This window comes from Triticum urartu, chromosome 7, assembly GCF_003073215.2.
Source record: "Triticum urartu cultivar G1812 chromosome 7, Tu2.1, whole genome shotgun sequence".
Classification (NCBI taxonomy): domain Eukaryota; kingdom Viridiplantae; phylum Streptophyta; class Magnoliopsida; order Poales; family Poaceae; genus Triticum; species Triticum urartu.
Genome location: NC_053028.1, coordinates 12,197,599 through 12,269,687, shown reverse-complemented (window position 1 = coordinate 12,269,687; position 72,089 = coordinate 12,197,599). Strand labels below are relative to the sequence as shown.

The 72,089-nt window shown below is 44.6% G+C and overlaps 4 protein-coding genes across 5 annotated transcripts; 1 reads left to right on the top strand and 3 right to left on the bottom strand.

Annotated features, from left to right (window-relative positions):
- Positions 1-35,632: 35,632 nt before the first annotated feature.
- Positions 35,633-36,458, bottom strand: LOC125522604 (pectinesterase inhibitor 8-like). Its single transcript, XM_048687651.1, has one exon. The coding sequence runs from the start codon at positions 36,419-36,421 to the stop codon at positions 35,825-35,827; it is 597 nt and encodes a 198-aa protein (XP_048543608.1). The 5' UTR covers positions 36,422-36,458; the 3' UTR covers positions 35,633-35,824.
- A 171-nt stretch (positions 36,459-36,629) lies between these two features.
- On the bottom strand, positions 36,630-38,952 carry LOC125522603 (WAT1-related protein At3g30340-like). The gene is made up of 5 exons (XM_048687649.1): positions 38,629-38,952; positions 38,295-38,474; positions 37,363-37,780; positions 37,117-37,268; positions 36,630-36,970 (listed from the first exon to the last, which is right to left on the bottom strand). Exons 1-5 carry the CDS (start codon positions 38,817-38,819, stop codon positions 36,811-36,813), a joined length of 1,101 nt encoding a protein of 366 aa, XP_048543606.1. The 5' UTR covers positions 38,820-38,952; the 3' UTR covers positions 36,630-36,810.
- Positions 38,953-39,421: 469 nt separating this feature from the next.
- LOC125522602 (WAT1-related protein At3g30340-like) lies at positions 39,422-41,552 on the bottom strand. Of its 2 annotated transcripts, XM_048687648.1 has the most exons (6): positions 41,181-41,552; positions 41,037-41,099; positions 40,796-40,912; positions 40,297-40,696; positions 40,056-40,207; positions 39,422-39,868 (listed from the first exon to the last, which is right to left on the bottom strand). In XM_048687648.1, the coding sequence occupies exons 1-6, from the start codon at positions 41,411-41,413 to the stop codon at positions 39,742-39,744; spliced, it is 1,092 nt and encodes a 363-aa protein (XP_048543605.1). In that variant the 5' UTR covers positions 41,414-41,552; the 3' UTR covers positions 39,422-39,741. The 2 variants fall into 2 exon arrangements, with proteins under 2 accessions (XP_048543605.1, XP_048543604.1); XM_048687647.1 differs by having other exon boundaries at positions 40,297-40,912.
- A 24,364-nt stretch (positions 41,553-65,916) lies between these two features.
- On the top strand, positions 65,917-67,527 carry LOC125524134 (brassinosteroid-responsive RING protein 1-like). The gene has a single exon (XM_048689209.1). It carries the CDS (start codon positions 66,404-66,406, stop codon positions 66,926-66,928), a length of 525 nt encoding a protein of 174 aa, XP_048545166.1. The 5' UTR covers positions 65,917-66,403; the 3' UTR covers positions 66,929-67,527.
- The last annotated feature ends 4,562 nt before the right edge of the window (positions 67,528-72,089 follow it).

The window sequence follows — 72,089 nt, the reverse complement described above, 5'->3', positions numbered from 1 at the left end:
ATTGGACCCGATGCACTAGGTATGACACCTAGATCAGATATGAACTCCTTCATCCAGACTCCTTCATTTGCTGCTTCCGAAGCAGCTATGTACTCCGCTTCACATGTAGATCCCGCTACAACGCTTTGTTTAGAATGCACCAACTTGACAGCCCCACCGTTTAATGAAACACGTATCCGGTTTGCGATTTAGAATCGTCCGGATCAGTGTCAAAGCTTGCATCAACATAACCTTTTACGATGAGCTCTTTGTCACCTCCATATATGAGAAACATATTCCTTAGTCCTTTCAGGTATTTCAGGATGTTCTTGACCTGCTGTCCAGTGATCCACTCCTGGATCACTTTGGTACTCCTGCTAGACTTATAGCAAAGGCACACATCAGGTCTGGTACACAGCATTGGCATATATGATAGAGCCTATGGCTGAAGCATAGGAACATCTTTCATTTTCTCTCTATCTTCTGCAGTGGTCGGGATTGGAGTCTTACTCAAACTTCACACCTTGTAACACAGGAAAGAACCCTTTCTTTTGCTGATCCATTTTGAACTTCTTCAAAACTTTGTCAAGGTAATGTGCTTTGTGAAAGTTCCAATAAGCGTCTTGATCTATCTCTATAGATCTAATGCCTAATATGTAAGCAGCTTCACCGAGGTCTTCCATTGAAACTCTTATTCAAGTATCCCTTTATGCTATCCAGAAATTCTATATCATTTCCAATTAGTAATATGTCATCCACATATAATATCAGAAATGCTACAGAGCTCCCAACTCACTTTCTTGTAAATACAGGCTTGCTCCAAAAGTCTGTATAAAACCAAATGCTTTGATCACACTATCAAAGCGTTTATTCCAACTCCGAGAGGCTTGCACCAGTCCATAAATGGATCGCTGGAGCTTGCACACTTTGTTAGCTCCCTTTGGATCGACAAAACCTTCTGTTGCATCATATACAACTCTTCTTCCAGAAATCCATTCAGGAATGCAGTTTTGACATCCATCTGCCAAATTTCATAATCATAAAATGCGGCAATTGCTAACATGATTCGGACAGACTTAAGCATCGCTACGGGTGAGAAGGTCTCATCGTAGTCAATCCCTTGAACTTGCCGAAAACATTTTGCGACAAGTCGAGCTTTGTAGACAGTAATATTACCGTCAGCGTAAGTCTTCTTCTTGAAGATCCATTTATTCTCAATTGCTTGCCGATCATCGCAAGTCAACCAAAGTCCATACTTTGTTCTCATACATGGATCCCATCTCAGATTTCATGGCTTCAAGCCATTTTGCAGAATCTGGGCTCACCATCGCTTCTTCCTAGTTCGTAGGTTCATCATGATCTAGTAGCATGACTTCCAGAATAGGATTACCGTACCACTCTGGCGCGGATCTCACTCTGGTTGATCTACGAGGTTCAGTAGTATCTTGTTCTGAAGTTTCATGATTATCATCATGAGCTTCCTCACTAACTGGTGTAGGTGTCACTGAAACAGTTTTCTGTGATGCACTACCTTCCAATAAGGGAGCAGGTACAGTTACCTCGTCAAGTTCTACTTTCCTCCCACTCACTTCTTTCGAGAGAAATCTTCTCTAGAAAGGATCCATTCTTAGCAACAAATCTTGCCTTCGGATAGTTATAGAAGGTGTACCCAAGTCTCCTTTGGGTATCCTATGAAGACAGATTTCTCCGATTTGGGTTCGAGCTTATCTGGTTGAAGCTTTTTCACGTAAGCATTGCGCAGCCCCAAACTTTAAAAACGACAGCTTAGGTTTCTTGCCAAACCATAGTTCATATGGTGCGTCTCAACGGATTTAGATGGTGCCCTATTTAATGAAAGCAGCCGTCTCTAAAGCATAACCCCAAAACGATACTGGTAAATCGGTAAGAGACATCATAGATCGCACCATATCTAATAAAGTATGGTTACTATGTTCAGACACACCATTTACGTTGTGACGTTTGGTAGCACACAAAGTGTTCCTCCGGCAAACGGGAGTTGCATAATCTCATAGTCATAGGAACATGTATAAGTCATGAAGAAAGCAATAGCAATATACTAAACGATCGGGTGCTAAGCTAATGGAATGGGTCATGTCAATCAGATCATTCACCTAATGATGTGATCCCCTTAATCAAATAACAACTCTTTGTTCATGGTTAGGAAACATAACCATCTTTGATTAACGAGCTAGTCAAGTAGAGGCATACTAGTGACACTCTGTTTGTCTATGTATTCACACATGTATTATGTTTCCGGTTAATACAATTCTAGCATGAATAATAAACATTTATCATGATATAAGGAAATAAATAATAACTTTATTATTGCCTCTAGGGCATATTTCCTTCAGCATGCACGTCGCCCGGAACCCCGATGCAAGCCGTCCTCCCTTCCTCTCCACGCCCTGCCGCTCCTGCCTCTTCCTGCACTGCCACAGACCGCTGCGCCAAGTGGCTTTCATGAGAAAGGGCAGGCATGCCTCCTGATTGCCCATCCGCACCTCCTTCCCCCTTCCCTTCCTGGCTTGTAGCCCTAACCGACGCACCAGCCGCGCCGAGCACCAAGCTATCGACAGGGGCGTCGCCAGAACCCGTGAACGGGTCCGCACCCGCTGTAGGGCAGTCCATCAGCCCTACGTCGATGAGCAGCGGCACCGAAGCCGCCGGCGACCCCTCGTGTCTCCGGCCGCCGACGTCTTGTTGGGGAACATAGTAATTTCAAAATTTTCCTACGCACACGCAAGATCATGGTGATGCATATCAATGATAGGGGAGAGTGTGTCCACGTACCCTCGTAGACCAAAAGCAGAAGCGTTAGCACAACGCGGTTGATGTAGTTGTACGTCTTCATGATTCGACCGATCAAGCACCGAACGCACGACACCTCCGAGTTCTGCACACGTTCAACTCGATGGCGTCCCTCGAACTCCGATCCAGCCGAGCTTTGAGGGAGAGTTTCGTCAGCACGACGGCGTGGTGACGATGATGATGGTCTACCGACGCAGGGCTTCTCCTAAGCACTGCTACGATATGACCGAGGTGGATTATGGTGGAGGGGGACACCGCACACGGCTAAAATATCCAAGAGATCAATTATTGTGTCTATGGGGTGCCCCCTCCTCCGTATATAAAGGGGGGAGGAGGAGGGGCGGCCAAGGGGAGGAGGCGCACCCAAGGGGGGTAATCCTACTCCAAGTAGGTTTTGCCCCCCTTTCCTATTCCAACTAGGAGAAGGGGGAAGGAGGAGGTGGAGAGAAGGAAGGAGAAGGGGGGCCGCCGCCCCCTTCCCTTTCCCAATTCGGATTGGGGCAAGGGGGGCCGTGCGCCACCTCCTGCCGCCTCTCCTCTTCCACCACTTGGGCCCATGAGGCCCAATAACCCCCGGGGGGTTCCGATAAACCCCCCCCCCCCCCCGGTACTCCGGTATATATCTGATAACCCCCGGAACCATTCCGGTGTCCGAATATAGTCGTCCAATATATCAATCTTCATGTCTCGACCATTTCGAGACTCCTCGTCATGTCCGTGATCACATCCGGGACTCCGAACTACCTTCGGTACATCAAAACACATAAACTCATAATATAACCGTCATCGAACTTTAAGCGTGCGGACCCTACAGGTTCGAGAACTATGTAGACATGACCGAGACACGTCTCCGGTCAATAACCAATAGCGGAACCTGGATGCTCATATTGGCTCCTACATATTCTACGAAGATCTTTATCGGTCAAACCGCATAACAACATACGTTGTTCCCTTTGTCATCGGTATGTTACTTGCCCGAGATTCGATCGTCGGTATCTCAATACCTAGTTCAATCTCGTTACCGGCAAGTCTCTTTACTCGTTCCGTAATACATCATCCCGCAACTAACTCATTAGTTGCAATGCTTGCAAGGCTAGTGATGTGTATTACCGAGTGGGCCCAGAGATACCTCTCCGACAATCGGAGTGACAAATCCTAATCTCGAAATACGCCAACCCAACAAGTACCTTTGGAGACACCTGTAGAGCACCTTTATAATCACCCAGTTACGTTGTGACGTTTGGTAGCACACAAAGTGTTCCTCTGGTAAACGGGAGTTGCATAATCTCATAGTCATAGGAACATGTATAAGGTCATGAAGAGAGCAATAGCAACAAACTAAACGATCAAGTGCTAAGCTAACGGAATGGGTCAAGTCAATCACATCATTCTCCTAATGATGTGATCCAGTTAATCAAATGACAACTCTTTGTCTATGGTTAGGAAACATAACCATCTTTGATTCAACGAGCTAGTCAAGTAGAGGCATACTAGTGACACTCTGTTTTGTCTATGTATTCACACATGTATCATGTTTCCGGTTAATACAATTCTAGCATGAATAATATGTTGGGTTTCGTAGTAATTTCAAAAAAATTCCTACGCACACGCAAGATCATGGTGATGCATAGCAACGAGAGGGGAGAGTGTGATCTACGTACCCTTGTAGATCGAAAACGGAAGCATTAGGTTGATGTAGTCGTACGTCTTCACGGTCCGACCGATCCAAGCACCGTTACTCCGGCACCTCCGAGTTCTTTGCACACGTTCAGCTCGATGACGATCCCCGGACTCCGATCCAGCAAAGTGTCGGGGAAGAGTTCCGTCAGCACGACGGCGTGGTGACGATCTTGATGTACTACTGCAGCAGGGCTTCGCCTAAGCACCGCTACAATATTATCGAGGTGGAATATGGTGGAGGGGGGCACCGCACACGGCTAAGGAACGATCACGAAGATCAACTTCTGTTCATGGGGTGCCCCTTGCCTCAGTATATAAACGATGGAGGAGGAGGAGGCCGGCCATGGCAATTGGTGCGGCCAGGATGTGGAGTCCTACTAGGACTCCAAGTCCTAGTAGGAGTCCACCAAGAGGGGAGGAAGGGAGAAGGAAGTGGAGGAGAAGGAAAGGTGGCCGGCCCCCTTTTCCCTAGTCCAATTCGGACTAGAGGGGAGGGGGGGCGCAGCAGCCCCTTGGCCCTTTTTCCTCTTCCCACTAAAGCCCATCAAGGCCCATTGCTTCTCCCGTAACTACCCGGTACTCCAAAAAATACCCGAATCACTCGGAACCTTTCCGATGTCCGAATATAGTCGTCCAATATATCGATCTTTACGTCTCGATCATTTCGAGACTCCTCGTCATGTCCCCAATCTCATCCGGGACTCCGAACTCCTTCGGTACATCAAAACTCATAATATAACTGTCATCGAAACCTTAAGCGTGCGGACCCTACGGTTCGAGAACAATGTAGACATGACCGAGACATGTCTCTGGTCAATAACCAATAGCGGAACCTGGATGCTCATATTGGCTCCTACATATTCTACGAAGATCTTTATCGGTCAGACCGCATAACAACATACGTTGTTCCCTTTGTCATCGGTATGTTACTTGCCCGAGATTCGATCGTCGGTATCTCAATACCTAGTTCAATCTCGTTACCGGCAAGTCTCTTTACTCGTTCCATAATACATCATCTCACAACTAACTCATTAGTTGCAATGCTTGCAAGGCTTATGTGATGTGCATTACCGAGAGGGCCCAGAGATACCTCTCCGACAATCGGAGTGACAAATCCTAATCTCAAAATACGCCAACCCAACAAGTACCTTCGGAGACACCTGTAGAGCACCTTTATAATCACCCAGTTACGTTGTGACGTTTGGTAGCACACAAAGTGTTCCTCCGGTAAACGGGAGTTGCATAATCTCATAGTCATAGGAACATGTATATGTCATGAAGAAAGCAATAGCAACAAACTAAACGATCAAGTGCTAAGCTAACGGAATGGGTCAAGTCAATCAGATCATTCATCTAATGATGTGATCCCATTAATCAAATAACAACTCTTTATCTATGGTTAGGAAACATAACCATCTTTGATTAATGAGCTAGTCAAGTAGAGGCATACTAGTGACACTCTGTTTGTCTATGTATTCACACATGTATTATGTTTCCGGTTAATAAAATTCTAGCATGAATAATAAACATTTATCATGATATAAGGAAATAAATAATAACTTTATTATTGCCTCTAGGGCATATTTCCTTCAGTCTCCCACTTGCACTAGAGTCAATAATCTAGATCACATCGCCATGTGATTTAACATCAATAGTTCACATCTTTATGTGATTGGTTCACACCTCCATGTGACTAACACCCAAAGGGTTTACTAGATTCAATAATCTAGTTCACATCGCTATGTGATTAAGACCCAAAAAGTGATCATGTTTTGCTTGTGAGAGAAGTTTAGTCAACGGGTCTGCCACATTCAGATCCGCATGTATTTTGAAAATTTCTATGTCAACAATGCTCTGCATAGAGCTACTCTAGCTAATTGCTCCCACTTTCAATATGTATCCAGATTGAGACTTAGAGTCATCTGGATCAGTGTCAAAACTTGCATCGACGTAACCCTTTACGACGAACCTTTTGTCACCTCCGTAATCGAGAAACATATCCTTATTCCAGTAAGGATAATTTTGACCGCTGTCCATTGATCTACTCCTAGATCACTATTGTACTCCCTCTCTTAACACAGTGTATGGTATACAATAGATCTGGTATACAGCATGGCATACTTTATAGAACCTATGACTGAGGCATAGGGAATGACTTTCATTCTCTTTCTATCTTCTGTCATGGTCGGGCTTTGAGTCTTACTCAACTTCACACCTTGTAACACAGGCAAGAACTCTTTCTTTGACTGCTCCATTTTGAACTACTTCAAAATCTTGTCAAGGTTTGTACTTATTGAAAAAACTTATCAAGCGTCTTGATCTATCTCTATAGATCTTGATGCTCAATATGTAAGCAGCTTCACCGAGGTCTTTCTTTGAAAAACTCCTTTCAAACACTCCTTTATGCTTTGCAGAATAATTCTACATTATTTCCGATCAACAATATGTCATTCACATATACTTATCAGAAATGATGTAGTGCTCCCACTCACTTTATTGTAAATACAGGCTTCAACGTAAGTCTGTATAAAACTATATGCTTTGATCAACTTATCAAAGCATATATTCCAACTCCGAGATGCTTGCACCAGTCCATAAATGGATCGCTGGAGCTTGCATATTTTGTTACCACCTTTAGGATTGACAAAACCTTCTTGTTGCATCACATACAACTCTTCTTTAATAAATCCATTAAGGAATGCAATTTTGTTTGTCCATTTGCCAGATTTCATAAAATGCGGCAATTGCTAACATGATTCGGATAGACTTAAGCATAGATACGAGTGAGAAACTCTCATCGTAGTCAACACCTTGAGCTTGTCGAAAACCTTTTGCGACAATTCTAGCTTTGTAGATAGTAACACTACTATCAGCGTCCGTCTTCCTCTTGAAGATCCATTTATTATCAATGGCTTGCCGATCATCGGGCAAGTCCACCAAAGTCCACACTTTGTTCTCATGCATGGATCCTATCTCAGATTTCATGGCCTCAAGCCATTTATCGGAATCTGGGCTCATCATCGCTTCCTCATAGTTCGTAGGTTCGTCATGGTCAAGTAACATGACCTCCAGAATAGGATTGCCGTACTACTCTGGTGCGGATCTCACTCTGGTTGACCTACGAGGTTTGGTAGTAACTTGATCCGACATCATCATTATCTTCCTCACTAATTGGTGCAGGAGTCACAGGAACAGATTTCTGTGATGAACTACTTTCCAATTATGGAGCAGGTACAGTTACCTTATCAAGTTCTACTTTCCTCCCACTCACTTCTTTCGAGAAAAACTCCTTCTCTAGAAAGGATCCATTCTTAGCAATGAATGTCTTGCCTTTGGATCTGTGATAGAAGGTGTACCCAACTGTCTCCTTTGGGTATCCTATGAAGACACATTTCTCCAAATTGGGTTTGAGCTTATCAGGATGAAACTTTTTCATATAAGCATCGCAACCCCAAACTTTAAGAAATGACAACTTTGGTTTCTTGCCAAACCACAGTTCAGATTGTGTCGTCTCAACGGACTTAGATGGTGCCCTTTTTAACGTGAATGCAGCTGTCTTTAATGCATAACCCCAAAACGATAGTGGTAAATCGGTAAGAAACATCATAGGTTGCACTATATCCAATAAAGTACGGTTATGACGTTCGGACACACCATTAATGCTGTGGTGTTCCAGGTGGCATGAGAATTTTGTGAAACTATTTCACATTGTTTTAATTGAAGACCAAACTCGTAACTCAAATATTTGTCTCCGCGATCAGATCGTAGAAACTTTATTTTCTTGTCACGATGATTTTCCACTTTACTCTGAAATTCTTTGAACTTTTCAAATGTTTCAAACTTATGTTTTATCAAGTAGATATACCCATATCTGCTCAAATCATCTGTGAAGTTCAGAAAATAACGATACTTGTCGCGAGCCTTAACACTCATCGGACTACATACATCAGTATGTATTATTTCCAATAAGTCAGTTGCTCTCCATTGTTCCGGAGAACGGAGTCTTAGTCATCTTGCCCATGAGGCATGGTTCGCAAGCATCAAGTAAAATCCCATCAGCATGGAGTTTCTTCATGCGCTTTACACCAATATGACCTAAACGGCAGTGCTACAAATAAGTTGCACTATCATTATTAACTTTGCATCTTTTGGCTTCAATATTATGAATATGTGTATCACTACAATCGAGATCCAACAAACCATTTTCGTTGGTGTGTATGACCATAGAAGGTTTTATACATGTAAACAGAACAACAATTGTTCTCTAACTTAAATGAATAACCGTATTGCAATAAACATGATCAAATCATATTCATGCTCAACGCAAACACCAAATAACACTTATTTAGGTTCAACACTAATCTCGAAAGTATAGGGAGTCTGCGGTGATGATCATATCAATCTTGGAACCACTTCCAACACACATCATCACTTCACCCTTAACTAGTCTCTGTTTATTCTGCAACTCCCGTTTCGAGTTACTAATCTTAGTAACTGAACTAGTATCAAATACTGAGGGGTTTCTATAAACACTAGTAAAGTACACATCAATAACATGTATATCAAATATACTTATGTTCACTTTGCCATCCTTCTTATCTGCCAATCACTTGGGGTAGTTCCGCTTCCAATGACCAGTCCCTTTGCAGTAGAAACACTTAGTCTCAGGCTTAGGACCATACTTGGGCTTCTTCACTTGAGCAGCAACGAGAGGGGAGAGTGTTGTCTACGTACCCTTGTAGACCGCAACGGAAGCGTTGACGCAACGTAGAGGAAGTAGTCGTACGTCTTCCGATCCGACCGATCCAAGCACCGTTACTCCGGCACCTCCGAGTTCTTGGCACACGTACAGCTCGATGACGCTCCCCGGGCTCCGATCCAGCAAAGCTTCAGGGATGAGTTTCGTCAGCACAACGACGTGGTGACGATGATGATGTTCTACCAACGCAGGGCTTCGCCTAAGCACTACAACGATATGACCGAGGTGGAATATGGTGGAAGGGGGCACCGCACATGGCTAAGGAACGATCACGAAGATCAACTTGTGTGTTCTAGGGTGCCCCCCTGCCTCCGTATATAAAGGATCCAAGGGGGGGTGCGGCCGGCCTAGAGGAGGCGCGCAGGAGGAGTCCTACTCCTACCGGGAGTAGGACTCCCCTCCCGTTCCTTGTCCAACTAGGAGAGGTGGAGGGAGAGAAGGAAAGGGGGGGCGCCGCCCCTCCCTCCTTGTCCAATTCGGACTAGGGGGAGAGGGGGCGCGCGGCCTGCCCTGGCATCCCCTTCCTCTTCTCCACATTAGGCCCATAAGGCCCATTAACCCCCTAACCCCCCGGTGCTCCGGTTTTATCCGAAACTTCCCTAGAACCCTTCCGGTGTCCGAATATAGTCGTCCAATATATCAATCTTTATGTCTCGACCATTTCGAGACTCCTCGTCATGTCCGTAATCACATCCGGGACTCCGAACTAACTTCGGTACATCAAAATGCATAAACTCATAATAACTGTCATCGTAACGTTAAGCGTGCGGACCCTATGGTTCGAGAACAATGTAGACATGACTGAGACAAATCTCCGGTCAATAACCAATAGCGGGACCTGGATGCCCATATTAGCTCCTACATATTCTACGAAGATCTTTATCGGTCAGACCGCATAACAACATACGTTGTTCCCTTTGTCATCGGTATGTTACTTGCCCGAGATTCGATCGTCGGTATCCAATACCTAGTTCAATCTCGTTACCGGCAAGTCTCTTTACTCGTTCCGTAATACATCATCTCACAACTAACTTATTAATTGTAATGCTTGCAAGGCTTATGTGATGTGTATTACCGAGAGGGCCCAGAGATACCTCTCCGACAATCGGAGTGACAAAACCTAATCTCGAAATACGCCAACCCGACATGTACCTTTGGAGACACCTGTAGTACTCCTTTATAATCACCTAGTTACGTTGTGATGTTTGGTAGCACCCAAAGTGTTCCTCCGGTAAACGGGAGTTGCATAATCTCATAGTTATAGGAACATGTATAAGTCATGAAGAAAGCAATAGCAACATACTAAACGATTGGGTGCTAAGCTAATGGAATGGGTCATGTCAATCAGATCATTCACTTAATGATGTGATCCCGTTAATCAAATAACAACTCCTTGTTTATGGTTAGGAAACATAACCATCTTTGATTAACGAGCTAGTCAAGTAGAGGCATACTAGTGACACTCTGTTTGTCTATGTATTCACACATGTATTATGTTCCCGGTTAATACAATTCTAGCATGAATAATAAACATTTATCATGATATAAGGAAATAAATAATAACTTTATTATTGCCTCTAGGGCATATTTCCTTCACTACTTTCCAATAAGGGAGCAGGTACAGTTACCTCGTCAAGTTCTACTTTCCTCCCACTCACTTCTTTCGAGAGAAACTCCTTCTCTAGAAAGTTTCCAAACTTAGCAACAAAAGTCTTGCCTTCGGATCTGTGATAGAACGTGTATCCAATAGTCTCCTTTGGATATCCTATGAAGACACATTTCTCCGATTTGGGTTCGAGCTTATCAGGTTGAAGCTTTTTCACAAAAGCATCGCAGCCCCAAACTTTCAGAAACGACAACTTTGGTTTCTTGCCAAACCATAGTTCATAAGGCGTCGTCTCAACGGATTTTGATGGTGCCCTATTTAACGTGAATGCGGCCGTCTCCAAAGCATAACCCCAAAACGATAGCGGTAAATCAGTAAGAGACATCATAGATCGCACCATATCTAGTAAAGTACGATTACGACGTTCGGACACACCATTACGCTGTGGTGTTCCGGGTGGCGTGAGTTGCGAAACTATTCCGCATTGTTTCAAATGTACACCAAACTCGTAACTCAAATATTCTCCTCCACGATCAGATCGTAGAAACTTTATTATCTTGTTATGATGATTTTCAACTTCACTCTGAAATTCTTTGAACTTTTCAAATGTCTCAGACTTATGTTTCATTAAGTAGATATACCCATATCTGCTTAAGTCATCTGTGAAGGTGAGAAAATAACGATATCCGCCACGAGCCTCAATATTCATCGGACCACATACATCTGTATGTATGATTTCCAACAAATCTGTTGCTCTCTCCATAGTACCGGAGAACGGTGTTTTAGTCATCTTGCCCATGAGGCACGGTTCACAAGTACCAAGTGATTCATAATCAAGTGGTTCCAAAAGTCCATCAGTATGGAGTTTCTTCATGCGCTTTACACTGATATGACCTAAACGGCAGTGCCACAAATAAGTTGCACTATCATTATCAACTCTGCATCTTTTGGTTTCAACATTATGAATATGTGTGTTACTACTATCAAGATTTAATAAGAATAGACCACTCTTCAAGGGTGCATGACCATAAAAGATATTACTCATATAAATAGAACAACCATTATTCTCTGATTTAAATGAATAACCGTCTCGCATCAAACAAGATCCAGATATAATGTTCATGCTTAACGCTGGCACCAAATAAAAATTATTTAGGTCTAATATTAATCCCGAAGGTAGATGTAGAGGTAGCGTGCCGACTGCGATCACATCGACTTTGGAACCGTTTCCCACGCGCATCGCCACCTCGTCCTTAGCCAATCTTCGCTTAATCCGTAGTCCCTGTTTCGAGTTGCAAATATTAGCAACAGAACCAGTATCAAATACCCAGGTGCTACTGCGAGCATTAGTAAGGTACACATCAATAACATGTATATCACATATACCTTTGTTCACCTTGCCATCCTTCTTATCCGCCAAATACTTGGGGCAGTTCCACTTCCAGTGACCAGTCTGCTTGCAGTAGAAGCACTCAGTTTCAGGCTTAGGTCCAGACTTGGGTTTCTTCTCTTGAGCAGCAACTTGCTTGCTGTTCTTCTTGAAGTTCCCCTTCTTCTTCCCTTTGCCCTTTTTCTTGAAACTAGTGGTCTTTTTGACCATCAACACTTGATGCTCCTTTTTGATTTCTACCTCCGCAGCTTTCAGCATTGCGAAGAGCTCGGGAATAGTCTTATTCATCCCTTGCATATTATAGTTCATCACAAAGCTCTTGTAGCTTGGTGGCAGTGATTGGAGAATTCTGTCAATGACGCAATCATCTAGAAGATTAACTCCCATTTGAATCAAGTGATTATTATACCCAGACATTTTGAGTATATGCTTACTGACAGAACTGTTCTCCTCCATCTTGCAGCTATAGAACTTATTGGAGACTTCATATCTCTCAATCCGGGCATTTGCTTGAAATATTAACTTCAACTCCTGGAACATCTCATATGCTCCATGACATTCAAAACGTCGTTGAAGTCCCGGTTCTAAGCCGTAAAGCATGGCACACTGAACTATCGAGTAGTCATCAGCTTTGCTCTGCCAGACGTTCACAACATCTGGTGTTGCTCTAGCAGCAGGCCTGGCACCCAGCGGTGCTTCCAGGACGTAATTCTTCTGTGCAGCAATGAGGATAATCCTCAAGTTACGGACCCAGTCCGTGTAATTGCTACCATCATCTTTCAACTTTGCTTTCTCAAGGAACGCATTAAAATTCAACGGAACAACAGCACGGGCCATTTATCTACAATCATACATAAACAAGCTAGATACTATCAGGTACTAAGTTCATGATAAATTTAGGTTCAATTAATCATATTACTTAAAGAACTCCCACTTAGATAGATATCCCTCTAATCCTCTAAGTGATTACGTGATCCAAATCAACTAAACCATGTCCAATCATCACGTGAGATGGAGTAGTATCATTGGTGAACATCACTATGTTGATCATATCTACTATATGATTCACGCTCAACCTTTCGGTCTCCGTGTTCCGAGGCCATATCTGTATATGCTTGGCTCGTCAAGTATAACCTGAGTATTCCGCGTGTGCAACTGTTTTGCACCCGTTGTATTTGAACGTAGAGCCTATCACACCCGATCATCACGTGGTGTCTCAGCATCATGTCTTGATCATATCACATCACAACATGCCCTACAAAAACAAGTTAGACGTCCTCTACTTTGTTGTTGCAAGTTTTACGTGGCTGCTACGGGCTTAAGCAAGAACCAATCTTACCTATGCATCAAAACCACAACAATAGTTTGTCAAGTTGGTGTTGTTTTAACCTTCGCAAGGACCGGGCGTAGCCACACTTGGTTCAACTAAAGTTGGAGAAATTGTCACCCGCTAGCCACCTTTGTGCAAAGCACGTCGGGAGAACCGGTCTTGCGTAAGCATACGCGTAATGTCGGTCCGGGCCGCTTCGTCCAACAATACCGCCGAACCGAAGTATGTCATGCTGGTAAGCAGTATGACTTATATCGCCCACAACTCACTTGTGTTCTACTCGTGCATATAACATCAACATATAAAACCTAGGCTCGGATGCCACTGATGGGTTTCGTAGTAATTTCAAAAAATTTCCTACGCTCACGTAAGATCATAGTGATGCATAGCAACGAGAGGGGAGAGTATGATCTACGTACCCTTGTAGATCGACAACGGAAGTGTTTGGTTGATGTAGTCGTACGTCTCCACGGCCCGACCGATCAAGCACCGAAACTACGGCACCTCCGAGTTCTAGCACACGTTCAGCTCGATGACGATCCTCGGACTCCGATCCAGCAAAGTGTCGGGGAAGAGTTCCGTCAGCACGACGGCGTGGTGATGATCTTGATGTACTACTGCAGCAGGGCTTCGCCTAAGAACCGCTACAATATTATCGAGGACTATGGTGGAAGGGGGCACCGCACACGGCTAAGAATATGATCACGTGGATCAACTTGTGTTTCTCTGGGGTGCCCCTGCCTCCGTATATAAAGGCTCAAGGGGGGGTTCGGCCGGCCTAGGAGAGGCGCGCCAGGAGGAGTCCTACTCCCTCTGGGAGTAGGATCCCCCCCCCAAATCCTAGTTGGAATAGGATTCGCGGAGGGGGGAAAAGAGAGAGGGGGGCCGGCCCCCTCTCCTTGTCCTATTCGGACCAAGGGAGGGGAGGGGCGCGTGGCCCATCTTGGGCTGCTCCTTCTCTTTTCCACTAAGGCCCACTTACGCCCATATAGCTCCCAGGGGGTTCCGGTAACCTCCCAGTACTCCGGTAAAATCCCGATTTCACCCGGAACACTTCCGATATCCAAACATAGGCTTCCAATATATCAATCTTTATGTCTCGACCATTTCGAGACTCCTCGTCATGTCCGTGATCACATCCGGGACTCCGAACAACCTTCGGTACATCAAAATGCATAAACTCATAATATAACTATCATCGTAACCTTAAGCATGCGGACCCTACGGGTTCGAGAACAATGTAGACATGACCGAGACACGTCTCCGGTCAATAACCAATAGCGGAACCTGGATGCTCATATTGGTCCTATATATTCTACGAAGATCTTTTATCGGTCAGACCGCATAACAACATACGTTGTTCCCTTTGTCATCGGTATGTTACTTGCCCGAGATTCGATCGTCGGTATCCCATACCTAGTTCAATCTCGTTACCGGCAAGTCTCTTTACTCGTTCTGTAATACATCATTCTGCAACTAACTCATTAGTTGCAATGCTTGCAAGGCTTAAGTGATGTGCATTACCGAGAGGGCCCAGAGATACCTCTCCGACAATCGGAGTGACAAATCCTAATCTCGAAATACGCCAACCCAACATGCACCTTTGGAGACACCTGTAGAGCTCCTTTATAATCACCCAGTTACGTTGTGACGTTTGGTAGCACACAAAGTGTTCCTCTGGCAAACGGGAGTTGCATAATCTCATAGTCATAGGAACATGTATAAGTCATGAAGAAAGCAATAGCAACATACTAAACGATCGGGTGCTAAGCTAATGGAATGGGTCATGTCAATCAGATCATTCAACTAATGATGTGATCCTGTTAATCAAATGACAACTCTTTGTCCATGGTTAGGAAACATAACCATCTTTGATTAACAAGCTAGTCTAGTAAAGGCATACTAGTGACACTCTGTTTGTCTATGTATTCACACATGTATTATGTTTCCGGTTAATACAATTCTAGCATGAATAATAAACTTTTATCATGATATAAGGAAATAAATAATAACTTTATTATTGCCTCTAGGGCATATTTCCTTCAAAAAGATCTTCGTAGAATATGTAGGAGCCAATATGAGCATCCAGGTTCCGCTATTGGTTATTGACCGGAGACGTGTCTCGGTCATGTCTACATTGTTCTCGAACCCGTAGGGTCCGCACGCTTAAGGTTTCGATGACAGTTATATTATGAGTTTATGAGTTTTGATGTACCGAAGTTAGTTCGGAGTCCCGGATGTGATCACGGACATGACGAGGAGTCTCGAAATGGTCGAGACATAAAGATTGATATATTGGAGCTATGATTCGGACATCGGAAGTGTTCCGGGTATTTCGGAGAAAACCGAGAGCCGGAGGGTTACCGGACCCCCCCCCCCCCGGGGAGAAGTAATGGGCCATATGGGCCTTAGTGGAGAGAGAGGGGCAGCCAAAGGTGGGCCGCGCGCCTCCTCCCCCCTGGTCCGAATTGGACTAGGAGAGGGGGGGGCGGCACCCCCTTTCCTTCTCCCTCCCCACTTCTTTCCCCCTCCTAGTAGGAGTCCTACTCCTACTAGGAGGAGGACTCCTCCTAGCGCGCCAATAGGGGCCGGCCGGCCTCCTCCCCTTGATCCTTTATATACGGAGGCAGGGGGCACCCCTAGACACACAAGTTGATCCACGTGATCATATTCTTAGCCGTGTGTGGTGCCCCCTTCCACCATAATCCTCGATAATATTGTAGCGGTGCTTAGGCGAAGCCCTGCGACGGTAATACATCAAGATCGTCACCACGCCGTCGTGCTGACGGAACTCTTCCCCGACACTTTGCTGGATCGGAGTCCGGGGATTGTCATCGAGCTGAACGTGTGCTAGAACTCGGAGGTGCCGTAGTTTTAGTGCTTGATCGGTCGGGCCGTGAAGACGTACGACTACATCAACCGCGTTGTGCTAACGCTTCCGCTGTCGGTCTACAAGGGTACGTAGATCACACTCTCGTTGCTATGCATCACCATGATCTTGCGTGTGCGTAGGAAAATTTTTGAAATTACTACATTCCCCAACAGTGGCATCCGAGCCTAGGTTTTATGTGTTGATGTTATTTGCACGAGTAGAACACAAGTGAGTTGTGGGCGATATAAGTCATACTGCTTACCAGCATGTCATACTTTGGTTCGGCGGTATTGTTGGACGAAGCGGCCCGGACCGACATTACACGTACGCTTACGCGAGACCGGTTCTCCCGACGTGCTTTGCACAAAGGTGGCTAGCGGGTGACAGTTTCTCCAACTTTAGTTGAACCAAGTGTGGCTACGCCCGGTCCTTGCGAAGGTTAAAACAGCACCAACTTGACAAACTATCATTGTGGTTTTGATGCATAGGTAAGATTGGTTCTTGCTTAAGCCCGTAGCAGCCACGTAAAACTTGCAACAACAAAGTAGAGGACGTCTAACTTGTTTTTGTAGGGCATGTTGTGATGTGATATGGTCAAGACATGATGCTAAATTTTATTGTATGAGATGATCATGTTTTGTAACCGAGTTATCGGCAACTGGCAGGAGCCATATGGTTGTCGCTTTATTGTATGCAATACACCTGCGCTGTAATGCTTTACTTTATCACTAAATGGTGGCGATAGTCGTGGAATCATAAGATTGGCGAGACGACAATGATACTATGATGGTGATCAAGGTGTCGCGCCGATGACGATGGTGATCACGATGGTGCTTCGCAGATGGAGATCACAAGCACAAGATGATGATGGCCATATCATATCACTTATATTGATTGCATGTGATGTTTATCTTTTATGCATCTTATCTTGCTTTGATTGACGGTAGCATTTTAAGATGATCTCTCACTAATTATCAAGAAGTGTTCTCCCTGAGTATGCACCGTTGCGAAAGTTCTTCGTGCTGAGACACCACGTGATGATCGGGTGTGATAGGCTCTACGTTCAAATACAACGGGTGCAAAACAGTTGCACACGCGGAATACTCAGGTTATACTTGACGAGCCAGGCATATACAGATATGGCCTCAGAACACGGAGACCGAAAGGTCGAGCGTGAATCATATAGTAGATATGATCAACATAGCGATGTTCACCAATGAAACTACTCCATCTCACGTGATGATCGGACATGGTTTAGTTGATTTGGATCACGTAATCACTTAGAAGATTAGAGGGATGTCTATCTAAGTGGGAGTTCTTTATTAATATGATTAATTGAACCTAACATTATCATGAACTTAGTACCTAATAGTATCTTGCTTGTTTATGTTTGATTGTAGATAGATGGCCCGCTCTGTTGTTCCGTTGAATTTTAAAGCGTTCCTTGAGAAAGCAAAGTTGAAAGATGATGGTAGCAATTACACGGACTGGGTCCGTAACTTGAGGATTATCCTCATTGCTGCACAGAAGAATTACGTCCTGGAAGCACCGCTGGGTGCCAGGCCTGCTGCTGGAGCAACACCAGATGTTATGGACGTCTGGCAGAGCAAAGCTGATGACTACTCGATAGTTCAATGTGCCATGCTTTACGGCTTAGAATCGGGACTTCAACGACGTTTTGAACGTCATGGAGCATATGAGATGTTCCAGGAGTTGAAGTTAATATTTCAAGCAAATGCCCGGATTGAGAGATATGAAGTCTCCAATAAGTTCTATAGCTGCAAGATGGAGGAGAACAGTTCTGTCAGTGAGCATATACTCAAAATGTCTGGGTATAATAATCACTTGATTCAATTGGGAGTTAATCTTCCAGATGATTGCGTCATTGACAGAATTCTCCAATCACTACCACCAAGCTACAAGAGCTTTGTGATGAACTATAATATGCAAGGGATGAATAAGACTATTCCCGAGCTCTTCGCAATGCTGGAAGCTGCGGAGGTAGAAATCAAGAAGGAGCATCAAGTGTTGATGGTCAACAAGACCACTGGTTTCAAGAAAAAGGGCAAAGGGAAGAAGAAGGGGAACTTCAAAAAGAACAGCAAACAAGTTGCTACTCAAGAGAAGAAACCCAAACCTGGACCTAAGCCTGAAACAGAGTGCTTCTACTGCAAGCAGACTAGTCACTGGAAGCGGAACTGCCCCAAGTATTTGGCGGATAAGAAGGATGGCAAGGTGAACAAAGGTATATGTGATATACATGTTATTGATGTGTACCTTACTAATGCTCGCAGTAGCACCTGGGTATTTGATACTGGTTCTGTTGCTAATATTTGCAACTCGAAACAGGGACTACGGATTAAGGGAAGATTGGCTAAGGATGAGGTGACGATGCGCGTGGGAAATGGTTCCAAAGTCGATGTGATTGCAGTCGGCACGCTACCTCTACATCTACCTTCGGGATTAGTATTAGACCTAAATAATTGTTATTTGGTGCCAGCGTTAAGCATGAACATTATATCTGGATCTTGTTTGATGCGAGACGGTTATTCATTTAAATCTGAGAATAATGGTTGTTCTATTTATATGAGTAATATCTTTTATGGTCATGCACCCTTAAAGAGTGGTCTATTCTTATTAAATCTCGATAGTAGTGACACACATATTCATAGTGTTGAAGCCAAAAGATGCAGAGTTGATAATGATAGTGCAACTTATTTGTGGCACAGCCGTTTGGGTCATATCGGTGTAAAGCGCATGAAGAAACTCCATACTGATGGGCTTTTGGAACCACTTGATTATGAATCACTTGGTACTTGCGAACCGTGCCTTATGGGTAAGATGACAAAAACACCGTTCTCCGGTACTATGGAGAGAGCAACAGATTTGTTGGAAATCATACATACAGATGTATGTGGTCCGATGAATGTTGAGGCTCGTGGCGGATATCATTATTTTCTCACCTTCACTGATGACTTAAGCAGATATGGGTATATATCTACTTAATGAAACACAAGTCTGAAACGTTTGAAAAGTTCAAAGAATTTCAGAGTGAAGTTGAAAATCATCGTAACAAGAAAATAAAATTCCTACGATCTGATCGTGGAGGAGAATATTTGAGTTACGAGTTTGGTGTACATTTGAAACAATGTGGAATAGTTTCGCAACTCACGCCACCCGGAACACCACAGCGTAATGGTGTGTCCGAACGTCGTAATCGTACTTTACTAGATATGGTGTGATCTATGATGTCTCTTACTGATTTACCACTATCGTTTTGGGGATACTCTCTAGAGATGGCCGCATTCACGTTAAATAGGGCACCATCAAAATCCGTTGAGACGACGCCTTATGAACTATGGTTTGGCAAGAAACCAAAGTTGTCGTTTCTGAAAGTTTGGGGCTGCGATGCTTATGTGAAAAAGCTTCAACCTGATAAGCTCGAACCCAAATCGGAGAAATGTGTCTTCATAGGATATCCAAAGGAAACTATTGGATACACCTTCTATCACAGATCCGAAGGCAAGACTTTTGTTGCTAAATTCGGGAACTTTCTGGAGAAGGAGTTTCTCTCGAAAGAAGTGAGTGGGAGGAAAGTAGAACTTGATGAGGTAACTGTACATGCTCCCTTATTGGAAAGTAGTACATCACAGAAACCTGTTTCTATGACACCTACACCAATTAGTGAGGAAGCTAATGATAATGATCATGAAACTTCAGAACAAGATACTACTAAACCTCGTAGATCAACCAGAGTAAGATCCGCACCAGAGTGGTACGGTAATCCTGTTCTGGAAGTCATGCTACTAGATCATGATGAACCTACGAACTATGAAGAAGCGATGGTGAGCCCAGATTCCGCAAAATGGCTTGAAGCCATGAAATCTGAGATGGGATCCATGTATGAGAACAAAGTATGGACTTTGGTTGACTTGCCCAATGATCGGCAAGCAATTGAGAATAAATGGATCTTCAAGAAGAAGACTGACGCTGACGGTAATATTACTGTCTACAAAGCTCGACTTGTCGCAAAAGGTTTTCGGCAAGTTCAAGGGATTGACTACGATGAGACCTTCTCACCCGTAGCGATGCTTAAGTCTGTCCGAATCATGTTAGCAATTGCCGCATTTTATGATTATGAAATTTGGCAAATGGATGTCAAAACTGCATTCCTGAATGGATTTCTGCAAGAAGAGTTGTATATGATGCAGCCGGAAGGTTTCGTCGATCCAAAGGGAGCTAACAAAGTGTGCAAGCTCCAGCGATCCATTTATGGACTGGTGCAAGCCTCTTGGAGTTGGAATAAACGCTTTGATAGTGTGATCAAAGCATTTGGTTTTATACAGACTTTTGGAGAAGCCTGTATTTACAAGAAAGTGAGTGGGAGCTCTGTAGCATTTCTGATATTATATGTAGATGACATATTACTAATCGGAAATGATATAGAATTTCTGGATAGCATAAAAGGATACTTGAATAAAAGTTTTTCAATGAAAGACCTCGGTGAAGCTGCCTACATATTGGGCATCAAGATATATAGAGACAGATCAAGACGCTTAATTGGACTTTCACAAAGCACATACCTTGACAAAGTTTTGAAAAAGTTCAAAATGGATCAAGCAAAGAAAGGATTCTTGCCTGTGTTACAAGGTGTGAAATTGAGTAAGACTCAAAGTCCGACCAATGCAGAAGATAGAGAGAAAATGAAAGATGTTCCCTATGCTTCAGCCATAGGCTCTATCATGTATGCAATGCTGTGTACCAGACCTGATGTGTGTCTTGCTATAAGTCTAGCAGGGTGGTACCAAAGTAATCCAGGAGTGGATCACTGGACAGCGGTCAAGAACATCCTGAAATACCTGAAAAGGACTAAGGATATGTTTCTCATATATGGAGGTGACAAAGAGCTCATCGTAAATGGTTACGTTGATGCAAGCTTTGACACTGATCCGGACGATTCTAAATCGCAAACCGGATACGTGTTTACATTAAACGGCGGAGCTGTTAGTTGGTGCAGCTCTAAACAAAGCGTTGTGGCGGGATCTACATGTGAAGCGGAGTACATAGCTGCTTCGGAAGCAGCAAACGAAGGAGTCTGGATGAAGGAGTTCATATCCGATATAGGTGTCATACCTAGTGCATCGGGTCCAATGAAAATCTTTTGTGACAATACTGGTGCAATTGCCTTGGCAAAGGAATCCAGATTTCACAAGAGAACCAAGCACATCAAGAGACGCTTCAATTCCATCTGGGATCTAGTCCAGGTGGGAGACATACAGATTTGCAAGATACATACGGATCTGAATGTAGCAGACCCGTTGACTAAGCCTCTTCCACGAGCAAAACATGATCAGCACCAAAGCTCCATGGGAGTTAGAATCATCACTGTGTAATCTAGATTATTGACTCTAGTGCAAGTGGGAGACTGAAGGAAATATGCCCTAGAGGCAATAATAATGTTATTATTTTATTTCCTTATATCATGATAAATGTTTATTATTCATGCTAGAATTGTATTATCCGGAAACATAATACTTGTGTGAATATATAGACAAACCAAACGTCACTAGTATGCCTCTACTTGACTAGCTCGTTAATCGAAGATGGTTATGTTTCCTAACCATAGACATGTGTTGTCATTTGATTAATGGGATCACATCATTAGGAGAATGATGTGATTGACATGACCCATTCCATTAGCTTAGCACCTGATCGTTTAGTATGTTGCTATTGCTTTCTTCATGACTTATACATGTTCCTATGACTATGAGATTATGCAACTCCCGTTTACCGGAGGAACACTTTGTGTGCTACCAAATGTCACAACGTAACTGGGTGATTATAAAGGAGCTCTACAGGTGTCTCCAAAGGTGAATGTTTGGTTGGCGTATTTCGAGATTAGGATTTGTCACTCCGATTGTCGGAGAGGTATCTCTGGGCCCTCTCGGTAATGCACATCACATAAGCCTTGCAAGCATTACAACTAATGAGTTAGTTGCAAGATGATGTATTATGAAACGAGTAAAGAGACTTGCCAGTAACGAGATTGAACTAGGTATTGAGATACCGACGATCGAATCTCAGGCAAGTAACATACCGATGACAAAGGGAACAACGTATGTTGTTATGCGGTCTGACCAATAAAAGATCTTTGTAGAATATGTAGGAGCCAATATGAGCATCCAGGTTCCGCTATTGGTTATTGACCGGAGATGTGTCTCGGTCATGTCTACATTGTTCTCGAACCCGTAGGGTCCGCACGCTTAAGGTTTCAATGACAGTTATATTATGAGTTTATGAGTTTTGATGTACCGAAGTTAGTTCGGAGTCCCGGATGTGATCACGGACATGACGAGGAGTCTCGAAATGGTCGAGACATAAAGATTGATATATTGGACGGCTATATTCGGACACCGGAAGTGTTCCGGGTGATTTCGGAGAAAACCGAAGAGCCGGAGGGTTAGTGGAACCCCCCCCCCCCCGGGGAGAAGTAATGGGCCATATGGGCCTTAGTGGAGAGAGAGAGGGGCAGCCAACGGTGGGCCGCGCGCCTCCTCCCCCCTGGTCCGAATTGGACTAGGAGAGGGGGGCGGCGCCCCCCTTTCCTTCTCCCTCCCCACTTCTTTCCCCCTCATAGTAGGAGTACGATCCTAGTAGGAGTCCTCCTCCTACTAGGAGGAGGACTCCTCCTGGCGCGCCAATAGGGGCCGGCCGGCCTCCTCCCCTTGATCCTTTATATACGAGGGCAGGGGGCACCCCTAGACACACAAGTTGATCCACGTGATCATATTCTTAGCCGTGTGTGGTGCCCCCTTCCACCATAATCCTCGATAATATTGTAGCGGTGCTTAGGCGAAGCCCTGTGATGGTAGTACATCAAGATCGTCACCACGCCGTCGTGCTGACGGAACTCTTCCCCGACACTTTGCTGGATCGGAGTTCGGGGATCGTCATCGAGCTGAACGTGTGCTAGAACTCGGAGGTGTCGTAGTTTCGGTGCTTGATCGGTCGGGCCGTGAAGACGTACGACTACATCAACCGCGTTGTGCTAACGCTTCCGCTGTCGGTCTACAAGGGTACGTAGATCACACTCTCCCCTCTCGTTGCTATGCATCACCATGATCTTACGTGTGCGTAGGAAAATTTTTGAAATTGCTACGTTCCCGAACAACATATTCTACGAAGATCTTTATCGGTCAAACCGCATAACAACATACGTTGTTCCCTTTGTCATCAGTATGTTACTTGCCCAAGATTCGATCGTCGGTATCTCAATACCTAGTTCAATCCCGTTACCGGCAGGTCTCTTTACTCGTTCTGGAATACATCATCCCGCAACTAACTCATTAGTTACAATGCTTGCAAGGCTTGAGTGATGTGTATTACCGAGTGGGCCCAGAGATACCTCTCCGACAATCGGAGTGACAAATCCTAATCTTGAAATACGCCAACCCAACAAGTACCTTTGGAGACACCTGTAGAGCACCTTTATAATCACCCAGTTACGTTGTGACGATTGGTAGCACACAAAGTGTTCCTCCGGTAAACGGGAGTTGCATAATCTCATAGTCACAGGAACATGTATAAGTCATGAAGAAAGCAATAGCAACAAACTAAATGATCAAGTGCTAAGCTAACGGAATGGGCCAAGTCAATCACATCATTCTCCTAATGATGTGATCCCATTAATCAAATGACAACTCTTTGTCTATGGTTAGGAAACATAACCATCTTTGATTCAACGAGCTAGTCAAGTAGAGGCATACTAGTGACACTCTGTTTTGTCTATGTATTCACACATGTATCATGATTCCGGTTAATACAATTCTAGCATGAATAATAAACATTTATCATGATATAAGGAAATAAATAATAACTTTATTATTGCCTCTAGGGCATATTTCCTTCACGTCTCCCCTCCCCTCACGCCTCCCACCCGCCTCACGTTGCCCGCTTGCGCTAGCCTGGTGCATCCCGATGCTTGCCTGCCGGAACCGTATGTGCGCCGTCCCCCTCCCCCTCCACCACCACCCTGCTCCGGGAAGCGCGAAGTCTTGAGAGAGCCAATTCCCGTGGCCGTGGAGGTGGAAAATCGCCATCCTCGAAGCTCAGGTACCACCTGTACCCCCACCGCGCCGGCCAAGATGGAACTGAGCCATCATCCGATGGCAGCCCACTCATGCCACTGCTACTGTTGTTCCCGCTCTCTGGGCTAGAGGTCGGTGGGCAAGTGAAGTCGACAACGTGGTCGAGGTGGATGAGCACTGGATGCCCGAGCATGCCCACCTGACCCCACCTCGCCGGCACCTCTTCCATGATGTTGAGCTCCGGGTAGCACATCTCGGGCGAGCCCGTGTCACGAGATTCCTCGAGCTGCAGCACACCTCGCATCTTCAGCTTCTCCACCGCATCCATCCACACCCACAGCCGGAAACATCTCGTCTCCTCCTCCCGCCTCACCTCTTCATCGATCCCCTCAATGAGCATTGATGGGTCGAACAGAGGGGTGACGCTCTCGATGTCCCAGGCGTGCTCCGGCACCCCTTCAAGGCACACCCTGGCCTTGTAGAGCATCTTTGCTGGCGATGCACGACGGAATCGCGACCATAGCGCCACCATGAAGGTGACTCTCCCAAACACCATGGGGCCTTGGATTCCCAGCACCTTGTCCCGGACCGCGGCGTCATCAAAGATGAGCAGCAGCTCGCCAAGAGCTCGCAGGGACACCTTGACCGCCTCTTCATGTATCCTGAAGCGCAGCGCCAGCGCCCGCTTGACGTCAACGAGCTCAAAGGGGAGGGGGAGCCCGCCACCACCGCCACGACCGCGCATCTCGAGAGCTTCCTCTCCGCCTCCGCAAGCGCCGCCGTCCTGCGCGTCGTGCCAATGACCAGCCCACACCTTGCCTCCGGGTCACTAGCTGGAGCCTCCATTGGAGCGCGAACGGCAGAGCTCAGTGGTGGTCCAGGCAGTGGAGGAGGTAGAACCACGACCGGATGGACCTTCCTCACAGGACTCGCAGCCGGCTCAGGCACCTCACCACCGCACCACCTTGCCCTGTGCCCAGCCTCGCCACAAAGCAAACACCTCTCTCTGTTTGTACACTTGGCAATCCTATGATCCGTCTCGAGGCACCGGAAACACTTTCCCTAGGCTTTCTTGAAGAGAAGCACTTTGAGTTGAGATGGCTTGGCCTTCGGCGGAGGGCGCCAGTAAAAAGGGGGGCGCCTCCCCCTCCCTACCATCCTCCACCCATCGTCATCAATGCACATATGGGAGTTGCTAGGCCTTGAATGCGATGGATCTATGGTCGGAGCAACCACAATGGACTGCAGACGGCCACCGGTTGCATTAATCACCGGGCCCCCCTCCGTCCCACGCGGCCTAGAGGACTGCGTTGGGCACGCCAGCGCAAGCAGAGCCTCCAAGTAGGACACCGTTGGGGCAAGGGAGGATGGAGCCGGTGACGAGGACATGGGGCAGGGCGCGCCGCTGAGGAGGCGGCGCAGAGGGGGAGGAGGGGGAGAGCGGGAGGAGGGTCGACTCTGCCGTCTGAGCCAAGATGAGCTACATAACCTTCATTTCATCTTCTTCTTTTTGTAGCACGTTTATTTTATCTACAGTGGTCAACTACACGGAGGGGGGGAAATAGGGAAGGATCCCTCTCTCCACTAGATCTGGCGGTCTCGTCAGCCGGTGGGGTGAGGAGAGGGGGGCGCTCCTGTGCATTAGTTGTAGGTTCCTTTCTTACTATGTTTGCATCCTACGTGGCTAGATTTTGGCTCTTACTCGACGGGGTGGAGGCACCGTCGAGCTCCTCTCTTGGTCGTCCTCAGCTTGTTCTTTGTCATGGCCTTCCTTGTTGACGACTTTGGCTCGATTCGTCCTAGAGATGCCCTGTTGAATAACCTCCCTTCTCACCTAGTGATTTTCCAGTCTTTTTCTTCCCTTTTGATTCTTGGCACCATGTGTTGGAAATATGCCCTAGAGGCAATAATAAAAGCATTATTATTATATTTCTTTGTTCATGATAATTGTCTTTATTCATGCTATAACTGTATTATCCGGAAATCGTAAATACACGTGTGAATACATAGACCATAATATGTCCCTAGTAAGCCTCTAGTTGACTAGCTCGTTGATCAACAGATAGTCATGGTTTCCTGGCTATGGACATTGGATGTCATTGATAACGGGATCACATCATTAGGAGAATGATGTGATGGACAAGACCTAATCCTAAGCATAGCACAAGATCGTGTAGTTTCGTTTGCTAGAGCTTTTCCAATGTCAAGTATCTTTTCCTTTGACCATGAGATCGTGTAACTCCCGGATACCGTAAGAGTGCTTTGGGTGTATCAAACGTCACAACGTAACTGGGTGACTATAAAGGTGCACTACGGGTATCTCCGAAAGTGTCTGTTGGGTTGACATGGATCGAGACTGGGATTTGTCACTCCATATAACGGAGAGGTATCACTGGGCCCACTCGGTAATGCATCATCATTATGAGCTCAAGGTGACCAAGTGGTTGATCACGGGATCATGCATTACGGTACGAGTAAAGTGACTTGCCGGTAACGAGATTGAACAAGGTATTGGGATACCGACGATCGAGTCTCGGGCAAGTAACATACCGATTGACAAAGGGAATTGTATACGGGGTTGATTAATCCTCGACATCGTGGTTCATCCGATGAGATCATCGTGGAGCATGCGGGAGCCATCATGGGTATCCAGATCCCGCTGTTGGTTATTGACTGGAGAGTCGTCTCGGTCATGTCTGCTTGTCTCCCGAACCCGTAGGGTCTACACACTTAAGGTTCGGTGACGCTAGGGTTGTGAAGATATGTATATGCAGTAACTCGAATGTTGTTCGGAGTCCCGGATGAGATCCCGGACGTCACGAGGAGTTCCGGAATGGTCCGGAGGTAAAGAATTATATATAGGAAGTGCTGTTTCGGCCATTGGGACAAGTTTCGGGGTTATCGGTATTGTACCGGGACCACCGGAGGGGTCTCGGGGGTCCACCGGGTGGGGCCACCTATCCCGGAGGGCCTCATGGGCTGAAATAGGAGGGAACCCAGCCCATAGTGGGCTGGGGCGCCACCCCCTATAGGCCCATGCGCCTAGGGTTTCCACCAAGGAAGAGTCCAAGTGGTGGAAGGCACCCCTAGGTGCCTTGGGGGGGAGGGAAACCTCCCCTTGGCAGCCGCACCTAGGAGATTAGATCTCCTAGGCTGCGCACCAACCCCCCTTGGCCCTCCTATATATAGTTGAGGAGAGGGAGGACTTCATACCTCAGCCTTTGGTGCTTCCTCTCTCCCCGTTACGTCTCTCTCTCGTAGTATAGGCGAAGCCCTGCTACTGTGACGCCCTGCATCCACCACCACACCGTCGTGCTGCTGGATCTTCATCAACCTCTCCTTCCCCCTTGCTGGATCAAGAAAGGAGGAGACGTCATCCGTTCCGTACGTGTGTTGAACGCGGAGGCATCGTCCGTTCGGTGCTAAGATCTTCGGTGATTTGGATCACGTCGTGTTCGACTACATCATCCCCGTTCTTTGAACGCTTCCGCTCGCCATCTACAAGGTACGTAGATGCATCTAATCACTCATTGCTAGATGAACTCCTAGATGGATCTTGGTGAAACCGTAGGAAAATTTTTGTTTTCTGCTACGTTACCCAACAGTGGCATCATGAGCTAGGTCTATGCGTAGTTCTCTTGCACGAGTAGAACACAAAGTAGTTGTGGGCGTTGATTTTGTTCAATATGCTTGCCGTTACTATTCTTATCTTGATTCGGCAGCATCGTGGGATGAAGCGGCCCGGACCGACCTTACACGTACTCTTACGTGAGACAGGTTCCACTGACTGACATGCACTAGTTGCATAAGGTGGCTAGCGGGTGTCTGTCTCTCCTACTTTAGTCGGATCGGATTCGATGAAAAGGGTCTTATGAAGGGTAAATAGAAATTGGCATATCACGTTGTGGTCTTTGCGTAGGTAAGAAACGTTCTTGCTAGAAACCCATAGCAGCCACGTAAAACATGCAAACAACAATTAGAGGACGTCTAACTTGTTTTTGCAGGGTATGCTATGTGATGTGACATGGCCAAAAGGATGTGATGAATGATATATGTGATGTATGAGATTGATCATGTTCTTGTAATAGGAATCACGACTTACATGTCGATGAGTATGACGATCTACAAGGATGATCATGTAGCCCCAAGATGGATATCAAAGGAGCTATGTGATATTGGCCATATCATGTCACTATTATTATTTGATTGCATGTGATGTTTATCATGTTTTGCATCTTGTTTACTTAGAACGACGGTAGTGAATAAGATGATCCCTTACAACAATTTCAAGAAGTGTTCTCCCCTAACTGTGCACCGTTGCTACAGTTCGTCGCTTCGAAGCATCACGTGTTAATCGGGTGTGATAGATCCTTTCGTTCACATACAATGGGTCTAAGCAAGATTTACACATGCAAAAAACACTTAGGGTTAACTTGACGAGCCTAGCATGTGAAGACATGGCCTCGGAACACAGAGACCGAAAGGTCGAACACGAGTCGTATGGAAGATACGATCAACATGGAGATGTTCACCGACGATGACTAGTCCATCTCACGTGTTAATCGGACACGGCTTAGTCGACTTGGATCGTGTAACACTTAGATGACTAGAGGGATGTCTAATCTGAGTGGGAGTTCATTAATAATTTGATTAGATGAACTTAATTATCATGAACTTAGTCTAAAATCTTTACAATATGTCATGTAGATCAAATGGCCAACGTTGTATTCAATTTCAACGCGTTCCTAGAGAAAACCAAGCTGAAAGACGATGGCAGCAACTATACGGACTGGGTCCGGAACCTGAGGATCATCCTCATAGCTGCCAAGAAAGATTATGTCCTACAAGCACCGCTAGGTGATCCACCCGTCCCACAGAACCAAGACGCTATGAACGCTTGGCAGACACGTACTGATGACTACTCCCTCGTTCAGTGCGGCATGCTTTACAGCTTAGAACCGGGGCTCCAAAAGCGTTTTGAGAGACATGGAGCATATGAGATGTTCGAAGAGCTAAAAATGGTTTTTCAAGCTCATGCCCGGATCGAGAGATATGAAGTCTCCGATAAGTTCTTCAGCTGTAAGATGGAGGAAAATAGTTCTGTCAGTGAGCACATACTCACTATGTCTGGGTTACATAATCGCTTGACTCAGCTGGGAGTTAATCTCCCGGGTGACGCGGTCATTGACAGAATCCTCCAGTCGCTTCCACCAAGCTACAAGAGCTTTGTGATGAACTTCAATATGCAGGGGATGGTAAAGACCATTCCTGAAGTATTTGCTATGCTGAAGTCAGCAGAGGTAGAAGTCAAGAAGGAACATCAAGTGTTGATGATGAATAAAACCACTAAGTTCAAGAAGGGCAAGGGTAAAAAGAACTTCAAGAAGGACGGCAAGGAAGTTGCTGTGCCCGGCAAGCAAGCTGTCGGGAAGAAGTCAAAGAATGGACCCAAGCCTGAGATAGAGTGCTTTTATTGCAAAGGGAAGGGTCACTGGAAGCGGAACTGCCCCAAATACTTAGCGGACAAGAAGGCCGGCAACACCAAAGGTATATTTGATATACATGTAATTGATGTGTACCTTACCAGTACTCGTAGTAACTCCTGGGTATTTGATACCGGTGCCGTTGCTCATATTTGTAACTCACCACAGGAGCTGCGGAATAAACGGAAACTGGAGAAGGACGAGGTGACGATGCGCGTCGGGAATGGTTCCAAGGTCGATGTGATCGCCGTCGGCACGCTACCTCTACATTTACCTACGGGATTAGTTATAAACCTCAATAATTGTTATTTAGTACCATGTTTGAGCATGAACATTGTATCAGGATCTCGTTTAATACGAGATGGCTACTCATTTAAATCCGAGAATAATGGTTGTTCTATTTATATGAGAGATATGTTTTATGGTCATGCTCCGATAGTCAATGGTTTATTCTTAATGAATCTCGAGCGTATTACTACACATGTTCATAGTGTGAGTACCAAAAGATGTAAGGTTGATAATGATAGTCCCACATACTTGTGGCACTGCCGCCTTGGTCACATAGGTGTCAAACGCATGAAGAAGCTCCATGCAGATGGACTTTTAGAGTCTCTTGATTATGAATCATTTGACACGTGCGAACCATGCCTCATGGGAAAAATGACCAAGACTCCGTTCTCAGGAACAATGGAGCGAGCAACCAACTTATTGGAAATCATACATACTGATGTGTGCGGTCCAATGAGTGTTGAGGCTCGCGGTGGCTATCGTTATGTTCTCACCCTCACTGATGACTTAAGTAGATATGGGTATGTCTACTTAATGAAACACAAGTCTGAAACCTTTGAAAAGTTCAAGGAATTTCAGAGTGAAGTTGAGAATCAACGTGACAGGAAAATCAAGTTTCTACGATCAGATCGTGGAGGAGAATACTTGAGTCACGAATTTGGCACACACTTAAGAAAATGTGGAATAGTTTCACAACTCACGCCGCCTGGAACACCTCAGCGTAACGGTGTGTCCGAACGTCGCAATCGCACTCTATTAGATATGGTGCGATCTATGATGTCTCTTGCCGATTTACCGCTATCCTTTTGGGGGTATGCTTTAGAGACTGCCGCATTCACTTTAAATAGGGCTCCGTCGAAATCCGTTGAGATGACACCGTATGAATTATGGTTTGGGAAGAAACCTAAGCTGTCGTTTCTAAAAGTTTGGGGATGCGATGCTTATGTCAAGAAACTTCAACCTGAAAAGCTCGAATCCAAGTCGGAAAAATGCGTCTTCATAGGATACCCTAAAGAAACTTATGGGTATACCTTCTACCTCAGATCCGAAGGCAAGATCTTTGTTGCCAGGAATGGATCCTTTCTAGAGAAAGAGTTTCTCTCGAAAGAAGTAAGTGGGAGGAAAGCAGAACTTGATGAAGTATTGCCTCTTGAACCGGTAAATGGCGCAACTCAAGAAAATGTTCCTGAGGTGCCTGCACCGACTAGAGAGGAAGTTATTCATGATGATCAAGATACTTCTGATCAAGCTCCTACTGAAATTCGAAGGTCCACAAGGACACGTTCCGCACCAGAGTGGTACGGCAACCCTGTCTTGGAAATCATGTTGTTAGACAATGGTGAACCTTCGAACTATGAAGAAGCGATGGCGGGACCGGATTCCAACAAATGGCTAGAAGCCATGAAATCCGAGATAGGATCCATGTATGAAAACGAAGTATGGACTTTGACTGACTTGCCCGTTGAACGGCGAGCCATAGAAAATAAATGGATCTTTAAGAAGAAGACAGACGCGGATGGTAATGTGACCATCTATAAAGCTCGGCTTGTCGCTAAGGGTTATCGACAAGTTCAAGGGGTTGACTACGATGACACTTTCTCACCGGTAGCGAAGCTAAAGTCCGTCCGAATCATGTTAGCAGTTGCCGCATTCTATGATTATGAAATATGGCAAATGGACGTCAAAACGGCATTCCTTAATGGTTTCCTTAAGGAAGAATTGTATATGATGCAGCCGGAAGGTTTTGTCGATCCTAAGAATGCTAACAAGGTGTGCAAGCTCCAACGCTCGATTTATGGGCTGGTGCAAGCATCTCGGAGTTGGAACATTCGCTTTGATGAGATGATCAAAGCGTTTGGGTTTACGCAGACTTATGAAGAAGCCTGCGTTTACAAGAAAGTGAGTGGGAGCTCTGTAGCATTTCTCATATTATATGTAGATGACATACTTTTGATGGGAAATGATATAGAACTCTTGGACAGCATCAAGGCCTACTTGAATAAGAGTTTTTCAATGAAGGACCTTGGAGAAGCTGCTTATATATTAGGCATCAAGATCTATAGAGATAGATCGAGACGCCTCATAGGTCTTTCACAAAGCACATACCTTGATAAGATATTGAAGAAGTTCAATATGGATCAGTCTAAGAAGGGGTTCTTGCCTGTGTTGCAAGGTGTGAAATTGAGCTCAGCTCAATGTCCGACCACGGCAGAAGATATAGAAGAGATGAGTGTCATCCCCTATGCCTCAGCCATAGGTCTATTATGTATGCCATGCTGTGTACCAGACCTGATGTAAACCTTGCCGTAAGTTTGGTAGGAAGGTACCAAAGTAATCCCGGCAAGGAACACTGGACAGCGGTCAAGAATATCCTGAAGTACCTGAAAAGGACTAAGGAAATGTTTCTCGTTTATGGAGGTGACGAAGAGCTCGTCGTAAAGGGTTACGTCGACGCTAGCTTCGACACAGATCTGGATGACTCTAAGTCACAAACCGGATACGTGTATATGTTGAATGGTGGAGCAGTGAGCTGGTGCAGCTGCAAGCAGAGCGTCGTGGCGGGATCTACATGTGAAGCGGAGTACATGGCAGCCTCGGAGGCAGCACATGAAGCAATATGGGTGAAGGAGTTCATCACCGACCTAGGAGTCATACCCAATGCGTCGGGGCCAATCAAACTCTTTTGTGACAACACTGGAGCTATTGCACTTGCCAAGGAGCCCAGGTTTCACAAGAAGACAAGGCACATCAAGCGTCGCTTCAACTCCATTCGTGAAAATGTTCAAGATGGAGACATAGAGATTTGTAAAGTACATACGGACCTGAATATAGCAGATCCGTTGACTAAACCTCTCCCTAGGGCAAAACATGATCAACACCAGAATTCCATGGGTGTTCGATTCATCACAATGTAACTAGATTATTGACTCTAGTGCAAGTGGGAGACTGTTGGAAATATGCCCTAGAGGCAATAATAAAAGCATTATTATTATATTTCTTTGTTCATGATAATTGTCTTTATTCATGCTATAACTCTATTATCCGGAAATCGTAAATACACGTGTGAATACATAGATTATATTTCTTTGTTCATGATAATTGTCTTTATTCATGCTATAACTGTATTATCCGGAAATCGTAATACACGTGTGAATACATAGACCATAATATGTCCCTAGTAAGCCTCTAGTTGACTAGCTCGTTGATCAACAGATAGTCATGGTTTCCTGGCTATGGACATTGGATGTCATTGATAACGGGATCACGTCATTAGGAGAATGATGTGATGGACAAGACCTAATCCTAAGCATAGACAAGATCGTGTAGTTTCGTTTGCTAGAGCTTTTCCAATGTCAAGTATCTTTTCCTTTGACCATGAGATCGTGTAACTCCCGGATACCGTAAGAGTGCTTTGGGTGTATCAAACGTCACAACATAACTGGATGACTATAAAGGTGCACTACGGGTATCTCCGAAAGTGTCTGTTAGGTTGACATGGATCGAGACTGGGATTTGTCACTCCATATAACGGAGAGGTATCACTGGGCCCACTCGGTAATGCATCCTCATTATGAGCTCAAGGTGACCAAGTGGTTGATCACGGGATCATGCATTACGGTACGAGTAAAGTGACTGGCCGGTAACGAGATTGAACAAGGTATTGGGATACCGACGATCGAGTCTCGGGCAAGTAACATACCGATTGACAAAGGGAATTGTATACGGGGTTGATTAATCCTCGACATCGTGGTTCATCCGATGAGATCATCGTGGAGCATGCGGGAGCCATCATGGGTATCCAGATCCCGCTGTTGGTTATTGACCGGAGAGTCGTCTCGGTCATGTCTGCTTGTCTCCCGAACCCCTAGGGTCTACACACTTAAGGTGCGGTGACGCTAGGGTTGTGAAGATATGTATATGCAGTAACTCGAATGTTGTTCGGAGTCCCGGATGAGATCCGGACGTCACGAGGAGTTCCGGAATGGTCCGGAGGTAAAGAATTATATATAGGAAGCGCTGTTTCGGCCATTGGGACAAGTTTCGGGGTTATCGGTATTGTACCGGGACCACCGGAGGGGTCTCGGGGGTCCCCCGGGTGGGGCCACCTATCCCGGAGGGCCTCATGGGCTGAAATAGGAGGGAACCCAGCCCATAGTGGGCTGGGGCGCCACCCCCTATAGGCCCATGCGCCTAGGGTTTCCACCAAGGAAGAGTCCAAGTGGTGGAAGGCACCCCTAGGTGCCTTGGGGGGGGAGGGAAACCTCCCCTTGGCAGCCGCACCTAGGAGATTAGATCTCCTAGGCTGCGCACCACCCCCCCTTGGCCCTCCTATATATAGTTGAGGAGAGGGAGGACTTCATACCTCAGCCTTTGGTGCTTCCTCTCTCCCCGTTACGTCTCTCTCTCGTAGTATAGGCGAAGCCCTGCTACTGTGACGCCCTGCATCCACCACCACGCCGTCGTGCTGCTGGAATCTTCATCAACCTCTCCTTCCCCCTTGCTGGATCAAGAAAGGAGGAGACGTCATCCGTTCCGTACGTGTGTTGAACGCGGAGGCATCGTCCGTTCGGTGCTAAGATCTTCGGTGATTTGGATCACGTCGTGTTCGACTACATCATCCCCGTTCTTTGAACGCTTCCGCTCGCCATCTACAAGGTACGTAGATGCATCTAATCACTCGTTGCTAGATGAACTCCTAGATGGATCTTGGTGAAACCGTAGAAAAATTTTTGTTTTCTGCTACGTTACCCAACACCATGGTGGTGTCAAGTCATCGAAGAAGTGTTGTGACTGGGATCTTACTAGATCGTTGCCCCTTTCCCTTTCCCTTAATCTCCTACCAGTTTATCCCCATCCAACCTATGGAGACACAAAAATCTTTTCATGAAGATCTTGTGCTTCACTTTTGATGTTGCTTCAGCTCTACAGGGAGGTCGCAACCCATCCAAGGGGCTTATTCCTCTCTGGTGCATGCTATTATACATGATCCTTGGCGTTGATGAGCTACTAATCATGTGTCTCAAGAGGCTGCTTGATGAAGTCATCTTTGTCCTCCTTTAGGTTGTTGGTCATCATCTTCATTACCGGTGTTTGGCTACATGTTCTGCTTGATAGTGATTGTCGGCGGCAAGGCTTCAAGGTGGAGCAGCGTCGATCGGCTCTCCCAATGTCTGTTACTCGTGGCCCTCCACGTGTCCTCTTCCTCGGTCTCATAATGTAAGCCATTTTTGTACGAGATAATGTAAGACTTAGTATGACACTTAAGGTGTCTTAGATTCGCTAGTTGTACGGATCATATCGATTTTTCTTGAAGACCACATGGCTACATTTTATTATCACACTCGTCTTCCATTGATAAACGCTGGATGTAAAAACATTGCACATACCAAACTATCTTATGCAGCCATGTTGAAAGAAGAGGGTTTATTCGTTCATTATTAATCCCATTTCGTTTTTATTTACCACTACGTCAGCCGAGCACGCATGTCTCGCACGTGCCCAAGCGGCCGATCGACGACGGTCAGGCGATGCCGCTGGTGAGCCCGAGCGCGATGACGGCGAGGCGGCCGTACTCCTTGTCGTGCCCGGCGACGGGGACGCCTCCCCGCGCCTCCTCCTCGCCCTTCCACGCGTCCTCGCACCGCTCCGCAGCGCCCAGCGCCGCCGCGATCTGCTCCACGGCGCGCCCGTACACGCGCGCGCGGATGTTGTCCAGCGCGTCCCGGAGCACGTCGGCCGCTGCGCCGTAGAGCTCCGTGCAGCGGCCGAGCCTGGCGCGCGCGCGCGGGCTGCCCTCCGCCTCGCCCAGCCCCTCCATCCGCGCCTCCGTGGCCGCCGCGTGCTCCACCGCCATCCGCGTCGCCGCCGCCGCAAGCGCGTGCATGTCCGCCGCGTCCCGGCCCTCGGAGTCGGAGGAGAGGGAGGCCACGCAGTGCTCGTAGTCCACGGCCGCGTCCCGGACCGCCGCGCCGCGGCACGCCTCCTCGATCCCCGCCGACGCCGCCATCACCGCCGCCTGCGCCGTGCGCGGCGCCCCGGCCAGGATGAGGACCGCCACGGCCACGGCGAGCACCGCCATGGACGTGGTGTGGCCGCGTCCTCCTTGCTGCATCGCCATGCTACCTCGATCGTTCAGGAGTGTGGTTGTGCGGCATGGGTATTTATGTATGAGCTCGTACGTGGGGTGAGGGTCTGTCAATGGAGGACGACACAGGTGTCGGCCATGCCCCAAGCCGGAGATCAGCCATTGCTAATTCGGACATGAACGAACGACACAGAGTGAGCGGCTAATTATAGATGGATTTGAGTGACACCATGAATCAACATCTCATAGTTCATCCCCATCTTCACCAGAGCATCTCACTCTCATGTCAAGATCACAACTGTTCCCATCCAAATTTCCTACGGTACAGTACAGTGTTTGATTAGTAGTTTCAGTTCATCATGTTCTCTCTAGTTCAAAATTTCAAATGCGTGTCTTGCTGCAGTTCAGACTTCGGTTCGGGATCACACTCTCTCCTGCTGCTCTGCCACGTCTCCGTGGCCAGCTGCTGCTACCTCCACCGTCTTCGCCGGAGCGGCGGCGGCGGCTGCGACGGCGGCTTCCTCCCTCTTGCCCCACAGCACGAGGTAGAGGCCCAGGATGACCAGCACCGACCCCAGCACGCTGCAAACATCATGTCATCATCATCAGATCAATCGACAATTCGTCACTGAATGAGCTCACTGTCTGATGCAGTTTAGACCACTGAACTCTGACGAAAAACAACAGTGTTCAGAGAGTGGGTTCGGTTCAGTGGCCGGCGGACCGACCTGCCGAGGTAGAGGGGCTCGTGGAGGACGCATAGGTCGATGCCGGCGACGAACATCTGCGCCAGCGGGCTGAAGGCGGCGGTGAATACCGGGCCCCGCTTCTCCACGCAGTAGGTCAGCAGCAGGTACCCGACCCCGGACGCCACCACCCCCTGCCAAATCCAAATCCAAACAAATCCCCAATCAAAATCTTGCATCTTTAATCTTCAGGAGTCGACGGATGGACCAGGGATCGCGCGCACGTACGCAGTACACGACGGCGGCGATCTCGACGGTGCCGCGGAGCCGCCAGGCGGCGAGGCCGGCGCCCCACTGCGTGGACAGCGCCAGCGCCGCCGCCTGCGCGAAGCTGAGCAGCGACATGAGCGCCGTGGCCGAGTACACCGCCGGGTACAGGCGCGTGAGCCGCCGCTGCAGCAGCAGCCACCCCGCGAACCCCACCACGTTCGCCAGCATCGACGCCGACCCCAGCACCCACCGCACCGCGCTCCGGTGCTGCTCCTCGACGCCGGCCGCCGCCGCCGACGACGGGGGCAGGTGGTGGTGGAGGTGGGTGAGGGACGCGCCCTTGTAGAAGGTGAGCATCATGGCCCCCGTGAGGGACAGCAGCGTGCCGGAGATCTTGGCGCTCCCGGACTTGCTCCGAACCTCCAGCGCCTCATACCTAGCACAGGTCATGGATGAGATTCATTTGAATTTGTTTGGTTTTCTACTAATTGTGTTTATAAATCATGGCTCATAGGTGTGCAATACAAACCTACAAAATTATGAAAAAGTGTTTAATTCTGATTCACATGACTTAGAAAATTATGTGTGTTAAAGTTCTGTTCATAGGATACGCTGATCGATGTGGTCCGTAAAGTCGAAGTCTTTTTCTTTTGCTGTTGATTCAGTTCAAGATGCTATTATGTGCTAGATTTGATGAAAACAGATTTGAAAAGTAATAGTGCAGAATCAAACTAGCTATTAGGGTCTTATATTGCATTTCAAGCTCCTATTGTACTACTCCTAGTTAGATTAATGGAAGCTGTATTAAAGTGTTCAAACAGAGTCGATTCAAACTTATAGTCGTGCTACACACTTGTATATGAAACTTTGCAACATGACCTACTACATGGAAGAAACCTTCTTTTCACAGAAAACAACTTTTTGCCACAGGAAAGAGAATGAACATTTACCCGAAAGCGAGTGATATCAGGAAGGTAACCACCGGGAGCAGATTGCCGAAAGTCGCAGCAAACGTTGCGGTCGTGTACTCCAGCCCGACGAAGAGCGTGTACTGAAGCAGGACCGGGCCGAGGATTCCACTAAGGAACAGGTACGCAAAGATTTCAGCAGTGATCTTTGGTCTTGTCTTCCTGAAAGGAGGAACACAAAAAAAAGGCCAGTTCATGTGCATGATCAGCGACAGTGAAATACCAACGACGACTACTGGTACTAGTACTAGCAGCTGCTTTTATCGCCATGATGATCTGTTTTTGCCTTTGCTTTTGATAATAGTAATGATGATACCTTTCCTTGAAGTAGGCAATGGGGCCAAGGAATACAGTGGCCAGCATCTGCCTGAAAGTGATGAGGACCAGCCGGTTCATCCCCTGGTTCAGCGCCTGCTTGAGCAGCGTGGTCATGACGGCGATCACGACGTTCGTCGCCACCATCGCCGCCGTCGGCATCCACTGCTCCACGCATCCTGCACTCCACATTTTCAGTCCGTCTGCCTCGATGATCTGATGGGCAATTTGTTTCTGGTTATGCCATGGTTTTTATAGGGGTGGTGACAGGCGAAGGTCCGGAAAATGGCATCTCAAGGCATGTCTCCGACTCACGGTTTCGTTTTCGCACACGTGACCGAGAGCTAAAACATGGCCCGGGGGAGAGGAGCACATCGTTTGTTCTCTTAATGTCTGAATAATTGTGGGAAATTTGCCGTATCGAGCAAATTGCGCACCCGGCTGAATCGAATAGCTGTCTCTTTATTGCATAGTGCGAAGGAACAAAGTAAGGCTCTGCCCCCCTTTTTTCCAATTTCTGGCAAGCAAAATATAGCTTGTGATCCTTCCTGCATGGCCTTCTTCTACACTGTAGGGCATTAGATGCTGTCTTAGCACTGAAAATTTTGGCATGAGCCCGTTTAGGACCTACAAGGAACAATTTAGGGGAACGCCTTCCCGTGCGAAAGTTCTTAGATCCAATGCCCACTGTCTCTTCTTTGATGAGCAAAACATTTCTTTAAGTCCAAATCAAATCGCAAAGCATTGATTCGATATAGCCGCCCCCACAGGACCGTGGGGTGGTCGTACAAAAATCGTGCGGAGAATATTTTCTTTTCTTTTCTTTTATTTCTTTTCATGCTCAATATGACAGATGTGACCTTCTAACGTACTGAGATATTGGCAACCTATGCCCACCGCTCTTTATCACCTGAAGAATTTGGGCTACATTTAGGCATATAGCTGCAGAAATTTGCCCGACGTATCGTCTCGTTGTGCGAGCGAAAACGCATACGACAACTGCATTACTAACAGTACTGTATACTATTCCTCTTGGTTAAACTACGTAGGTGTAGAAAACTAAGGAGGAATATATGCCATAGTTTTACAACCTAAGAGTGCCATAGCTTGGTCCTTATGATTTGATTTGCTTCTCCTTATCCTCTTCCTCTTTGGCAGGTGGTACTGTCGCCGAGGCATCCCTGCTCTTTCCCCACAGCAGAATATAGAGGCCCAAGATCATCAGTATGGATCCCAGCACACTGCAAGGGCAAAACAAAAATACAAAAGGTGATGCCATTTGGACCAGCCATTGCAGTTCTACAAGTGCAAAAGTGGATAAACTCACTCATAAACTGAAAAGATTATGCATCATTTATTTCAGTATGGGAAATGAATGAATGATCATGAGACTGTACTGATTTAATATCTGAGGCAAATCTGGTTTACCTTCCAAGGTAGATGTTCTCATGGAGAAAGAAGAAATCAATTATGGCCACCATGATCTGGATGATGGGGATGAAAGCTGAAGTGAACACTGGCCCTCTCTTCTCCACACACCATGTCATCAGTACATATCCCACTCCAGACCCCAAGATTCCCTGCAACATATGAAACAAGTGTTCTTTGGTTCAGCCAATTCTCTGCAGAGTTCACTCTTTTTTGGTAAACTGCAACAAAAAGATCTTACTGTGTACAGTACTGTAACAATCTCCACTGGCTTTGTGAGGACCCACACCGATGCCCGCCGCTGTATCGCCGCCGTCAGGCCCCCGCCCTGCAGGGAGCTGATGAGGAACATGTATGCAGTGCTGGAGTAGAGTGCTGGGTACTTCTTGGTGAGCTTGGACTGCAGCAGGAGCCAAAAGGAGAAGCACAGGCAGTTTGCCAGTAACGCTAGAGTGCCCAGGGTCCAGCTCTTCTTGCCAGATTCTGCTGCTGCTATTTCTGCATGCTGGCCTGAAGGCTCTGCTTGGTGTGTCAAGGCCACACCCTTGTAGAGGGTCAGGAGCATGACGCCGGCGAACGACATGAGTGTCCCGATGATCTTCGCAGCTCCTGCCTTGTTCTTCATGTTCAGTGACTCCACCCTACATCCATGAGCCGTATTCCCAAAAGGTTTAGATATTAGCAAGAACAAAGTGCATGAGAAAGGTACCAGGTAAATTTGAAAATCGGCACACACACACCGGAGCAAGACAGCGATGAGGAAAGTGAGCACAGGAGCCAGGTTGGTGAAAGTTATTGCAAACGTTGCCGTTGTGTACTGCAGCCCGTAGAAGAAGGTATACTGAGAGAGCGCAGCGCTAAAATGGGAGGAAAAGTCAATGATGAATCAAGCAGAATCATATCTGGCAGAGCATTCTATAGCCGGGTCGCTGTACTAATATGAGGAAGTGATTGTTGTGATGCTATGTTTGCCAACCGTACCCTAACGCTGCGCTGAAGAAGAGGTACACCAGGATCTCCAGTGTGAGCTTAGGCCGTGTGTTCCTGAAAGAAAACAACAGCTGCATCATATTCTAGGATAAGTTCTGAACTCTGGTCATCTTCTGCAAATCAAAATTTATGTACCGTTCTTTGAAAAATGCGATCGGAGAAAGGAAGACCGTGGCCACCAGTTGACGCAGCGTGATGAGCACTAGACGGTCGAGCCCTTCCTCGAGCGCCGCCTTGATCAGGGCCGTTGTCACGGCAGAGATGAGGTCGAAGACCAGCATTGCCATCACCGGTTTCCACTCATCGATGCGCGCCATCCCCCACATTGTGCTGCTGAATCTTTGACACACCTTTACTTGTATTGCCATGATGATTCTCTTGTCATGGACTACTTATAGGCATAATTTACCAGACGGAGACCCTTCCGAAAATTAAAGAGATGTCATGGAGGATACGCACAAATGACCCTTTTACCCTCCAAAGAAAAGGCGCTAGTGATGACACATAATGCGATTACTTATTGGCATGAAACGGTCCATCTCGACATGTTCTTTTTCCTTCAGTGCCATGAGAAGCTACTGACACGAATCACAAAGATGTTTTGACTGGTGGAAGCATCTCCTCCATTGCTGAGTTCGCAATGACAGTGGAAAAGACTCCACTATTTGCACACTTCGGTGAGTTTGGCAAGCTCCTGTTTGGGCTACAAACTTGACCCTATTCTCATCATGGTAAGGGTGCAGAGCTATTCAGTTGTGCAGAAAAGGCGGTTCTGTCCCGTCCGATCCAATCCAGAGGAAAGCAGGATGGTGAGTTGTTAGTGGAGTGATCACCTAGTATGAAAGCTCCCTGTCTCATCCATCTCCCTTGATAATGGAAATTGGCGACGCCGAGAGACGAGCAGCTCCCAGTTGCGCAGAGGAATGGCGAAAGCGGGTTGTCGGTATGATGCGGCATTGGTGCACATGGCGGAACTACACTTTGCTGCAACTGCACATTACTTCTTGATCAGGAAACGGCCAGCAATGCCAGGCTAGCCCCTAGACGCAGCAATAAGAAAAATCTTCGTCGCCGACAACTGGTAGTAGATCCAGACCGGGGCAGTGACATAAAATTCCCTGAGGTTTTGACTGCGCACATTGTGCAGCGAGCACCCACCCACTCGTCTCTTTCAGCGGTAACGATGTTACCGCCGCTTGTTTCCTACCGCAGGGGTACTGGATCCAGACAAGATGCTGAATTATGCCCACCTGGAGAATAGCATCCATGTTCAGGTAACTTACTGGATCACATAGTGCTAGCAAATCAACATTGTTCAGGAATTAGGTGGTGATTCATGAGAGTGCAAAGCAAAATGAATCTTTATCAACTGATTTGCATGCAGATCACAATCTAAGCCACATCTGCAGCCCTATCCTACTAGGCTTTAGCTGCCTGCAAGGACAGTTAGATGGGGAACAGTAGGGTATTGTCCCGATCACAGTACATACCCTAAGCAAAAGCACATTAAGAAGCAAAGGAAAGAGAAGGCACTGGCTTTTGCCATAAGCCTATGGCTGAGAAAAGTGCTGACTCTCCTCCATGCTGATAAAAAGCTGCCTTTAACCTGACACAAAAAAAGGTTGTGTGTCAAAAAAGAAAAGGAGAAACTTGTCATTTTCATTTTGTGAGAATAAACTGTTTTCATATATCAGTGTGCATCTTGTAAAAAGAAGTTGTATCAAAAAAATAGAAGGAAAGATTTGCCTTTTCTCCTTTTGTTATTTTGGAGAAGGAAATATATATTATTTTTTTGATAAAAAAGAAGAAACTATAATGATTGGGTGTATGAGAGCATCTTGTAAAAAGACAACTTTAACTAACTGGTATGATTAACCTAGTGCCCACAGCAATCTAGCACAGATTTTATGCTAACCTTAACATCTGAGACTCTTGAGAGCCTAGTGCCTGTCGGTCTCATGGCTGGCCTTAATCAGATGCTAACAAAATTCGCTGATTAAATTATGATTTTTGGAAGATCTTCTGGTCTTTTTGTATTCGGAAGCTAGACTCAGAAAGTAGCAAAGCACTAACCAACATTGTTTTTTCGCATGTAAAGCTTATGCATACAAAGCCACAAAGAAAGCAGACCAGTTTCTAATGTCATGATTTGGACCAATTGAGCCATAGGCAGTTCCTCATATGCCATGTTATTGGATTTCTTGGGCCTACTGTTGTATGTAAATGGTGGCCGACACTTAAATATGATTCTGAATTCCTTTCTTAAGGGCAATTCCTAATTGAGGCTCATTGTGTCAAGCTCCAGTTCGATTTTATTTCTTTTTCTGTTTTTCAAGTTTTTTTCTTATATTTTTCTTTTCCAGTTTTTCAAAAAATTCAGAAAATGTTCATGTTTTAGAAAAAGGTTTAAATTTTTAAGAAAACTTTTGCAATTATTTAATGTCTTTGGAATTTTAAAAATATTTTCAGTTTTAGGAAATGTTCTTATTTTTTAAAAGTTATTAATGATAAAAAAATTGTTCTAAAACTTTTAAACATGTTTATTAAAAACTGCTTCTCCCAGAAAATCAAAATAAAAACTGATAATCTGAGGAAAATAGAAAAACAAATTAACCAGAGATAGTGCTCGCTGTAGTCGTTGCTACATGTGTTGGCCCACCCGAACACACACCTGTGTGACAGGCCGACAATTTGACACAGTAAGCGTCAAATAGGGGCACCCTGCCTTAAGTGCTAGATCGAAAGACACTCCGCCCACTGGCCATCACCATGGGCCAGCGGCCCTGTAATATGTTTTTCCTTTTATCTCTAGGTTTCATTTCTATTTCCTTTTTACTCTTTCTTAATTTTCTTATTAATTTTTTAGTCCTTGCATTCCATTCGACACTTTCTAATCTGTATCTTATTGCTAGCTCACATGTTTGTATAGTTTGTTTTGGTGTCATGTATTAATATATTAAATTTAAATGTTATAGAGCTATTTATCATATTTATTAGTATGGAACATTTTTACATGTCAAACAAATCTTCAAAGGGACCATGCAATTTTGGTTGGGCTTACATAAAAAAATTATTGACATAGATGCAAATTATCATTAAATTTGAAAAAATATTTTAAAATAGTGTCATATTTTTATGATGATTTTTTAGAAGTTGCATGAATTTAGTATTTTATGTGAAAAAATATATTTCATTATGGGATGAAAACAGGGGTGTAGCTAGGAGGTGGATCAGGTGGTCCATGGACCAACCTAGAATTTCCAAAATACATAAATGAATATTTTTGAGGTTCGACCACCCTGGCCCATTGGCCAGGCCACACCATTGTGAAAAACGTATCTTCAAGGAAAATCCATTAAATGTGATTTTGTTCTAAGAACATGTCTTATAGGATACATTTATTATTCATAAAGAAATCTACAAAGTGCAAATATTAGGAACTCCAGTAACACAACGCTGATGGGTCGGTCCACAAAGCTGCAAAGAAGAGGCCGGAGATGTGTCAATGTGGTTTCACTTTCCGCATCTAGTTTCCCACCATGATCCAGTAAAAAAAACACAATAGACGACCAAACATTTATGGACTAATACCAAAGGTTCTGAAAAATAGTTTAGGTCGCTCACCCAAATAGGTTTTTTTTCTTTTGAGAAATGCTCACCAAATAGGTGAGGACCTATGTGCTTACTATCCGTGTAGAAGACCTGGAGACCACAAGATTAAGATATGCTTCTGACCAGGGGTGCCCTTGCTTCTAGCGAGGCTTAGGAACCCTCACTGAAGGGGAGAGGGAGATGGACCAGCCCAGGCGTGCAGGAGGCCACAATCTCGTTTTTTTATTTATTTTTTCTTTATTTTTTATTTTTGTCTATACTTCCAAATATTCTAAATAAATATATTACAAAAAGTACTTCGAGTAAAACATTGAAAAAATGCTGACCAAGCATTTGAAAAATATAAAAAATGTATAGAGGAATTGTTTATCATGTATATGAAAAATGTATACAAAAAAATATACAACGTGTGTGAAAAAAGTTGAGCATATATTTAAAAAATGTTAATCTAAACATTTGAAAAAAATGTTGACCATGTATTAGAAAAATGATAAACTTGTATTTGAAAAATGTTAAATGTGTATAGAAAAAATGTTGACCATGTATTAAAAATGTTAAACTTGTATTTGAGAAATCTTAAATGTGTGTGGGAAAAATGTTGACCATCTATTCAAGAAACGTTAAGCTTGTATTTCAAAAAGTTAAATGTGTATAGAAAATATGTTGACCATGTGTTAAAAAAATGTTAAGCTTGTATATTTGAAATTGTAAATGTCTATAGGAAAATGGTTAGGCATGTATTAAAAAATGTTAAACTTGTATTTCAAAAATGTTAAATGTGTATAAGAAAATGTTGTTCATGAATTAAAAAAATGTTAAACTTGTAATTGAAAAATGTTAAATGTGTATAGAAAAATAATCACCATGTATTCAAATACTATTAATATGTTATTGAAAAATGTTAAATGTGCCGAGAAAACAATGTTGACCATGTATTAAAAAATATATTAACTTGTATTTGAAAAATGTTAAATATGTATAGAAACAAATTTGACCATGTATTCAAAAAATGTTAATCTCTTATTTGAAAAATAAATCGTTTGAAAAAATGGTAAATGTCTATAGAGAAAATGTTGACCATGTATTTAAAAATGTTAATCTGGTATTTGAAAAATGTTAAAAGCTGCCTTTAACCTGACACAAAAAAGTGTTGACTCTCCTCCATGCTGATAAAAAGCTATCGTTAACCTGACACAAAAAAAGGTTGTGTGTCAAAAAGAAAAGGCGAAACTTGTCATTTGCATTTTGCGAGGATAAGCTATTTTCATATAGCAGTGTGCATCTTGTAAAAAGAAGTTGTGTCAAAAAAACAAAAGGAGATATTTGCCTTTTGCATTTCTTTTTTGGAGAAGGGGGGAAAATAGAAAAGGGAAGAATATATAATTATTGTGTGTATCAAAGCATCTTGTAAAAAGAGAACTTTAACTAACTGGTATGATTAGCCTAGTGCCCACTGCAATCTAGCTCAGATTGGATGCTAACCTTAAGATCTGAGTGCCTAGTGCCTGTCGGTCTCATCGCTAACCTTAATCAGATGCTAACAAAGTTCGCTGATTAAATTATCACTATTAGAATATCTTCTGGTCTTTTGTGTTGGGAACCTAGACTCAGAAAGTAGCAAAGCACTAACCAACATTGTTTTTCCCATGTAAAGCTTATGCATACAAAGCCACAAAGAAAGGAGGCCAGTTTCTTCTATCATGATTTGGACCAATTGTGCCATGTGGAGGCGGATCCTCATATGCCATGTTATTGGATTTCTTGGGCCTACTGTTGTATGTAAATGGGTGGCCGGCACTTAAATATGATTCTGAATTCCTTTCTTAAGGGCAATTCCTAATTGACGCTCATTGTGTCAAGCTCCAGTCCGATTTTATTTCTTTTTCTGTTTTAAAGTTCTTTCTTATATTTTTGCTTTCAAGTTTTCCTAAAAATTCAGGAATTATTGTTCATGTTTTTAAAACAGGTTTAAAGTTTTAACAAAACGCTTGGAATTATTTAATGTTTTTGGAATTTTAAAACTATTCTGAATTCTAAAAATGTTCTTCATTTTTGAAAATTACTAACAATTAAAAAAACTGTTCTCCTATAAAATCAAAATAAAAATCAATAATCTGAGGAAAATAGAAAAACAAATTAACCAGAGATAGTGCTCGCTATAGTGCATTGTTACACGTGTTGGCCCACCCGAGAACACACCTGTGTGACAGGCCGAAAATATGACACAACAAGCGTCAAATAGGGGCACTCAGCTCACTGGCCATCACCATGGGCCAGCAGCCCAGTATTGTATTTTTCCTTTTATCTCTAGGTTTCATTTCTATTTCCTGTTTACTCTTTCTTAATTTTCTTGTTTATTTTTTAGTCCTTGTGTTTCATTCGACACTTTCTGATCTGTATCTTATTGCTAGCTCACATGTCTGTATAGTTTGTTTTGCTGTGGTTTATTAATATATTAAATTTAAACATTATAGATTTATTTATCATATTTATTAGTATGGAACATTTGTACATTTCAAACAAATCTTGAAAAGGACCATGAAATTTTTGTTTGGCATACATAAAAAAATGAGTAAAATTCATCGTTGGTACCTCAACTTGCGTCGCCCGGTCACTTTGGTCACTGTACACAATAACTCACGCAATACGGTCACTGTGTACGGCGAACAGTGAAAATACGGTCACTGTGCGCCGTAGACGCAACGTACGCCGCCAATTTGACCAGTCCACGGGCTCCACGTAGGCGGGCAGAGGATTTATGTTAAAGTGCCCATTTGCGGGAGGGCGTTTTTGTAAAAAAAAAGCCGTTTTGATAGAAATCCCCAATCCTCCCCTCCAAATCCCTAGTTCTCGCCGCCGCGCGCCTATCCTACCCTCTCGCCTCCGCGCGCCCTTCCTGCCCTCTGGCCGCCGCGCGCCCCATCCTGCCCTCGCCCCTGACGACAACTGCGCCATGTCTTCTGCTAGTTCTGCCCGGTCTGGTCTCCGCGGCCGGACAGTGGTGGTGCCACTCATCCCATGTCCTCGCTGCCAGGCGACAGTGAGGTACTGCGTTTCGAACACAGAGGATCACGAGGGCTGGGTGTTCTACAGATGTCCCAATAACTCTGTAAGTAACACAGAGGATCAGTTGATTTTGTTCTTGGCAGCAGTTTTGCCCTCTCGTTGGTCAAAGTTTACTTTTTTGCTATTGGTTTGCAGGCTACTGGGTGTGATTTCTGGTTTTGGGAGATGGAATATGTTGCGTACCTAGTAGATGCTCATTTCTTGGTTGGGAACCAAGCTGTGGATGCTGTTGGAGCAACAGAGGAGAGGAGGGAAGAACTCATTAGGGCTAGGAATGAAAGGAGAAGGATTGCAGCTCAAGTGGCAACTAGTAGAGCTGCTTTGGCAAGGCCTGGCTCTCTGCAGCAGAATATGAGCAGGCACCAAGAAAGTGCATTGATTGGATTAGGTTCAGAGATCTTGGTGCTGCTGAAGCTTCTGTTAGGTAGTGTGATGTTGTTGTGTGCCCTCTGTGTTCTTCTGTTGATGAAGAAGTGAGGACAAATGCTCTCTGCATTAGAAGAAGAAGAAGTGATGAAGGACTACTATAGAATAAGAAGAAGTGATGAAGACAAGTGCTCATTTTGGCAGTGGAGAAGTGAAGACCAGCTTCAGTAGTTTAGCATGTTAAGTACTTTCAGTAGTTTAATGTTAGGAAATGGCTATGAAGTTAGCTTGGTTGTATCAAATGTTATGGTTGTCAAGGCCAGAAATGTATGAAGTGATCTATCTATCTATCTATCTTTAATGGAAACATTGTCTTTGTATTATGTTATCTTTCTGACATGATAATTGTGAAATGAGTTCTTGTGTACTGTTTCGTATCATATTTATGAAATGAAAAGAATGGCAGCAAGGAACAAATGTGGAAGCAGTATTGACATCAACAAATAGAATGACAACAAATTGGTAGACAGACAAGACAATTTTCATACCAAAATATAGATTATGTGGTGCATCATCATTAGCACTACTCAAAATAGAGTACCATAAGATCTTGAGATAACATGAAAGGGAAACACAGTCATATTTTACATTGCTGAAAGAGTACTCTTACTAAAACAAGATAAACAGTCTCATAGATCATCTAAAGATGTCAAACATGCTTGATCTTTCTGGCACATGCCCAGCTTCCTCCATGTTTCTTTGTGCTTCTTTCCTCAGCTGCTCCTTCTTTGCTGCAATGGATTGTCTCTCTGCTTGTTTCTTTGCAGCAAGGGCTTGTTTCTCTTCCTGCTTCTTTGCTAGGAGTGCTTGTCTCTCTGATTCCTTCTGTGCAGCAATGGCTTTCTTCTCTTCTAGTTTCTTTGCAGCAGCAGCCTCCTTTTGTGCCTTCTTCTCAGCAGCCAGTTTCTCCTTCCTCTCAGCAGAAAGCTCTCTTTGTGTCTCTACTATTATCTGCCTTGTCTCTGCTCTTGCTTGCCTCCGGATGGCCATTGTTTCCTTCTTCTGTGCATCTGCCTCTCTCTTCTTCTCAGCTTCTATAGCCTTCTTTTCTGCTTTCTCATGCCTTCTTCTAGCAGCCTCTTCTGCTTTCTTCAACTCTGCTTCTATCCTTGCCTCTAGTATAGCTTGTTTCCTATCTTGAAGTTCTTTTTCTCTTTGCTGCTTCATGGCCAGCATCTTCTTAGCTAGCTCTCCCTGCCTGATTGTGTTAGTGCTTGTCTGGGCCTGGTTCAACATTGCTTGTGCATTTGTTAAGAAAGTTGATTCTGGGATTGGTGTGTGCTGAAGCACTCTAGGCAAGGGCCTCTGTACATACACATGTCAAGTGTCAACAAATGGAAACTAACAATGTCACTAAAGCATGACTGAAACAGAGCAAGTGACTAAGAGTACTCATGTTATAATTACCTGCTGAAGCATTTGATCCACCATAAGATCTTCTACTACTGTACTGGTCTCTGCACTTGTGTTGGCCTGCTGCTCATCAAACAAAAAGCTTGTTACTTGGGCTCTATAAGATGTGCTAGAGGTTGTGTACAAGACAGGTACCTGGGCTTGTTGTGGAGGTTGCTGTTGCTCCATATTAGCTTGTGAAGTTTCCAAATTGTCATCATGTTGGGGTGGAGGAGCTTGTGCATTGGGAGGTGGTAGACCAGCTTTCATATATTTGCATCCCTTGATATTGTGGTCAGGCTCACCACAGTAACTGCAGTGCATGATTACACCATGCCTTGACATCCTCCTCCCTCCATTACTACAAATAATCTCTTCTGGTCCCTTCCTTCTGCTTTTGCAAGGCCTTCCAGCATGCTTCTTGTAGTCTGGTGGATTAATTTCAGGCCCATTCATCTTCTCCCACTCAGTGATGTCCTTGCAAGGGTAGATGATATTGCTATAAGCCTTCTTGAACATGGACACTGAGTAGCATTGATCCACTAAGATTAGTGGATCTACTCTCTCACTCCTACAACAAGCTATAACATGTATGCAAGTCACTCCACTTTTTTGCCATCTCATACAGCTGTAGGACTTGCTGTGCCAGTCTACTATGTAATCTGTTCCTCTATCCACCACTTGAAACACTCCATCTCCTGATTCATACACATAGCATGTGTTGGCCAGCTCTGCCAACTTGTCAACTAGTTTCTTGATCTTAGGGCACATTACTCCTTGCATCTTCTCACCCTCACAATGCTTAGTGTAGTGCCTTGCAGTCCACTGTTGCTTGATCCTCTCAAACATTGAAAGAATTGGCAATTCTCTTGCCTCCAAGATATATCTGCACAAACATTGCATGTTATGTTAACAACAGTGATAGGAAAGCATTTCATCTTATGTTAAAAGAGTGAGATGAAAGTATTGGAACTTACTTGTTGAACACCTCACACAAATTGTTGAGCAGAATGTCACACTTAGGTATGTCACTTTGGAAAGCCCTCACCCAAGTGTTTGGTTCCAACTCTTTCAACCAGGTGTATGCACCCTCATTCAGCACCTTCATCTCAAGCATGTACTGCTCATACTTAATAACTGTTGTGCTCCTAGCTATCTTCCACAATTGATTCTTCAAAGCATCACCTTTGTACAGTTGTTGGAAATTCTTCCACATATGCCTGACACAGAACCTATGTTCTGACTCAGGGAATACTTCAGTCACAGCATTTATCAGGCCCTACAAAACAACATAGATCAATAATCAAAGTGTTAAACAAGTGTTCTCAAGTACAGTAATCTAATTAGACCATCAGGCAATGTGGTTGCATATACCTTCTGCTTGTCTGACATTACTGTCCATGGGGATGTGTTGATAATACCAAGATCACTCTTCAGCCTCTCAAGAAACCAAACCCAGTTAGGCTTGTCCTCCACTTCCACAACACCTATTGCTATGGGGAATATGCAATTATTTGGATCTATTCCTACTGCAACCAGCAACTGCCCTCTGTATCTTGTTTTAATATGGCAGCCATCTATGAAGATCATAGGCCTGCAACCTTGAAGATAGCCTCTATTGCATGCATCGGGCACATGTAGGCCTTGTTGAACCTAGCTTGATTATCCAGTGCAAGGAAAAATGAGCTACCAGAATTACTTCTCCTTATCTCATTTCCATAATCCCACAACAGCTTGTACTGCCCTTCTTCATCTCCATGAATTATTTTCATAGCCAGCCTTCTTGCCCTCTGAAGCTTGGACCTAGTTGGTGTCATGTGCCATTCCTTTTGAACAACCCTTGAGAAGTTTCTAAGATTCATATCCTGATCAGCCCTGAAACTCTCAAGGTATTTCCTAGCTAGAAAAGGTGCTGTGAAAGCCTTGATTTACCATTTTTTGCAGCAACTATGTTCTTCAACATACTTCTTTACCATGAAAAACTTGGTTCTGCTGTCATAAGAAGCCCACAAGTACCAAGTACAATCTTTATCACAGACTGCTTTCACTCTCTTCCTGTCATTCACTAGTAACTTGACATCAACTCTATTCTTGCAGCTGTATTCCTTAATTGCTTTCCTAAGCAAATCAACATTTTCAAACACTTGTCCAACATGAAATCTTGGACAAGTCAGATCCTCCTTTCTAAATGCTCTAAATTTTGTTTGCATTTCATCATCTGAATCAGGTGCCCAAAGATCTTCACCTTCAGATTCATAATCTGACAAGTTTTCTTCCTTTTCTTCCCCTACAACTCCTTTATCCTTTGTTGTTGTTTTCTGCTTCACCTTCTCCTTCCTTTTAACTGGTTCATCCTTATCCACATTGTCAGCATAAAGGTCATCATCATCATCACTGATTTCAAAGTCACTATCTATCATGTCACCAGGATCAAAATCACTGTCATCTGAGTCACTATCTGTTCCTACATTGCCTTCAAAACATCTCTTCTTTGATCTGGTTCTCCTCAATTGATGTGCTTCTGCATCTTCATCTACTGCTTCTCTCTCTTGCTCTACTTGCTCTGGATTTTCATGTGGCTCTGCTTCTTCTTCTTGGCCTACATGTTCTGCATCTTCATGTTGCTGTACATCATCTTGGCCTACATGCTCTGCTTGCCCTGCTTGTCCTTGTTGCTCTACATTCTCCTATGCTCCTTCACCAAATGTGCACTGCCTTCTTACAAACATGAATGGATTGCCATCTTCATGTGGCACATTGTTTGGATACACAACCTGAATTGGTATAGGGCAGTCTTCTTCTGAATTTCCAGGCTTGCTAGTATGAGGATTAGTACCATCTTTTGAAGGGCTAAACACTGGTGGAAGTTCAGCCCTTGGAAATTGGACCACATCATCAACAACCTTCTTAGTAATCAAACTGTCATCATGATCAAGATAAATAGTAAAGAAATGATGCCCAATAGACAGAAAGGTCATCATTTGATCAGTATCTGCCTCAGATCTGATATGTCTCAAAGAATTCTGAGTAATGTCAAGTATTGGGATTTGATAATATGCCTTCAACCTGCCTGCCATCTCCCATCCAATCTCTTCTACTATATGTTCCACCATTATTGGAGACCAGGTGAGCTTATCCAAATTGTCATACCAAACTATATGCCCATCAACATAAGCCCTATTGCTTCCTTCACCCATGAAAAAACCACCATGATGAAACAGCACTGAGAACTTCTCACTTCTTGCTCCTGCAAAAACAAAGCATAATTGATCACATCAAAATTGAACAAAAATGACCTTTTTGAACAGTACTAGAGATCCCCAATGTTCTCCATACACCAAAGGTCCAAAACCTAGGCCTATTCCAAAGCATATTTCATGTGGAATCGATGAAAATTAGACCCTTTCGGATAAGAACCTAAAACCCTATCAGAAACCCTATCAGACAAATTGGGTTCGAAAAACCCTAAACCTAATACACGCGACAAATACTACCACATATCATAGGCGAACACAATGCCAGCCCTATCAAACACGAATCGAAGAGAAATAAGAAGATTTACGGCAGGAATCATGTCTTACGGTAAACAGGGGCAGGGGCACCGTCGGGGCGACGAACAGGAGACATGGCGGCGGCGCCTCCTCTTCACCACCGCGAGAAGAAACCCCTCCGCGCCGACCACGGCGACGACCACGCCGCACACGCCACCGTCACCTTCTCTGCCGGTTTGATCGGCTCGAACAGGGGAGGTGGAGAGACAGGGGAGGTGGAGACGTGGGGGGACTTCGGGGATCTGTCCGATAACTTGGGGGGTGAGCTGCAAATATGCCATCGGGTCGCTCCTCCTCGCGACACCTGGCGCGCGGACTGGGAGCCGGACGGTCAACAGGTGGTCAACAGGCGGCGTATGTTGCGTCTACGGCGCACAGTGATCGTATTTTCACTGTTCGCCATACACAATGACCGTATTGCGTGAGTTCTTGTGTACAGTGACCAAAGTGACCGGGCAACGCAAGTTGAGGTACCAACGATGAATTTTACTCTAAAAAAAATTATCGACATAGATGAATTTTTTCGTTAAATTTGAAGAGCATTTTAAAACAATGTCATATTTTAAAACATTTTAGTGAAAATATATATTTCATTATGGGATGAAAACAGGGGTGTAGCTAGGAGGTGGATCAGGTGGTCCATGGACCAACCTAGAATTTCTAAAATTTATACATTAATTTTTTGAGGTTGGACCACCCTGGCCCATTGGCCAGGCCAGACCATTGTGAAAAACGTATCTTCAAGGAAAATCCGTTAAATGTGAATTTGTTCTAAGAACATGTCTTATAGGATACATTTTATTACTCATAATAAATCTACAAAGTGCAAATATTAGGAACACCGGGCACACAACATTGATGGGTTGGTCCACAAACCTGCAAAGAAGAGGTCGGAGATGTGCTAATGTTGCTTCACTTTTCGTACCTAGTTTCCCACTATGATCCCGTAAAAAAAACACAACAGACGACCAAGCATTTATGGACTAACACCAAAGGTTTTGAAAAACACTTTAGGTCACTCGCCCAAATAGGTTTTTTCTTTTGAGAAATGCTCAGCCAAATAGGTGAGGGCCTATGTGTTTACTGTCCATGTAGAAAACCTGGGGGCTGTTTGGATTGCAGCCCTTAGCTACCAATCCATAAAATTGGTCATTGACCTGACTAGGAGTTCTGTTTGGATGAGCACCGATATTTTGATGCGTCCATCCCATCTCAACACCTCTAGTTCAGTTTGGTGCCAATATTTTGGCAAGTCATTGGCGGCCAGATCTTGTGCCAATTTTTTGTCTGGCCAAGATTGGCAGGGCAGGCACAGGCAAAAACCAAACAACCTCTGGAGACCACAAGATTAAGATATGCTCCCGACCAAGGGCGCCCTCGCTTCTAGAGAGACCTAGGAACCCTTGCTGAAGGGGAGAGCCAGATGGGCCAGCCTAGGCACGCAGGAGGCCACAACCTTGGTTTTTTCATGTTTTTCTTTCTTTATTTTTATTTTTCTCTATACTTCCAAATATACTAAAAAATATATTACAAAAAAATACTTTGCGTAAAACATTGAAAACGTGTTGATCAAGCATTTGAAAAATGTAAAAAAAAGTATAGAGGAAATGTTTCTCATGTATATGAAAAATGTATACAAAAAAGTATACAACGTGTGTGAAAAAAGTTGAGCATGGATTTAAAAAATGTTAATCTAAAAATTTGAAAAACAATGTTGACCATGTATTCAAAAAAGGTAAAATTGCATTTGAAAAATGTTAAATGCGTATAGAAAAAATGTTGAACATGTATTAAACAATGCTAAACTTGTATTTGAAAAATCTTAAATGTGTATGGGAAAAAAGCTGACCATGTATTCAAAAAAGTGTTAAACTTGTATTTGAAAAAGTTATAAGTGTATACGAAATATGTTGACCATGTGTTCGAAAAATATTAAACTTGTATTTTGAAATGTTAAATGTGTATATAAAAATGGTTAACCATGTATTAAAAAATGTTAAACTTGTATTTGAAAAATGCTAAAGTTGTATTGAAAACATGTTAACCATGTATTAAAAAATGTTAAACTACAATTGAAAAATGTTAAATGTGTGTATATAAAAATGACCATGTATTCAAATAATGTTAATATTGTATTTGAGAAATGTTATGTGTTTATACAAAAAATGTTGACCATGTATTCAAAAAAAATTAAACTTTCATTTGAAAAATGATAAATGTCTATAGAAAAAATGTTGACCACCTATTTCAAAAAGTGTTAATCCTTTATTTGAAAAATAAAGCATTTAAAAAATGGTAAAATGTTTGTAGAAAATTTTGACCATGTATTCAAAAATGTAAATATGGTATTTGAAAAATGTTAATCAAGAATTTGAAAATTGTTATACATGTATAAGAAATTATATTAGATATATACCAAAAATATGTATGGAAAACCAGTGAAACACAAGAGAAGACAAGAAAAGCCGATGAAAAATGAGAAAAAGACAATCAAAACCGAAGTAAAACAAAGAAAAAAGAATGAGAAGAAAAGAAATAATGAGAACCGGGAAAAGGAAGACCAGAGAAAAAGATAGATAAATAAAAAGAAATAATAACCATTAAAACTCAGAAAAACAAAGGAAAACCTGTAAAAAAAGAAAATATAGAAGAAAGAACCAAAAAACCGATGGAAAAACCGGATCGATCCGCCTAAAGTAGGTCGCGCGCCTAGTACTTATCATGTACAGTACTCGCGTGTTGTGGTTAGCAGCACTGGCCATCTTTCAGGAGATCAGGAATCAATTCCTGCTTCTCTCCTTTTACTTATCTTATTCTTTTAACTGTGCGCAAATGGGCTGACTCAGTTACTGTAGATGCTTCACAAGACATCCTAGCATCTTGCTTAATGCGAGATATAGTCGTCATGCCTGACCAATACTCACCTGACACCATCCTCGTCATCACCACTACCAAGAGCTCAAAACTCACGGGCCATGCGATCGAAGAACCACAGACTCTTTATTGGCAATTGAGTCAACGTGACGCAAGACGAAGATAGAGCCGCGTGACTTTTATTCCATGTGACTTGACCTTCGAGGGCAGTGGCCAAGGATAGATAAGCCCTTATACAAATCGAAAGTAAAACCGCACTGGTCAAACATTGACATGTGCATTCTCCCACGACCACCTGATGCCCAAAAACTCGTCAAATGTGAGAAAAATCGATGAACATGAGCAGAAACACGGAGCTTGTCCCCGGCGACAGCGATGACTAGGTTACAACTGCGACGGTTCCTGAATGCCTTTCATAAATCAAGTTGCCTCTCACTTTTTTTGAGTCTATGTCACCTCTCACTTAAGGCGGGGAATAGGAAGATTTTCATGAGTTATACTCCCTCCGTTCCTAAATATTTGTCTCTCTAAAGATTTCAACAAGTGAGTACGTACGGAGCAAAATGAGTGAATCTACACTCTTAAATATGTCTATATGCATCCGTATGTGATAATCCATTTAAAATCTTTAAAAAGACAAATATTTAGGAATGGAGGGAGTATTGGTTATGGGTAGCAAATAGACTAGCCCATGTTTGCAATTATCGTCTTTGTGTGTGAAGGGAGAGAGATATTGTTTCTTTTTATCTTTCCTCGGACTCTTAGCAAGTAGTCTAGCAATATATACTGAATTTTTGTGGGGAGTGTATTGACATATTTGAACCATAATATATAAAAAAATCTTACAACAAGCCACATCTCTCTTGTGTGTGGCAAGAGACCGGCCCATTTCAGATTTCACAATCATCGCGTGTGCATGAGAGATATTTTCTCTTTTTCTCTTGCCTTATATTCTTAGCAAGCAGTCTACCAAACATGTACTAACATTTTTCCTTGAAAGGTTCTCCCTCTGTTCCGAATTATACGATGTTGTACTCCCTTCGATCCATATTAATTGCCCAAAGTTGTACTAAATCAATGATAAATATGGATAGGAGGGAGCAATTTTTTTTAAATCAGATGTATATAGTCGTGTTTAATGTGTTTGCTCATTCATTTCAGTCCGTACATAGTCCATATCGAAATATCCAAAAATTCTTGTAATTTTAACCGGCGGTACTTCACTAAACAGCATGGCAGGTGAGCGGGACGTGCCATCCGGATCCGATTGTAGCGGGGCGTGACCACTGACCACCACACTAGGCACACACTAGGGCGGGCGAGCGATGGGGACAAGCGGGCTTGGGCCCGCGGGCCGTCCCAGTCTGTCGGCCGCCCTGCCGGCAAGCCGTCGGTACAGGCCCATCTATGCTTTGGGGCCCGACCACGTCGCGTTCGAAGCTTCGCCAATCACGCCATGCCGCTCCGTGGATCTCCATTTGTGCGCTAGCTGCAGACCAATTGAGCTGCAGACGGACGGGGGGTTGGCGTATGCGCCAGATGCGATGGACCTAGCGTCGCTGTGCTAGCTTGTCGATGGCGTGGCCGTCTCGCCGTCGCTGACAGGGAGACCCCGCCGCCGGCATGGGCCTTGCATGTATGCATGGCATCACCGGCCAAAAGCTATGACCCTCCCCGAGAGGATAAAACAGGACGAGCGGAGCGGAGTGGAGCGGAGCGGAGAGGAGTCCAACCACCGCAGCCCAATGCCGGCGGGTTGCCTTGCTCCGCCACCGTCATGTCATCGCCGGCCTCTCTTGCTCCGGTGAAGCTCCCTCCCGTTACCGGACCAGACAGGGTCAAGACATGGACAGCCAAGGCTTGCAATCGCGGTCGCGGTCGCGGTCCAAGGAGATACGCTAACACATGCACGAGCGCGCGTCAATCGACAACGTTATATTCCGTCTCGTCGTTTCCTGCTTGTCCATTTTCTACGCGCGGATCATCGACTGATGCCGGCCAATTTCTTAATTAATTAATACATGGCCCATGCATGACACCGACACCAACCATCGCGTGCATGTGCGTATGTATTTTTTTGTCGACGGGAATAATTAACTACTACTTCGTCTGTTCCTAAATATTTGTCGATATTTCAACAAATAAATACATACGGAGCAAAATAAGTAAATCTACATTCTAAAATATGTCTACATATATCCGTATATGATAGTTCATCTAAAATGACTAGAAAGATAAATATTTAGAAACGAAGGGAGTAGTTGGATACGGGTATGCATTGTAGGAGTATTGGATTGAACCAGCTGCCTTGCTAGCTGCATGCAATACATACACGTATTGTACATATGTAATCGCGACAAGGACAGGCTACACATGATGCATGTGAGGCGAGTATCATTTACTGCCCGTATTACGTAGTCGATTATACTAGCTTTGTACTGAAATACTTGCAGCTGAGAGAAACTAGTACTCCATCCGGTTCTTTTTAGTTCGCATATAAAATTTGACTGAAGTCAAGACTCGTAAAGTTTAATCAACTTTATAGAAAAAGTACCAACATTCACAATCTAAAATCAATATCAATAGATGTGTCATGACTTAAAGTTTCATACTGTATAACTTTAGCATGGCAGATGTTGATATTTTTTCATATAAATACGGTCAAACTTTGTGAAGTTTGACTTTAGAAAATTCTAATATACAGAGTAAAAAGGACCGGAGGAAGTACTACAAGCACAAGTATTTTGATACAGAGGGAGTAGATTTCTAGCTCCATCGCAATGCCTACATATGTATGCTAGCTATTGATTTAGGTGTACGTGTGTGTACACATAAGTATGTACATACGTGGCTTTAATTTAACCGTAGGGCACACGCATTACTATACATCTGGCCTGGCTTTATACTCCCTCCGTTTCTTTTTAATCCGTATATAAGGTTTGGTCAAAATCAAGCTTTGTAGAGTTTGACTAGTTTTATATTAAAAATGTAAACATTCATAATATAAAATCAATATTATCAGATGCACCATGAAACGTATGTTCATACTATATAGTTTTAATATTGTAGATGTTTATATTTTTTATATAAATTTGATCAAAATTTGTGCAATTTGACTTTGACAAAAACTTATATGCGAAGTAAAAAAAACAGAGGGAGTATTCCACTGTCGTTAACTATTTTGGCCTGCGCATGGCCTTTAGGTAGCTAGGTAGCTAGCTAGTGTGAACTTGTAATGATCTGGCCGGCCGGCAGGCTGGGTTTAAAGTTGTAAACATCCACGGATCGATCCACAGCACACATGGCGTGCCGGCCATGGACGAGAAGAGAGTACGTGGCCGTCCCATGCATCTGACGAATATAGCTAGCGACTTGCTCCATGGATGGTGTGTACGTGTACCTCGTGTATATGTTGTCGTGTGTACGTGTACCTCGTGTATGTGTTGTCGTGGCACGGGCGCCTGCATGTATGCTTCCGACAAGAGAAGAGATTATGCTTCGGTCTGATCTGGTCTGATCTGATCTGATGCGCGTCGGTCGATCGCATCCCATTCCCAGCTGCCCCTGCCCAGCTAGCTGGAGTGAACCCGGAAACTGATACCATGTATGTTGTGGGAATTACACGATGTATTGCTCTTCGTGCATAGGCACGTATATATGATGTATAAAGATGGACCACGGATCTCAACTATACAACGAACTAGAAGGCGAACCCAATACGCAATATGCACATAACACATATACTCAACACATGTGATTGCAACCACATGGCATGTCTATCTATCTATAACCCTGAAACTACTGTAGCAGGGTGAACCCTCCTCGTCTGAGCCAGCGGTCCCAAAAACTCATCGAGGCTGCCCATGAGCGGAGAAGAGTCCAACCACCGCAGCCCAATGCCGGCGGGTTCCCTTGCTCCGCCACCGTCATGTCATCGCCGGCCTCTCCGGCTCCGGTGAAGCTCGCTTGGCTTGGTCCTCTCCCTCCCTCCCGTTACCAGACCAGACAGGGTCAGCGAGCGACAGGCAAGACATGGACAGCCAAGGCTTGCAATGGCGGTCGCGGTCCAAGGAGATACGCTGACACATGCACGCGCGCGCGTCTATCGACAACGTTATATTCCGTCTCGTCGTCTCCTGCTTGTCCATTTTCTACGTGCAGATCATCGATTTGATGCCGGCCATTTTATTAATTAATCAATATATGGCCCATGCAGATGCTTGACATCGACTACAACCAACGCGTGCATGTGCGTATGTATTATTTAATTTGACAGGAATAATTAATTAGTTGGACACGTATATGCATTGTATTGAACGTGCCGCCTGCTAGACGCATGCAATACGCACATAGAGATACACGTGCCATGCACTAATACACACTGAAATACAGACACATACGTGATGTGAGCTTGTGCAAAATATGTCATGCCATGGATGAAGATCTGTACCATGCACTAATCAAGTGCTCGCATGCAAAGTGTTTTTGGACAGAAGCAAGATCCCTGCAAGATAAAAACTCCCACGGATGCATCCTAGTACTCCCTTCGTTTTTTTTTATTCCGCATATAAGATTTGATTAAAGTCAAACTACACAAAGTTTGATCAAATTTATGTAGAAAAATATAAACATATATAATACTAAAACTATATAGTATGAACATATGTTTCATGGTGCATCTGATAATATTGATTTCATATTGTGAATGTTTATATTTTTTAATATAAAAATAGTCAAACTCTACAAAGCTTGACTTTGACCAAACCTTATATGCGAACTAAAAAGAAACGGAGGGAGTACATGGGCGAAGGAAATTTTATGTGAAGCAATGTTCACTGCTTGTGAGTTAGCATCCATAATTACGGTAATGTGGACTATATAGCATTCTCGTAACATAATGACCCATGATAGAGATTAGATTGATCCAACCACTTCGGTTCGGTTAACTAAAGAAGCCCTCGTGCTACTGGATATCCCGCGGCAACAACTTTCAGTTTTGCCGGGGTTTGCCTGGCGCCCTCCGGGCATCGAGTAAGTGAAGATCAATACAGACGCAGCTATTGCCATGGATGATGATTCCGCCGGCGCCGGGGGCGTTGCACGTTCTGCCAATGCACTCCTAGGTGTATGGCGTAAACCATATCCGGGAGTAACAGACCCAATGATCGCAGAAGCTTTCGCTCTTCGCGGCGGTGTTATTTTTGCAAATCTATGGGGCTATACGCATGTGGTGATAGAGACCGATTGCCTGGAGGCAGGGCCGGTCCTGACTTTTCAAAGGCCCGGGGCGAACTTAAAAAGTGGGCCCACTAGTGGGAAAAATCAATTATATATTGATATAAAGCATAAATTTTCATTTGGATTGAAAGTTCTAGGAAATTGCATTACCAAATAACGTCTCATAATACACCATGGGTAAACAGGAATGCACATGCTTGTCTTGGCAACAACCAACAAAGTCTTAATTCTTATATACCAATGAGGATAGGATTCCTAACACCGGAGAAAACAAGATAAATACTTTTGAGGCAACAATTTTACTGGAAAGGAGCGGGAACACCTGAATTTGTCAGAGGTGAAATGGAAGAAATCCAGCTATCCAATCCCAATCATATTAGATCTTGCTATGATCCTCATATCCTCAAATGAAGAGAAGATCGGTCAGGGAATTGCTGGAAAACCCAAAAAAAACAGTACAAAGATGAAGCGCAAAAGGACTGGGAGATTGCAGGAACTTTGTGAGCTGTTGACCCAAGAAAATTACAATTTGCAAAGCGAAAGTACTATGCAGACAATACTTAACTGGTCGATCGATGGACGATGCTTCATCCAGCGGTTCTACTTCAGTTTGTCCTAGGAATGCATGGTTAGATTAGTAGGATCATGCAAGAATCGGCTGAGCACTGTCGTGTGTAGCAGCGCTCTTTGCAAAGAGACTAGCGGATGAAGTGTTGCCTGATGCCGCACACTAGGGAAAACCATAGGGAAGTGAGATAGAGAAATTAATAGTGGGTCAAAGAAATCGGCTACTTATTTACTAGCCATGATGTGTGCTTTGGGAGTAGGAGCGCTGGAGCGGGATGAGGAACGAGAAGACAGACAAAGAATTCAGTCTAGAAAGAAGAAACGGCGGTGGCGGCTAGATGGAACAGAAGCTAGCTGCCTCCTCACGATTCACGTACATAACATTAGTAAGTTAGATTAGGCTATAGGCTTTAAGAATGATGGCCTTTTTCTGTTACTCTGGTGGCTTGCTCGGTGCATTTGTTTAACAAATGTTGGGCTGTCTAGTATACCTAGCGTATATAGATGCACAGGGTCGGCCCCCCATCAGGCTGGGGCCCTAGGGCGTCGCCCTTCTTGCCCCTACCCAGGGCCGGCCCTGCCTGGAGGTAGTGAACCTCTGGAAAACTCGTCTCAACTCTCGCTCTGTTGTGGCACCTATCTTATCAGAAATAGGAGAGATAGCTTTTAGTTTTACACTTTTTGTAATTCAGCATGTAAACAAGTCAGTCAACGGTCCAGCGCATTTGTATGCCAAACGAGCTTGCACATTAGCTGTGACTGAGAGTTGGTTTACTGAGACTCCCAGCTTCCTGATAAGCAGCCTCCTGGCTGATTGTTCAGATAACGCTTTTGCATAATAAAGCTCTTTAAATTCCCTGCAAAAAAAACATAGAGATACACGTACCGTATGTATGTATGTGCGCGCATGACAAATACTTTTTTTTCTGAAAAAGGCACGAGTAATACATGTACTATGTACGTATGTATGGTAGCTGCTGATTTAAGTATGAATGTACGTACTGTAGGTGGCTTTAATTTAACTGTAGGGCACAATGCATTATCACGCACCTGGCTGGCTTCATTTTCCACTGTCGTTCGCCTTGCGCATGGCCTATTGGTAGCTAGCTTAATTAGTGTGAACCTGTACTGGTCTCGCCGGCCGGACGGCCGGGTTGAAGCATCCGCCACTGATCGACCCACACCACACATGGCGTGCCGGCCATGGAGGAGAAGCATAAGATCGTACGTGGCCGTCCCATGCATCACAGCGACTTGCTCCATGGATCGTGTGTGCCTGTACCTCGTGTATACTACGTTGTCGTGGCGCGCGCGAGCACGCGTGTCTCCGACAAGAGATTATGCTCTTGCTCTGGTCTGATCTGATGCGCGTCGGCCGATCGCATCCCATTCCCAGCTGCCCCTGCCCAGCTAATTAGTCCCGGCATGCAGTTGCAGGCCGGTAAGTAATCGTACATGCATGTGATTGCAGCCACATGGCATGTCTATAAGCCCTTCTCAATGCTTCATCTTGTACATATGCTAAGGTCGTCACATATAGACAAAAAATCTGATGTGATAAGATAATTAAGAAAAGAGATGGGTGTGGTGACCCATAAATGCATTGGAGGTAACCTAACCCTGAAACTACTGTAGCACGGTGAACCCCCCTCGTCTTGTCCTGGTGAGGGAGCGGTCCCAATAACTCACCCAGGCTCCCCTTGGAAGCAATGAGCTGTATTTGGCTAGTGCCCTCCTTTTCTCTGCTTTGCCAATATTGCCTTTGGAGGCCGAGCTCCATGGAGCTCAGTTTTGAATAATTCAAAATTCGTCAGATTTTATTTTATATTTCCACAAATTCTGAAAGAAATACAAACACACATGTGTGTGAATTTTCAGGGCAAAAAACATTGAAATGAGAGCTGTGCAGAAAAGACAAATCTAGGGCTTTTTAACACATGATTTTTCTTAAACCAAAAAATTTGAATTTTGGATTTTTCAAAAAAAGGCCTCCATGGAGGCCGAGAGCCAAACATCAGTTCTCTCTGCTTTGTCTATAAATATCTTCATATAGGATTCCAAAATGTACACATAGTTTTTCAAGATGATGTGTATTCTAAGAATATATACTTTGCAACCAAACACGAGCTGAAATTCGGATAAATTCCACCGACATCGGCACATGTTTCACTTCCAACTTCAGAGAAGTCACACAATCAAAAGACCATTCCGCGACGTAATCAGAGGAGCAAGTCCTATTTAATAACAGAAATAAAAGGGGCAATCTATTTCTCATGCGATGAAAAGATAATTCAGAGTCAGTCAATTTTCTGGATCGTTAGATCTTCATCCAATTGCTTTCCTTCGCTCGTCCACTGTTCTTGTTCCTTTTCCAACATGCCGCCAACTGACTCTGGCCTAACTACTTGCTCCCACCTCCCAGGGCCGGCGGCGCTACCGTGCTCTCTCCGCCCTTTCCTAAACTGTTGTGCTGCCGCCGCCCCCCACCACCGGCAATGACCCCGCACCCCGACATGGACAGTCAACCCCCGTTACCTCCGCGGTGTGGCCTCCCAGTTTCACCATGGTACTTCATTGACATCGTCTGATGCGTCGAAAATTTTCTGGCGCCCGAGGTTTAGCAAAAGCGAAAGGAAAAAGGAATTAGCAAAATTATATTCTCTTTCATCGTTTGCTCTATATTTATTTTTCACGGAGCATCGTATATGCTGACCGATTGTCTGTCGTCTTGCTAAGCAATGATGCTGGGGACAAGCTAGGTAGCTAGTAGCTCGAAATACGCATATGTGAATGTGAATCCGTCACTGCAATTTTATCTGAGATGATACCTCGATCGATCCGCACACACAACACACGCACACATGGGGTGCCGGGCGTGCCATGCCATGCCATGCCACGGACGAGGACAGCTCGCGTAGGAGCGTCGCTACGTGGCCGTCCTACGCATCCGTCCCGATCGACGGGCGGGCGGACGAATCGACGCACGCGTCGCCGTGCATGCCTTGTCGTGGCGCGGCAGCATGTCTCCGACAGCAGATTATGCCCCGACGCGCCCGTCCCGGCTAATTTAATCTGGCCGCTAGTAGGAGGCAGGTCATTACGCATGTGACATTAGTACGCTTGTGACTGCGTCCACATGGCATGTCTGCCTCTCCCGGCCTCTTGTCCATGCCCATGCCCATGCCGGTGCCATCATGGCCTAGAACGCGAACGTTAGGTTTGTTGGCATATTGAGCGAATGGTCGTCTTCCTACAATAAAGCCTCGCCACCCTTCTCTCTTTCCTTCGTCTCGCCGGTGGGTTGTGTGGGGCTACCGCCTATCTTCTCCCTAGCCGGGCCCGCCCGCAAACAAGCCCTCCTTGGTTTCATCCACCACCGGAATAACTTCCTATGCCGTCGGCGTCGATCTCGACGGCGTAGTATTGTCAGACTGTCCACATGCATAGAATACCACTAGACGGCGCTGTCACCGAGTGTGACCAACCATGGGAGGCCACGCGGCGAGCATAAGCCGTCGGCGTAGAGGGCGATATACCGATGGCTTATCTATGCCTACAGCTTCATCTTGGCCGTTGGCATATATCGGCCTATGCCTACGGCCCCGACAAAATGCCGTCAGTGTTGGCCGTTATTCCGGTAGTAATCGATTTGATGCTTGCTTTGTCCGATCACTCATCGTGCTTGCATTGTGGGGGTGGGGTTTCCGACAAAGCCTGATAGATGTGTGGACACGTGCGATGCCGATGGTATCCCTTCTCCACCCCGGCCGCCGTATATATCTTCCGTGCATGATCCGTCGGCAGATAACACTAACGGCCGAAGCTATGTTAGGCCGGTTTTTGCCCGCCTGCTAGCGAGCCCTCCTCCGTTTCACCACCTTTGCGCATGCCCTTCTCGACCATTCGCCATGCACACATCGAGACAAGCCGCCCATGTCCCCCCAGGGCCCTCTCCTCCATGTTTGTGCGGACTGTGCGGTGCCGGTGATATCCCTTCTCCACCCCCCACGGCATCGGTGTATATTCTGTCCGCCCCATAACACTAACCGCCGAACGCTTGCTCCCTAGCTCCACCGAGTTGCAGCACTGTGCACATGTGCGCACCATGGGCATTACAAAAAGCTTTTCATCCCCGCAGAGGCGTGCAGCTCACCTGCCGAGCTGAGCCCGCCGGCCAGTCGACAGGCGCACCTGACCCCGTCCGGCCTGTCCCTCCCGCCGGACACACCGGCACATGCACGCAGCTAGCACGCTCTCCTCTCCATCCATCGACGATGGAGCCACCCCACCCGATTAATCAATCATTCGCCATTAATCTCCATCCATCGTCGACACACGACCTTGTCACTCGCGCACAGTTAATTAATTGGGAGTGCACCTACGCTCTCTGCCCACTGTACATCTCCGTCGCCTTCCTGCAACCCCCACCCTGTAGCCTCATTTCTCGATCTCTCCTTCTCCTCCTTGTGTCACTCTCCTACCTCCGTCCTCCTTCTACCTCTAGCTATAAAGGCCGGAGCTCTGTGTGCCATGTGAGACCCCTCCTCCTCCTCTTGCTCCTCTCATCTCTGTAGCTTTCGAGCTCGGTTCGTCCTCCTGATTCGGCTGTCCGGCCAGCCCGTAGATCAAGAAATGGGGTTCCCGGCGGTGTACTCGGAGATGCCCAGGCTGCTGCTCAACCTCCTCTTCCTGCTCGGCCACCTCCGCCGCCTCTCCTCCTGGCTGCTCCGCCTCGTCGGCGCCGGCGTCGACGACGACCACCTCAGCTTCGACTACTCGGACGCCGGCTCCGACGCCTACTTCGCCGACCACCACCAGCACAGCCAGGAGCAATACCAGCAGCGCGATCACGCCCACGGCCTGGAGGAGCTGGAGGAGCACTCCCCGGCCGTGCGCTTCGACGCGCTCCCGTCCGACGGCGACGACGGCACGCCGCTGCTGCTGCCGGAGGGCTGCGCGGTGTGCCTCGGCGACTTCCACGGCGCCGCCAGGGTGCGCCGGCCGCGCGGGTGCTGGCACGTCTTCCACCGCGGATGCCTCGACGGCTGGGCCGCCCACGGCCACCGCACCTGCCCGCTCTGCCGGGCGCCGCTCCTCCCGCCGGCGCCGGCGTCTCTGAGTCCCGTCCTCCTGCCCATGCCGCTGCCGGCGTCGTGATTGGCACTGGTCAAACTCGTTCAGGGTGCTGTTTGCATATATGTTCGGCGACTATTCTTGCGGGATCCTGAGGAGAGGGTCCCGAATTTGTCGCTTCCGGTTGGGTTTTTATGCAAAAACAATCTCAACCGGTGAGAGCGCGGCAAGGGCCAGGCCAAGGAGGCCCATTGGCGGAGAGGCGTCGAAATATTTTCCGATCGCCCCTCGCATGGAGAGATTATCACAAGACGGTCCCCATGGAAGGGGATTAGTTCCTGGTTTGAGCTTTGGTTGATTTGGGTTTGGACTCCAATGGAGTTGGTGTCCAGAGCAACATCCATATACAAGAAAGAAGAAAAGGAGAACATATGTATGTACATCAGACTTAGATTAGTGGAAGTAAATAGAGGGGGTGAATCCGAATATATGCAGAGCTTTTGCTCTGCTCGCTTTTCTTTTCCTTTTCATTCTTGTTATAAGGTTTCGCTAGACCCAGCATTTTTCATCTGTATACTACTCCTTCTCAAGGGGGTTGGAGATACCTCCTGTTTTTGCTACATGTTTTGTGTATTACACGCTCTATTGGAAATGCATCGGATTCAACCGACTACCTTCATTTATCCCCTGTGGTAGCATACATAGAAAGTCTGAATTTTGAATTCGCCCTATAGTGAGTCGTATTACAATTCACTGGCCGTCGTTTTACAACGTCGTGACTGGGAAAACCCTGGCAAATATCTACTTCGCGGAAGGATTAATCCGTTTGCGATGTTGCTCCATCATGTAGCCGTTACATCATCGGTTATATAAGGATAAGATTTTTTTTTACATGGCAAATGCATTGAGGACTTCGATATTACATTATTCAGATGTCATATAAAGCTGAATGCAACTAAATATCGATGAGACATCACCTGCCATCTCAGATCAAATAGTATAAGGGAAGATAACCTAACTAATTAAGATAAATTTACTCATGCAAAGTAGAATCATCTATCAAGATATTTATAGATAAAATAGGCAAAAAAACAGATAAATCCGACATAATATATATAAATGGCATCCACGTCGCATGTGTAGGTCATCCAAACTAAATCCGTTGCATGGCTCGCTTTTGTTTCTAAATAAATGGAACAAATTACTCCATAGATAGATGCATGTTTTTTTCTTTGTTTATATTTGGATAATTGGATTTATTTAAACAAAATACCTTGAACTAAAATTCTGAAGCCGAACATAATACTAATGTTGCATTAATAATGCTAAAATATATGTTGTATGCTAGTAATGTTGAACTTTCTAAATATTAAAAGTGCCAGTGTGTGGTACAAATTGTCAGATGTAATGTAATACTAATTATTTTTTGTGATAGTGACATGTAAATAAGTAAAAATATTTAATATAAATAGGTGATTGTTAGTTCTATTGGAGGTTGTTTCGGAAGAATGAGAAACCTACAGGCAAACGAGATCCCAAATAAATTCACCGACGAAAACTACTTTAAGATGCATCACGACACTGCTAGGCCATTCTAAATCGCAATAACTTATTCCGGACAAAACTAGTCACAACAATGATTCGCCGAGCAAACAATACAACGACGTGATTAAAGAAAAAGCAGCAGCAGCGAAGATCGAAAGGAGAAGCTATGTTAGCACGAATCAAAATTTGATATGTTTTTCTCTCTTTTTTCTGGCTTAAAGGTCCTACTCATTTATTTGTACTGATAATTCAATTAATGTAATACAAATTGTATATTACAAAAGTCACCCTTTATAAAATAAATCATTTAGACCTTTTATTAATTCTCCATTCCATATGGTTGTGCCTATTCATGGTCGCGGAGCTGACTTTTCACCGTCCTGTGTCGTCGGAGCGCGCTTATGTCTCGCTTATGGCGAGACGTAGGGCGGCCTCGCATAAAGTGATCGCTTTACTGGGCTGGGCTCTTATTGGCTCGCGGGAGGCAGTCCACAACTTCACTTTTTGTTTTTTCCATGTTTTTTGTTTCTTGTTTTTGCTGTTTTTTTTTACTTTTTATACTTCAAATATTCTAAATATACATTTTCCAAATACAGTCTACATTAAAACATTTAAAAAAATAATGTGTACAAAAAAATGTTTCACATGTCTATGAAAAATATATGAAAAAACAACATGTATGAAAAAAAGTTGGTCATGTATTTAAAAAATTGTTAATCAAGCATTTGAAAAATGCTAATCAAATATTTAAAAATGCTAACCAAGCATTTAAAAAATGTTAAATGTGTATAGAAAAAATGCTTCTCATGTATACAAAAAATATACAATGTGTATGAAAAAAGTTTCATCATGTATTTCAATTTTTTTAATCAAGCATTTGAAAAATGTTAGTGAAGTATTTGAAAATGTTTAATCAAGCATTTGAATTATTTTTCTCATGTATGCGAATAATGTATACACAAAATATGCAATGTGTGTGAAAAAAATTGATCATATATTTGAGAATGTTAATCAAACATTTGATAAAATATTAATCAAGCATTTGAAAAATGTTAAACGCGTATATAAAAAATGTTTCTCATGTATATGAATAATGTATACTAAAAAATATACAATTTGTATAACAAAATATTGGTCACGTATTTAAAAAATGATAAACCTTTATACAAATGTGTTCTTGATGTATACGAAAAATTGTAGAGTATATATTAATTGAAAGTAGAAATATAAAACATATGTATTTTAAAAACTCAATTATGTATTTCCAAAATGTTCCTAATGCATACAAAAAATATATATTGTCTGTCAAAAAATGTTTATTTCCATCGAACAAACATTCACCATGTATTTGAAAAATGTTGACCATTTTTTTAAAAGTTTTCAAAACTTGAATTGAAGGAAGAATTTACATCATGTAATCAAAAAAAGTTCAACATTTGTCAACAGTTTTTCTTCGCATGTCACTAAAAATATATGTTGTGTGCTGAGAAAAATAGTTATGTGTTGAATAAAAAAATAACCAAGGAAAACCAACAAAAAATCAAAGAAAAACGAAGAAAACCAACAAAAATAAACAAAGTAAAAAAGAAAACCCCAAAGAAAACAAAGAAAAATTGAAAATAAAAAAGGAAACCAATGCAAAAAGAGCGAGGAAAAGTGAAATTCGATAAAGAAACAATGAAAATAAAAAAGAAACAAAGAAATCCCCATAGCAAAAGAAAAATGATGCAAAAATTGAAACAATGTAAAACAAGAAACAAATAAAGAAAACCGATGAAAAACCAGAAAGAAAGATACAGATCAAAGAAAACCAAAGAAAAAAGAAAGAAAAGAAAATGGCAGTGAAAACAAAAAAGAAGCAAAGAAAACCGAAGAAAATAAAAACTATGAAAACCCGGAAGGAAACGATGAAATTGGTGAAAAATTTGAAAATATCTAAGAAAATGGTGAACGGAGTAGTCCACGACCGAACGTAGCAACGGCGAGAAGAAAAGACAAAACAAGAGGCGTGCTCCCCTACTTTTTGGTGTGACGCGCACACGAACCGTTTCCTCTTGCAAGCCAATAGGAGGCAGCGACAGTTCCAGATCTAGCCCCCCCCCCCCCCCCCCCCCCCCGCCGGTGATTCCACGCGCCCCCTTCCTCCCTGATCGCTATCTTGGCAACGTGAGGGCGAGGGGAGGCTCAGTTTCTTATTCAGGCGTATGCAGTAGTCCAAGAGCTTCTAGGCTTTACGAGTTTTCTCTGTCGGTGTCATGGCGGGGCTGATGCTGACGCTGATGGTGCTCATAGGAATAATGGTCTTTTAGCCCGAGCTCCTGCTCTTTGGTGATGTTGCTGGCATCGCTGAGATGCTTGTGAAGTACAAGTTGTTCGAGCGGCTTCGATCAAGCGTTGCGTCTTGGTGTGATGGGCGTTGATTGGCTGCTCTTCGAGTGGGGCGGTGAGGACTGTTGCAGATATGCGAAAGAGAGGGTGGAGGATCCGGCTACTTGTTGATGGGCGGGTTGGCGTTGGCCCCGAATCCAGCGTTGAAGAGGCTCGGAGGGCACCTCCGGCCGATGTTCCTTATCGGGCGAGATCCAGCCTTTTGGGCTTGGTGGCTATCGCAGTTCATTAAGGCCTCCTAACTAGGGATTTCTTCAAGCGTCACCATATGTAACAATTTCCGGTGCTCGCCTTCTCCGGCGACGGTGAAGGTCGTGGGTGCTTGATAGTTTCGGCGAGGATGGTATGCAACAATACAACCGCTTTTACCTTCCTTATTTTCTATTGCTTGTATGCCTTTCATCTCTGTATCATTACTATTATAATTGAAAGCAATCAATGCCTACAGGTGTAAATTTCAGGGGGGGGGGGGGGGGTAACAACAGTGCGACAACCACGAACGAACGAACACAGCAAGCGAGCAAGCTAAAACACGAGAATGGGCTGGCTCATAACTACAAATACTTCAGGCGAGTACTTCTTCTGTCTCGCTATAAGCGAGATATAACTCTCGCATATGTCGTCGTGCCTGTTTGCAGGTCAAAAGCACGCAATAAGCCGCCCAGCCCAAGAGCAATCCTCCACCACAGTGGTAGGCCAGCCCAACAACAGTTTCCTTCAACTTAGACCACCTGGCCCATCTCCCAGGAAAAAAAGCCTAATTGACCCGCCTAACTATTTATTCCAAACTCCGCCGCCTGTTCGCCCGGTAATATAGACGGATGAATGGCCTCACTGTAATTGGACTTATCCGGGTGACCGGAGACCATGGTGTGCACTGTGTTTAGCTAGCGGCGCCAATTGAGCTTTCAGCTTCAAAACAAAAGGATGTCTAGCTTTCTCGTAATGTATGCACTCATGCAGGTGCAGCTGAGAGCAGAGCCGGCCGGCCGGTCGACACGCGTTCCTCACCCGCCCGACACAGCGCAAACACATGCACGATCATCGATCCCCGATTAATCATCAACCATTAATCTCGATCGTCGACACATAAACCTTGTCACGCCTCAACAACACTTGATTAATTAAGCATGTACTGCACTGCACGTACTCCTATGTCAACTGTCGACTCTAGTACATCTCCGGAGAAAGTGACGAGGGTGACTTTCACTATACGCCCCACTGGTTGGTTAGCACCCCAAGAATACCACTCCACGATTAATGTAGATGCAACTGTAGGCCGGGAAGGTCGCTATGGTTCAATTGCTACAAT

Coding starts and splice junctions, on each gene's coding strand:
- LOC125522604 (XM_048687651.1), bottom strand. CDS start 36,421: ATGGCGATGCAGCAAGGAGGACGCGGCCACACCACGTCCATGGCGGTG.
- LOC125522603 (XM_048687649.1), bottom strand. CDS start 38,819: ATGTGGAGTGCAGGATGCGTGGAGCAGTGGATGCCGACGGCGGCGATG. Junction 37,269..37,362: donor TCGCCGCCGTCGTGTACTGC/GTACGTGCGCGC, acceptor TGGATTTGGCAG/GGGGTGGTGGCGTCCGGGGT. Junction 36,971..37,116: donor GAGCCCCTCTACCTCGGCAG/GTCGGTCCGCCG, acceptor TGATGTTTGCAG/CGTGCTGGGGTCGGTGCTGG.
- LOC125522602 (XM_048687647.1), bottom strand. CDS start 41,413: ATGGCAATACAAGTAAAGGTGTGTCAAAGATTCAGCAGCACAATGTGG. Junction 40,913..41,036: donor TTCTTCAGCGCAGCGTTAGG/GTACGGTTGGCA, acceptor CTCCCATTTTAG/CGCTGCGCTCTCTCAGTATA. Junction 40,208..40,296: donor TTGTTACAGTACTGTACACA/GTAAGATCTTTT, acceptor CATATGTTGCAG/GGAATCTTGGGGTCTGGAGT.
- LOC125524134 (XM_048689209.1), top strand. CDS start 66,404: ATGGGGTTCCCGGCGGTGTACTCGGAGATGCCCAGGCTGCTGCTCAAC.